Source organism: Emys orbicularis, chromosome 10 (assembly GCF_028017835.1).
Source record: "Emys orbicularis isolate rEmyOrb1 chromosome 10, rEmyOrb1.hap1, whole genome shotgun sequence".
Classification (NCBI taxonomy): Eukaryota; Metazoa; Chordata; order Testudines; family Emydidae; genus Emys; species Emys orbicularis.
Genome location: NC_088692.1, coordinates 39,605,360 through 39,662,995, shown reverse-complemented (window position 1 = coordinate 39,662,995; position 57,636 = coordinate 39,605,360). Strand labels below are relative to the sequence as shown.

The window sequence follows — 57,636 nt, the reverse complement described above, 5'->3', positions numbered from 1 at the left end:
AGCCATTAGGCAAGAGCTCATTATCCTTGGTAAGAGGACATATTGCTCCTTTCATGTACAAGCTTTATTTGATGCACTGCAGCATTAACTCTTCCATTACTATATGCTCAATTGTATTGGAATCCTGCCTGCGCTCCCATGATTCAGACACTGTGTTTGGGGGTGAGGGAAGATGTCTAGGAGGTGGAGTGCAGGCCTGTTTCACATGATTTAAAATAAACCACAAGATCTGCTACAGTAGTGTAGTGGAGGAAGTTTTATTTGGAAACATTGTATAACTGCAAAACCCAACACTGGGTGCACGACTGATGCCAGAGCATAAATTTTACTACTGGAAACATGGGAGTGTTGGACATTTGCTGTATAAGTAAAAGACAAACAATTCTCACACTCCAATACCAGGACGCTATAGCAATCTTTAGAATCGAGTTACATCCAAGGAATTCTCTGCACTTACAATTAACCCCACAGTGCAATAATCTACATATATATGATTAATATATATAGCATGGGAAATTGAAGATTCTTGCTCCATAATGTATGAACATGTCAAGTCTTTTATAAATAAACATCCAGTGAAGAGAAAAATTACATTTCTAGTTCCTATTTATACATAAAGTACTCTAAATGGCAAATGGGTGGAAAGTTGCACATAGGCCACGCCAAACCCTGAAGCAGGTTTTGGGCAGCCCATCCAGTTTAATATTGAAGTACACACAGGACAGACAAGTCACTAACATTCATTGCGCATTTACAAGAGATCCACTACCAAATTAAGACAACTGTACACATTGTTGAGAAATCATTTTCATTCTCGAGCTTGTTTGTTTTAAATGTGGGTTTGTTTGTTTAATTCTTTACATCATACTCTGGTGTTTACTTTGTGGAAAGGATCAGGGCAACAATGAGGCCATAGAGACCCAAGACTTCAGCGAAGATCAAGATCAGGATCATTCCCACGAATAACCTGGGCTGCTGTGCTGTCCCCCGTACACCTGCATCACCTACAATGCCAATGGCAAAGCCAGCAGCCAGACCACTGAGGCCCACACTCAAGCCAGCACCCAGCTGAAGGAAGCTCCTGTAGATCAAGGATGAGACAAGTTTAGTGATGAATGATAAATCTCAAGTTTAAGGGCTGGGTCAAAAAAGGTAACTGCCATTTCTCTGCAGAAACAGCACTTCCACCACCACTTTTGAAGGGGAAACCACACCCTCCTAAAGGGATAGATATTCCATCACAACCTCAGCAGGGAACTTCCCAACTGTACACCTAGCTTTGTCTCCCACTACACATGTGGGTGTAGTCTTGGAAGACGACGGATGTTGAACATAGTTGGGAATCTCATGTTCAGGGTTGGTTTTTTTTTTGGCGCAGACCCTGACAGGACATCAAGCCCATATACTATCTAGAAGCATGCTTCTGAAAGAGCATTAGTAATTTAGTCAGTTCCAAATACTGGCAGCACATGAAGCTATGTAAGAATCAAACTGTCCATTAAACATTCAAGGCTCTGGCAACTATAGCTGTGCATGTGTTTTCTAGGCAGTTAATGTGTACTGTAAGGAGTCATTTTGGTATTAAGTTCTATTCCAATATAAGTGTTTGCCATACTGTGCTGCACAGATAGAATAATTCAGAGGAAAAAGTTGTAATTCCATTTGTCAGGACACCTGGCGTGGCCAACTCCCAAGAATAAAGGTAGAGCATAATTTCACTTTCTACTGATGGACAGCATAGCACAGTAACTCCTGTATTGTGATGCAGTCATTCCTAGAATCAAGGGGTTTAACACTATCACACTGGACAGTTGAGGACTGCCAGTCCCTCTAACTTGCAGAGAGATGGTTTCCCAAACTAAGAGTGCTTAAACAGATTCCTAATTTGTTAGGGCAGAAGAGTTGCCACTTGATAGGGGACCTGCCTTCATTTCAGGATCTGAAGATCTGTCCGCTTGTGTTACCCAGTTAGGATTAAGACATATTTTAGTGGTCCTTAATAGGACAGACATTTTAGGAAGTTACAGAATTACAGGTGTTACTGCCATATTAAGCCAGTCTATTGGGCTGTCAGTTATTATTGCAGGCTGCCAAGTCTTAGGCTAGTTCCAGCCCTTCTCAGGAAGCTTGGAAGAGATTGGATTTTAGACTGCTCCAGGTGCAAAAAAGGCAACTGTTGAGGTTAGCATAGCTAAAGGATTATTTACCAACATGCTGGCATGCTTGGAAATAAGCAGTAACTTGCCTAATTAAGTTAGCACACCTTGTAAAGGGTATGGATTTTAAATAGTCTTTGTTCAATCAGGAGCTGTACCATAAACCGGGACTGTTTAAGTTCTTCTCACTGGCTGATGACCCCTTTCTTGAACTGCTTATGGGCCATAGTGGGACAGCTTTAAATGCCAGTTATATATGAAGAGAAACAGAATGGCAAGGTTGTATGACCATGTATTGAAGCTCTCCATTTTGCATGATGCACTGAGTTCCTAATAGGACAGTGGATCTGAACTTTGGACCCAATTGTTACAGAATTACAAGCTATTCTATAGCTATAAAATGCTCTCTAGGTACTTCACTGCCCATATCACCACAGATTCCAAGTACTCCATAGTAAATGGCTTCTCTGCAGTAGCGTTTAAGTGGTACCTAGTCATTTGACAAGGGTCAAGAGTTTCAGGTTAACACTCCCAACACTGCTATTGACAGGTGTAGCAAAAACTTACTTGAATAGTGTGATGCCAGGTGCAAGGGAGTTGGCAATAAGGACTGCCACTACCAGGCCATAGATAGCTATAATACCCGCCATGACAACAGGGATGATTGACTTCATGATCAGTTCAGGCCTCATGACAGACATGGCTGCAATACCTGTGCCACTCTTTGCTGTTCCATAAGCAGCTCCCAAGGCTGGAAGAGAGGAAAACAATGTTAGTGGTATCCCTACTAGACCATATGCACTTATGAGAGCATGGTTTTCTATACTATTGTACCCTGTTAAGTTGCACAGGGCTTTGCTAGTAGGTAAACTGGCACCAGCTTCAGAAAATATTTCCCTGATCTCCCATTTGGTGGGGAATGCTGAAGTAAGAATGACTTGCTCAAGGCAACAGTAAGATTAGACTTCTTCCAAATTGAGCCTGTTCTACCCAACACACACTGTAGCTAGGCTATGAGGCTAGCTAGTATATGCTTGGGACATCAGGCTGTGTTATCTGGAAACTGCTATTTCCTACATTTAAGATGGTCTAGTTACAGGGCACTGGCTCAAACAATGGGCATAATCAGTGTTCTGTTCCCTTTGATTTACTGTTTAACTTAGCATCTCTAGAATTAGGAGATCACCATGCCCAAGGTTTGAATCAATGTCTCCTCCACAGTGCATTTAGTCAGGCTACCAGCCTTCACCCCAAGCAATGACAGTGAATTAAATCTCCCAGCAACTACAATTGAGCCTGTGTTGAGTTAACAAGCAGCAGTAAATCATCTCAGAGACCTCACTGTATGGTCATTGAAACCTGATGGTTAAACAGGTTTGGATGAGGTTTCAGTAGAAGGGCATTAGGAAGAAGTTACAGGTGCTACACATCTATAATTACTTACGTGTGTCTAGGAAGGCACTTAAGATTAATGCCAGAGGCATACTAAAAAGTATCCTGTGTAGCTTTATGGCTTGAAAACTTTGTAGACACCCTTCCTCTTCAGGATTTTCAACTGCCATATTGTATTTCCCCTTTACAGAGGAGTAGTCTTCAGATGTTTCAACAGTGCATACAATTGAAGAGTCCAACCCACACTGCGGGAAAGTTAACTTAGCTAATTCACATTAGACTATTGCACTCAATTTTAAAACTTGCCCAAGTATGATGATCTGGATCTCTGCTAAGGGGAAGCTTATTGCAAGTCAGGGTGTTATCTGCATTGCCCCAGAGACATCTGTTCAGAGAAGTGAAACTGCACTACAAGTGTTTACACAGGCTGATGCAACTGAAGCACAGTTGTGCTTAGAAGTTTAAGGATTTTTATGGTTTCCCTCTTGAAGTGAGAAACTGTTATAGAGCAAGTGTCTGCAACGGCAGTCTATTTGTACAGAGGCTTGTAGGAATCCCATGCTGTTAACAAACAAGAAACAGTTGCTGTCTAGGTAACTGTTCACTATTTAAAATTCCCTGACTGATTCAGGTTGCCTTACATCTCTTCCTTGTCAGGTGCTGACAGCTGTTGGTTCTTTTTACTGCTGTTCGGTTAAGTGCAAATAGTTATTCAAAAAGACAATCCATGGGGTAATAAGATGCAAATGTGGGACATCTTCCTGGTATTCACTTAGTGCCTTGGTAAGTCCATGATTCTGGGTTAGGCCTCCCCACACTCCAGCTTTTTGTTGACTCTTGACAAACTAACGTAGGAGCTTCTCAGGACATTGTGATCTCAGTACTACAGAGCTTCCGAATAAAGGACTTCAAATAAAGCACTTTTCTACTTTTAGAGAGCTGGTACTTTAGTGAAATTCTTCATGCTTCAGTGTAGAGGCAGGTTTAGGCAACAGCTATGCTGTAGAGTGGTTCAATACTTCAAGAAGGCCAGTGAGTTGTTACAAGAACATCTTTCACATTGGTCATTAGAAGGAAGTTCTACTTTATTCTTTGCAATATCATTTCTTACAAATTACAGAAGTGTCAACTGAAGCCCTGGGCTGAATTTATCATGGTAAGTATACAAGTTGACAAAGGAGTGGTTTTGTTAAAGATCTAGTTTTGAAGAGTCCATGTAGTCTACAGTAATTTGGTTCATACCATCTTTTACAGTCTGTAAGGCATAACCTACAACTTCAAATAACGCCAAGTTTAATTATGTAATATCCAAAAGGAATTGGCCCCAACAGTCTCAACTAAGTTTGTGCCTTCTACCAGCAAACTCAGAAAGATACTATAGTCCATAAGGGCTGGATGCCAAGCTGAAGTCTGATTAGGAAAACACCAGGCAACTCGACATTATTAACTTGTTCAGCCTTTGCTTCCAAATTCCTCATCACTGCATTTGACATTCTTGGTTTAGCAAGCATCAATACTCCTAGAAGTGTTCTAGGCAGGCTATAAGATGAACCTTGAGTCTTGCTGGGCATTGAGTCCAAGATTTAGGTACTGTCCTAAAAAGATATGCTCTAGTAATTTTGGGGAAGTTCTACGGCCTGCATTATAAAGCTCGGGACCATTTGATCCTATAGTGTAACTGACCTTTGAATCTATGATTGTTGGTTCCTGATAGACCCAGACAGCTATACCACCACTTCTTAACATTTGTATTTTATACAAGAAGTCAGCTATATTGTAACTAGTTACTTACCAGACTCAGACATGTAAATTCTGACCTTCCCCTACCCAGGCATAGGTGTAATAGGTTTTTGCTTCAAACTTCAAATCATAGTTACACCACTAGGTTTCTAGTTGCCTTAGGATACAATCTGAGAGCCTTAAAATTAATGCATTTCTAGAACCATGCTGTGTTATGATTTTAGGATACATTCCCCCCGATGAAAATACTTTGATGTAGCTATTTTGCAGGAGCATGGAGAAGAGAAGCACTGACAGGGAGTCAAAGGTTTCTGTTAGTTTCAACCTGCTAACAAGATCAGTTAACATGCCATATTGTAATCACAGAAGCACTAAAGAACCCTCTCATGTGAGTATTTAAGCATGTTATTGTATGAAGTTGTGCTTTTGAAAAGTATGGTTTTTTTAGTTATATGGACAGGAACTAGTCAGTTTCTTGCTACTGTAGTTATAGGTGGATATAAGGGGTTTAGATTTAATCAGCCCTTGGCAGGTAATAGGAAAATTCTACACTGGTAGGTTGTAGTAAGCTAGAGTATTTAGTTTAGTGTATTCAAAACTGGATTCTGATTTTGGCACACCTTAGGAGATGGCACAACTTTCTGCTGAGACTGAGAAAGTAAGAACAGCTATATTAGGTCAGACCAATAGTCCAGCTAGCCCCAGTATCCTGACAGTGGCCAGTGCCAGGTGCTTCAGAGGGAGTGAACAGAACAAGGTAGTTATCAAGTGATCCATCCCCTAGTCTTAGCTTCTGGGCATCAGAGGTTGAGACGTAGAGCATAGGGTTGTGTCCCTAAGCATCTTGGCTAATAGCCACTGATGGACATATTCTTCATAGACTTAGGTTTATAAAAAAAAAAACTAGCTACTTTTTGGCCTTCACAACATCCCCTGGCAATGAGTTCCACAAGTTGACTGTGCATTGGTTGAAGTTCTTCCTTACATTTGTTTTAAGCCTGCTTTTTACTAACCTCATTGGGTGACCTGATTTTTGTATTGTGTGAAAGGGTAAATGTTTCCTGATTAGTTTTCCCACACAGTTATAGACATCATATTCCCCCCCTTAGTCAATTTTCTAAGGGGAACAGTTCCCGTCTTTTTAATCTCCCCTTGTACAAAAAAAGACTCCCATACCCCTAATCATTTGTTGCTCTTCTCTGCACCTTTTGCAATTCTAATATATCTTGAGATAGAGCATGCCATTCTGGTTGCCCTATTCATAGTGTGGGTGTACTGTGGATTTAGATAATAGCATAATGATGGTCTTATCTATCCCTTTCCTAGTGGTTCCTAGGATTGTAGTAACAGTCAAAGCTAACACATTGAGCAGATGTATCACCTGCAAGTTTTGTTTACCCTTTAAGATCACTGTTTTCAACATATTCCTAGATCTGGACAAGAGTAAAGTACAGGTCCTGTTACAGCTCCTTGGGGGACCTTATTTTGCTCTCCATTGTGAAAATGGACCATTTATTCCTACCCTTTGTTTCCTGCCTCAACCAATTACTAAGCTATGAGCCCTTCCTTCTTATTCCATGACAGCTTACTTTGCTTAAGAGCCTTTGATGGGGGGACCCTGTCAAAGGATGTCTGAAAATCCAAGTACTATATCAACTGGATCAAAGCTTGCTGAGACCCTCAAAGAATTCTTTGAGACTGAGGCATGATTTCCTTTTACAAAAGCCACATGGACTCACCAACATGTGTTGATCTGATGATTCTGTTCCTTACTATAGTTTCAACCAGTCTCCCTGGTACTGAAGTTAGACTTACAGTCTAATTGCCATGCTTGCCTCTGGAGCCTTTTTTTAAGAACAGCAATATATTAGCTATTCTCCAGTCATCTAGTACAGAAGCTGGTTTAAGTGACAGGTTACGTACCAGAGTGATGAAACTGCAGAATATTTGAGTTCCTTCAGAACTCTTGGGTGAACACCCCTTTATATGGGATTGAAGAAAAGGAGTATTAAAGTTGTGCAGATACGCTCACTAGCTTGCCAGTCAAGACTTCCTACTGAGTTTCTCAGCCATTGTGTGGCTTAATGTGCTGATCTTGCAGAAGTCCAATTATGTTTTCTGCAATGCAGTGCACAACTCCAGCAGGAAGCCAAAAGCACAGCTTATTCTGGAGAAGTTGGGGAACTCTTGGCTATTTGTCATCAAAGTTTACTTTGGAATGATACTCAAATTGTAAGAGAGTGGTCCATCTTTCTGTATACTGAAAGAATCTGTACGCAAGAAAAGCATCCTGGACAGCTTCCAAGTCACTCAGCATTGGCTCAACTGATTCAGCAACAATTAGGCCAAGGGGGGGAAGGGGGGAGAAGGGCACGCAACAAAAGCTTGGACTGCAAGCTGGGGTCAAACTTTGTCTAACCATTCAAGTCTTTGAAAGATTCTGGAGTGGGTCAAAGCTAATCCAGAATAGGGAACACAAGTGACCAGATTTAGTAGATACATTACAAAAGTATTACCACTGTAAAACTGTACACACCACTTGCAAGCCTGGCTTTAATGCAGGACACAAGTTGCCCAAATATCATGCAGTGTACAGCAGTTGTTTCAGGTTGATTAGATAATTGATTTACAACTGCTTAAAGTGCTTTTTGCAGGCAGACTGACCACCAGGCCTTCACTGGGACAGATTAATGAAATTTGGGGCCCTCGACCTACTGAGAGTCAACTGGTAGCAAAGATATTTTAGAAGCGAGACGTACAGGTGCTGACTTTCCAATGTGCTGGGGGGTGCATGACCCTGGCTCTACCCCAGGCCCTACCCCAAATTCAACTCTTCCCAGAGCCCCACCCTTCCACCTCTTCCCACCCCCTCCATGTCCCTGCTCTGCCCCCCTCACCTTCAAAGCCTCCTGCATGCCACAAAACAGCTGATTGTGGCAGGCAGGAGGTGTGGGGCCAGAGTGGGAAGTGCTGATCTGCAGGGCCTGCCAGTGGGTGCTCAGCACCCACCATTTTTTCCCCTGTGGGTGCTCAAGCCCCAGAGCACCCATGGAGTCTGCACCTATGGTGAGATGAAATATTGAAGTTTTTCCCCTCCTACCCATTTGAGATAGAATAAGTTCTACCTACACTAGGTTTTTTCACTGCTTGGTATGAGCCATTAGAGAGAAAGTCTGCATTTTAAAATCAGATAACTGTTTCCCGCAGCTGTTTGCAACCCCAGAGTATTGAACCTAGAAGTGAAAGTAATTACTGTAAGCTGTACCATATCCAACAGGCACATAACTAGGATTAAGTTTAGAGGAACTGTCAGTTTTCTAGTTCCTTTTTCTACACCTTCCTCCTCCAGTCTTCCCAGGGAGATTAAAGTAGGAACTCTTCCTAAAAAACTAAAAAGTTCCTCCTATTGCTGTATGACAAGTCCACAAATAGGGGAAAGCAAGAACTATATAAAAGCTATAAAGGACAGAAAAATCTTTCAAACAGCATTAAGTAGAAGGTAACATTTTAGAAAAAAAATAAGTCAGTCTGGCCTGGACAGACTTTTTGCATCTTCTGCAGGAAAGTGTAGCTTCTGGGAATGAGGAAGAATTCACAGTGGACAGCCAAATATGCCTCTGTTACTACAAGTCTGAGGATCTATTTAGAACATTTCCGTATTTGAACAGTTTGGCAATGTTTTTCCTCCTGGAAACTAGTTTTGCAACACAACTTTGTCAACTCCTTAGTTCAGTTCTCATAGCTAACTTATCTGTTGCTGCAGACTTTTTACAGGGCTAAGACTTCAGGGAAGGGTTGGGCAAAGCCAAAGTTCTAAAGCAGAATAAGGTAAGAAAGAAATCACACTGCATTATCCACAGTGTGGACACTAGTCAGAGGAATGCTGAGGGGTAGAAAGATGTTAGGGTAAAAGTTAAATAGTAGAGGTACTTCAAAATCTAGGGCCTTAGGCATGGCCCTGAAGTCACTCAAATCTCAAAATTTTAGCTCTCATTTCAAATAGTCTTCCAGCCTTTGCAGTGAGACCTAATTGATGCAGCAGTGTTTGCTGAGGTCTGCAGATTGATGGAGATGATAGCACTGAGGGAGTGGGGGAGACCAATACTTCCCTTCCATTGAGATGGATTAGAACCTCTGACCCTGCCTGGCAGGACTGTGTAGCAGCTGAAGTGCAGAAGGTCCAGCCTACCTCAGCACCTTAGCTCTAGAGTAGGTATCTGGGACATCCCTGCTGCTACCCCTACTTTTGGTGGGGGCACTCTGTTGCCATCCTTGCTGCTCCTGATGAAAGGTGGTCCCATACTGCTGTCCTTGCATCTTTGGAAGGAGCCTCTGCCACTCCAAATGGGCATGGCTATCCCATGAGACAGCCATACCTCATCTCCCTGCCATGCTGTAGCAGGCCTAGGGCCAGATTGCCTTAATCTGCATATCACCTTTTATGATTCATGGCCAGGGGAGTAGTCTGCCCCATTTGCTTTTTGATGCATATGCAAGAAGGGTATTCCTGAGAGTTTTAGATTAGAAATTCAGGTCCTGGCTATATTGGAAGAGGACTTGAACTTGTGAAGTCAAGAACTTGGAATGATTCCAGCAATTGGGGGTGGGGTGGGGTGGAAGAAGGTATTTTTAGTCCTACTTTAGAACTTCAGTGACTAGTTAAGAAAAGGAAGCTTTTCACAGCTTCTGATCCATTGCTACTTGAGATCACACAAATATCCCTCTATCTTCAACACCAGGGAAAGTTGCACTTTGAAGAGAGAAAGAAGAAGAAGAAAAAAAAAAAAAAGAGACCCATCAGCCCTTGTTATACATCAAGGGCTTAAAGTGACTTGCAAAGAAATCTTAAGTCTGAATCCATATTTATGGCCAGGAAAGTCCTGGCTTAGTTTCACAGACAAGATATAATCCAATATTTAAAAACTATTTCAAGTGATTAAGGGATCTCATTGTGGCTATTACAAGTGTTGTATACTTTTGGGTGGATGAGATATTCAACTAGGTAGTTGGCGGAGGATCAGACTGCAGATGGCCATCGTGTGACTTGTTCAAGTATTCACAGCAAGACCATACTGAAAGCATAAGCAGTATGAAGTGGAAGGATTCTCTCTGCATGAAGGTTGTACAAACAACCTTAACTAGTTTAAGTTTGAATCGCAGAACTTTGCAGTTCTGGGAAGTGGTCAGAAGACATTTGATTCTTCACCAACTGTGCAAGTCAAGTTACCATAATGTTAGTTGCATCCTGTGTTAATGCTACATGAAGTTTGAATCTAGCCTGAGACTTGAGTCTTTTCACCTGATCTGCTGAAGACTTCAGTGAATTTATACAGGTAGCCTCTATTGATCTGTGGAAGAGGTTCAATTTTGCAGAGTTTGAGGTAGTCAGTACAGGCCACCTGGAAGCATAAGAGACTTCACACCTTGAAGTTCAGCAAGGATGTTCATACTTTGAAGATTAGGAGCCATTTGCCACAAATTCCAATTACATAGCCAGACCAGCCATCCCAAACACATTCTACTCACTTGTTCAATTAAGCAACCATTTTGAGAGTTTTAGGTAAAGAGATCTAAAGATACTTCAAGATTTCAGGACTCAGACCCCAAAATGCTCCAAGTTTGAGGTGAATTGAAGAGCAATTCCATGGCAGGCAGCCATTGAGAAGTTTTATATTAAATTATCTTATTTAAAAGTTGAAGTCCAGGCTAATGGGTGTAAATAGGCTACAAACTACAGAGCTATAGTAGTAATACCATAATTCTCAGAGCTGCAATATCTCTCATCAGTCAGGCTTACTGATTACTCTCCTGGACAGAATATGGATGCAAGTTGAGTTGCTGATGTATAAACATGTGATCAGACTGCCACATTAATACCCAATTACAATACTCCGCAGTTTACTTCTGTCCACCACTAGTCATCAAGTCTCAAGTTCCTCATTTAATCAGACTAGAAGAAACCATTTCTTTACACATTCTAAAGAAATCTTGAGTGTTTGTAAGAGCAGTGCTAATTAAGATTTCCCCAAAAATAGCTTGTTGGAAGGCAAGAGCACACATCTTTGATGAAGGATTTTCATCAGGACTCTGGAATGAAAGCTACATATGGAACTCAACTGAGGCAAACTTGGATTACAATTTATATATTGAGACTTAGAGGGAAGGGATCCCACTTCACATTTGGGTTGTTTTACATCATAAGTGGGTCTCGGAAAGGATTTGGCAGCCAAAGGCCTGAATGCTTAGGACAGTATGTAGTCTGCCTGTAAGTAGGTAAGAAACTACAAGTGAAGACTTGTTTCCACAAAATGCTGGAAGCCTGATGTCTCATTTATCACAACCTTTGATCTAACAAGGGTTATATGAAATCAGATTGCTGCATTTACTTTTGTTTTAAAAAGAGTTTCTCAAATGTAGTATGAGTGCAACATACTAGTTCCCCCTTGAAGTACTGAGGGAAGTGGAAGCCAGTTGCTTGTAACTAAGGCTACATTTTAGTCACGGGTATTTTTAGTAGAAGTCACGGACGGGTCATGGGCAGTAAACAAAGACTGGTCAGGGGCCATGAATTTAACTTTTACTAAAAACATCTGTGATTAAAACTTGGGGGGCTGCCTGGGGGCCCTGCAGGTGCTGGGGAGGGGGGCTGGGACCTCCACTAGTGCTGGCAGGCTCCCTACCTGGCCCTGCTGCTGCTGGGGGGGGGGGGGGGAGGGGCACAGAGTTTGGGTGTGGGAGGGGGCAAGGTGGTCTCTGGTCAGTGCTTACCTGGGGGCTCCCCTGTAGCAGCGACATCCCCCTCACTCAACTCCTAGGCAGAGGTGTGGCCAGGCAGCTCTGCACACTAGCCTGCAGGCACCACCCCTGCAGCTCCCATTGGCTGTAGTTCCTGGCCAATGGGAGCTGCAGGGGCAATGCCCTGGACAAAGGCAGCATGCAGAGCTGCCTGGCCATGCCTCCACCTAGCAGCTGAGTGAGGGGGATGTCATTGTTGCTGCTTCTGGGGAGTGCCGTAACCTTAAACTGGGGCCACGTCTTATCTTTAAGCTAAGCTAGCTAAAGCATTAAGTTAACCCGTTTTCTGCTCTCTTCCTCCCTCTTTGGCCTCTTGCAACCTGCAAAAAACAAAATGTTTTACTACACACACACACACACACACACACACCCTTTAACCCTTCCCAAAATACGTTGCAATGCCTGCAACAGCATTAACATACAATGCTAATCTGCCTCCTCAAAAAACCCCTAAAAAAGGGGGCCATTGGGGTGTAACAGCTGCTTCTTGGGAGTCCCTCACATAAGCGCCACCCAGAGCTTGCCTCATCCCATCCTGTGCTGTGCCCCAACCCCCTGCCACCTCACACATTCAAACTCTGCTGCTGGGGAGGGTGTGTGTGCGGGGGGTGGCAGCATGTGTGGGGGCCCAAGACTGCCCCAGCAGTGGATGGTGCAGAAGTCATGGAATCTGTGACAGACTTAGTTACTTCTAAACTAGAGTCAGTGAACACTCAGTTTCTGTTTAAAGGCAGTCAGACTTATTAGGTCAAGCATGATGTGTGAGCAATAGTGTGGGAAAGGCCCTCACTTACCACACACTAAGCAAGCAAGCCTCCACCCTCAGACACCTCTCTATCCAGTATTTCATCTGCTATTTCTAAGATGTTTGTTCTTAGGATAGAGTTACTGGGGTCTTTACTATGCAGCTATCATAGAACAGAATCCTAGAATATCAGGGTTGGAAGGGACCTCAGGAGGTCATCTAGTCCAACCCCCTGCTCAAAGCAGGACCAATTCCCAACTAAATCATCCCAGCCAGGGCTGCGTCAAACTGGACCTTAAAAAGCTTTAAGGAAGGAGGAGATTTCACCACTTCCCTAGGTAACCCATTCCTGTGCTTCACCACTCTCCTAGTGAAAAAGTTTTTCCTGATATCCAACCTAAAGCTCCTCCACTGCAACTTGAGACCATTACTCGCTGTTCTGTCATCTGCTACCACTGAGAAAAGTCTAGATCCATCCTCATTGGAACCCCCTTTCAGGTAGGGGAAAGCAGCTAGCAACCCCCCCCCCCCCCCCAATTCTTTTCTTCTGCAGACTAAATAATCCCAGTTCCCTCAGCCTCTCCTCATAAGTCATGTGCTCCAGCCCCCTAATCATTTTTGTTCCTCTCCGCTGGACTAATTTTTCCCCACTTCCTTCTTGTAGTGTGGGGCCCAAAGCTGGACACAGTACTCCAGATGAGGCCTCACCAATGCTGAATAGAGGGGAATGATCACGTCCCTCGATCTGCAGGCAATGCTCCTACTTATACAGCCCAAAATGCCGTTAGCCTTCTGGCAACAAGGGCACACTGTTGACTCATATCCAGCTTCTCGTCCACTGTAAACCCTAGGTCCTTTTCTGCAGAACTGCTGCCTAGCCACTTGGTCCCTAGTCTGTAGCAGTGCATGGGATTCTTCTGTCCTAAATGCAGTACTCTGCATTTGTCCTTGTTGAACCTCATTTCTTTTGGCCCAATCCTCTAATTTGTCTAGGTCCTTCTGTATCCTGTCCCTACCCTCCAGCATATCTACCACTCCTCCCAGTTTAGTGTCATCTGCAAACCTGCTGAGGGTGCAACCCCCACCATCCTCCAGCTCATGAAGATATTGAACAAAACCGGCCCCAGGACTGACCCTTGGGGCACTCCGCTGGATACTGGCTGCCAACTAGACATGGAGCCATTGATCACTACCTGTTGAGCCCGATGAGCTAGCCAGCTTTCTATCCACCTTATAGTCCATTCATCCAGCCCATACTTTAACTTGCTGGCAAGAATACTGTGGGAGACCATATCAAAAGCTTTGCTAAAGTTAAGGAATAACACGTCCACTGCTTTCTGCTCACCCACAGAGCTAGTTATCATAGAAGGCAATTAGGTTAGTCAGTCATGACTTGCCCTCAGTGAATCCATGCTGACTGTTCCTGATCACTTTCCTCTCCTCTAAGTGCTTCAAAATGGATTCCTTGGGACCTGCTCCATGATTTTTCCAGGGATTGAGGTGAGGCTGACTGGCCTGTAGTTCCCTGCATCATTTAAAAAAAAAAAAAGATGGGCATTACATTAGCCTTCTTCCAGTCATCCAGGACCTCCCCTGATTACCATGAGTTTTCAAAGATAATGGCCAATGGGTCTGCAATCACATCCGACAACTCTTTTAGCACCCTTGGACGCAGTGCCTCTGGCCCCATGGACTTGTGCTCATCCAGCTTTTCTAAATAGTCCTGAACCTCTTTTCCTCCAGAGGGCTGGTCACCTCCTCCCCACACTGTGTGCCTAGTGCAGTAGTCTGGGAGCAGACCTTGTTTGTGAAGGCAGAGGCAAAGTAGTATTGAGTACCTTAGCTTTTTCCACATCCTCTGTAGATGCTTCTCCCAATCTGTGATTTAATCAAGCATGTGCCAGAGATATGCCCAAGCACTTCTCTGTAGGACTGTCATTGCCTTGCTCTGGCTGTCGCCATTATCCACTCCATTTAGTGGAGAAGCAACAAGATAGCAGCAGTTCTGTTCCAAAGCAAGAACATAAGCTAGTGTGGTGAGCCACAATGCCAAGTTGTTCTCTAGCTGACTGACTTCAGTAAGTGTTAAAGCAAGACTAGTTGTGATCTTGCAGGATGTCAGGAATATGGCTAATTGCCAGGGATCAAGTATGTTTAATATTTGTGATTACACATTCTAGTTACATTCCCTGGCACTGAAGTAGACAAAGGGCCCTAAGATTTTGAAGCATACTTGGCCAATCCTAGAGATTTAGAGCAGCAGACAAGTCATCTTGGGTCTGCATTTAGAGTGCTTAAGTAATGTTTGATAAGGGTTTGTACTATGCTATGCACATGGGACTCTTTCCAGCAACTGAGTATGTATAGTTGAGTTATCCGAATAAGTGTCCTTGTGACAGTTCTGCCAACATAAGATGTGCTCCTGGAAGATTTTACAAGCTTCTTTGCAGAAATATGTCAGGAGATACCAGGCAGGTGCCCAATAGTTCTTTGCTCTCATAGCAAACTGCACCATTCTTAGATATGCCAAATATAAAGGAGACCCTATTCTATAGTAAGGATATTTAACTTGTTAGAAAAATGGCTTAAAACCTCAGCTAGTGGACTTTTGGACCTTGCTTTTTGTTTAACAGACTTACTGACATAGGGCCAAAGAGGTTAAGTTGACAGGTTCACAAACATGATCTGTTAGGATTAGAAAACTCCTCAGCCTGTTAAGATTTGCTTCCATGCTGCAGTGGTGAATTCCCTTTACAAGTTTTAGATCAAGAGGCACTTGCTGCTAAGCATACAAAGTTTGAGAGTTATGTGAGCAGACAGCTCAAGTACCAATTGTAATAGAGCATATCCAATGCCACCAGGAGGTGTACTGCATCCTGAATGGCAGTAAGAACAAACCAGCCTCTTCCTTGGGAGGAGGGAAGTCACCTGCCATCCCTTGAATACAAGACTCAGGCCTGGTCTACATGAGCAAGTTGTGCAAAAGGTCTCCAATTCTGGCCAGAAAGTGAATAGCCTAAAATTAAAGCCAAAAGTTTGGCTATAGCTTAATCCTGAAGTGCATCAGAACAAGATGTTTCCAGATACTGACATGGGGCAAGAACTTTGTCTTTTCAGAAAGACAAGATGTCATGTTCCCCTCCCTACTCAGTTGAAGGCCCTTTATACAGGATTCTCACTCATGGAGAACAAGTAACTTGTCTCAAAAGGAAGAAGTTAGGAGAGGCAAGCATTGGGGGGGGGGGGGGAGGGGGGAGAGAGAGACTGACTTAAGTCCTAGGCTGTTCAGAGTTCTAAACATGGTTCTCTAGTAAGTTTGCCAAGGGCACAAACATCTAAAAAAGCCTGAGTTGGGTGGACTAGGAGAATGCCTTAGTCTGCCTTTGAGTAGCAATCTCAAGGCCCCTCACCTCTGAAGGCCAGAGTGCGGTGTTTGAAGAGGTACTGCTTAGAATTTTGGATTTCTGCCCAGGAGAAGAGACTAGAGTGAGAATCCTGCAGATATGGTATCTTGAATATCTAGTCCTGTTACTGGACAGTAACTAGGTTCAAGGAAGTATCTCCATATGAAACTCAGTTTCCAAAATTGGTTAATTTAGATCCTCAGTCCCTGTTCTGACATTTAAATTAAGTCATTCAAAGTCATAAGCAACAGATCATTTGGATTCAGTGCACACTTAGTAAATGCCATTAGTAACAAATTAAAACAGTAGTGTAACTATAATCTTACAACCCAGAGACTTTACACTAGCAACCCATGCCTTGCTCCAGTTAGTGTTTTAAAGCAAGGTTCTCTCCCATTTCAGGAATAGCAGCTGTATGGTCCTATCCAACATGCACACAACACAACTAGTAAGAAAGCATAAGTTCTAGTGGGGCTGGCATTTTACAGCTTACTTGGTGGATCATGTGATTTACCATAAGCTTGAAAGCAGGGCTTTGGAGCTGTGCTCCAGCTCCAGGCAAAAACCTGCAGCTCCCCTGCCCTGGAGCTGCTCCAGGCTCCTCTCCAAAGCCCTGCTTGGAAGTGCTGAGACAGGGTATGGTAAAAGCTTTAAGGGTTACACCATAGGAGCAAACTTGAACACAACAGGTGAGGTAAAGCCAAATCTCAAAAAGGGGCTGCCCCAATTAGACTGGCCCCCCAATTTTTAAACTTTCATATGCTACCATGAAGCATGTTAAGTCAGGTGCTGGATCCTTTTGCTGTTTCCTTCTTTGGAAATTTCCCTTGACAATCCTGCAGACTCTCAGCTTGTACAGGACAGCAGCCCATCTATTAAGTAACACAGGCCATCATGAAGCCATTTGTCTGGCATTCTGCTCCCCCTCAGGGAAGAGCAAAGTGTAGGAGATCTTTCATCTAGACTTGGAGACCAGGGGTAGGCAAACTTTTTGGCCACATCTGAGATTAGAAATTGTATGGTGGGCCATAAACGCTCACAAAATTGGGGTTGGGGTGTGGAAGGGGGTGAAGCCTCTGGTTGGGGTGCAGGCTCTGGGGATGGGCCAGAAATGAGGAGATCAGGGTGTAGGGGGCCTCTGGGCTGGGGGGGTGAGGGCTATGGAGATAAGGGGTTTGGGGTGCAGGAGAGTGCTCTGGGCTGGGATCAAGGAGTTCAGAGGATGGGAGGGGTATCCGGGCTGGGGCAGGGGGTTTGGGAGAGGCTCAGGGGTGCAGGTGCCAGGCAGCGCTTACTTCAAGTGGCTCCCAGAAGCAGCGGCATCTCTTCTCCAGCTCCTATGCGGAGGCACGGCCAGGCAGCTCTGCACGCTGCCCTGTCTGCAGCTCCCATTGGGGGTGTCATTGGCGTGCAGAGGAAGCCATTGGCGCACGTAGGAGCTGGAGGGGGGCCATGCCGCTACTTCTGGCTGGAGCATGGCAAGCCCTAGACCCTGCTCCCCAGCAGAAGCTTGAGGGCCAGCTTAAAACAACTAGTGGGCCAGATCCAGCCTGTGGGCTGAAGTTTGCCCACCCCAATGTAGATTATGAAGCTTACCACCAGCCATAGCTTGTTCAGAGTTAGACACGAGACCCATTCCTTCAATCTCAGCTTTCCTACAGTAGTTACACATTTTTGTACTGTAAATTCACTTCTAATTGGTGTGAACCAATGCCCATGTTCAGTCCAAAGTCATCTTACTTTGAGCGGACTCAACTTTCCCCAGGTTGGTCTGCTCTAGAGGCTCCTCCCCATAGAAACAATATTCTACAAGTTACACCCACTCGCAGTACTTCCACAGACTAATCAAGTTCATCTGTACAGACAAGGGAGGAAGAGACTGATACTTTCATCAGTTGCTCAGATACTACAGTGATGGGTCCATATGAGTATCACTCTTCAAAATGGTCAGAGTGAAAACCCATGATCAGTTTCACTTGACTGATAAGGACAATGGACAGTAGTAGAAAACATGAAATGGGGGAGAGAAAAGGAAGAGGGAAAAGCTGTATAAATGGCTCATATTGCCTTGGGACAGATTGTGATGCCCCACTGACCCAGCTGGGGCTCAGAGCCCTGGAGTTGCAGCACCATGAATTGCTGTTGTAGAGACTCAGAGGAAGGTTCAGCATAGAGAGGCTGAGGGTGAATTAAGACAGGGGACTCTGGTAGACTTGTCTAAAGGAATTGCAGTCAAAATGATAAGAGGAAAGACTTTCAGACTGACTTAGTTAACGAATAGTGCCAGCCAAGTTAGTTGGCAGACAACAGAATCAGTGAAGCAACAAAACTTCACCTTTGATGCTGGAATCCTTGTTTTCAGCCAGTCAGGGTGTTGTTTGCCAGAAAAGGCATAGCGCGCCCCCCCCCCCCCTTCACGGATTTAAAATTGCCTCACTTTCCTGTTCTATTATGCAAGAGTAGGCACAAGCTCATCTGTTGCCTAGATTCAAAGCAGCAACAGTTTGATGGCTGGTTTTCCAGAAAGATAAACTTGAAAACCAAAATGTTCAGATCATATTACTAGAGACAGCTACTTCAGTGCTCTATGCACATTCAGAAGTGTTTCTACCAAGTGTTTGTTAGGCTTTGTCTACACTAGAACTTTGTCAGCAAAACTTTTGCCGTTCAGGGGTGTTAAAAACACCCTGCTGAACGACAAAAGTTTTACCGATGAAAAGCCCTGTTGTGAACAGCGCTTTGGTCGGCAGGAGAGCTTTCTCCTGCCGACAAACAGCAGCTACACTGCACGCCTTTTGGTGGCATAGCTGTGGTGGCACAGCCATGTTCCTAAAAGGTAGTGTAGACAGCCTTAGACTAACCTGCTCTTTCCCCAGTACTGCAGTATATATTGCTGTTGAGAGGCAGAGTTTAATGGTCCAAGCACAAAATTAAAGAGAAAACTTGAGTTCCACTCAGATCTGCCACTTACTTGCTCAATTCACCTTTTTGGTCCATTGGCAGAAGAAACCAGCATCTGGCTTTAGGCTGCCAATAATCAAGTCTGCCTAGGAGGCACTACCCTCCCATAGTCATACAAGATGCCTGCAGCCCTGAAAGGCAGCCTATGCTCTGTATGTTACTACAAACCATAAATTCATGCACATGTTTAATAGGTATCACAATACTGAAGAATAAAATATTGCTGGCATGAGCTGACTGTTTCAAGGAGACTATTAGAAGCACAACTGCAAGGTATCCCAATGCAAAGGAAAGACTAGCCTCTTACTATTAGTCCAAAGTGGCTCCATCCTGAATGATGTAGGGTTCCTTTTTGATTTTTCAAAAGGGAAACATGGACAAACTGCTAAGAATGAGCACAAGACAGGCATACGGAAAAAAGTCAGAAAGGCTAAGGTGCAAAAGGAATTATGGTACTTAGCAAAGGACAAAATGCAATAAGGTTTCATAAATACATACACTAGGAGCAAGAGAAAGATGAAGCACAGTATATGTCCTCTACTTAGCAGAGGGAAGAGGCTAATAAGTGAAGAAGCCTGAAGAGTTTAACATGTATTTTCCTACAGTCTTCACTAAAAAAAGTAAATTAAGTATCTGGTCACAATATTAGGCGGGGGAAGGAATGCAAGCCAGAATAGGGAAAGATCAGGTTAAAGCATATTTAGGTAAGTTAACTGTATTCATGTCAGCAAGGCCTGTTGAAGTGCACCCTAGGAACTAACGGTTAGCAATTATCTTTGAGAGCTCGTGGAGGATGGGAGAGATCCCAGAGGGCTGGAAAAGGGCATACATAGTACCTATTTAAAAAAAAAAAAAAAGGAAACAGAGGACCTGGGGAACTACAGACTAGTCAGCCTAGCTTTGATACCTGGAAAGCTACTGAAACAAATAAATAGGTTTGTAAGCAACTACAAGTATTAAGCAACATGATCAAGTCGAGAACAGTCATACCAAGCCACCCGGATTTCCTTCTTTGACAGGGTACTGGAAGGCAGTGGATGGGGAAGCTGTAGATGCGATACTGATTTTATTAAGGCTTTCATGGTCCCACATGACAGTCTCAATGTAACTAGGGAAGTATAGTCTAGAAAGATGAAGTTACTATAGGGTGGTTGCAAAACCATACTCAAATGATAGCAAACTATTGATATATAACCGGGGGGTGGACCAAGTACAGTCCTGTAGAGGTCTGTCCTGGGTGCAGTATAGACAACATTGTCATTAATGACTTGGATAATTGAGTGGAGAGTATGCTTATAAAAATCTGCAGATGACACTGATCTTGAAGAGGTTATAATCACTTTGGGGAATAAAATTAGAATTCAAAGTGACCTTGACAAGTCAGAGAATCAGACTGAAATCAACAAGATGAAATTCAATAAAAGCAAGAAACAAAAAATCAAATGCACAAATACAATATGGGGGATAACTGGGGGTAGCATGAAATACTGCTGAACTCTTGAATCTGGGGGTTATGGTGGACTCATGCAACTTGTGATCAACAATGTGATGCACTTGTTGCAGAGGCTATATCATTCTAGGATTTATTAACCTAACTGTCCAGTTCTACTCAGCACCAGAAAGGCTGCAGCTAGAATATGGTGTCCAGATCTTCCTTGAAGCTCAGCAAACTGGAGACATCCCAGAGAAGAACTACAAAAATGAGAGAAGATTTAGAAAACCTAACCCGTGAGGAAAGCTTAGAAACTAGGTATGTTTAGTCCCAAGAAATCGGGGGGAGGGGGGGGAATGATCAGATGAGTCTTCCAATATGTTAATTGATGTCAATGAGAATAGTGATAAATTGTTCCCCGTATCCACTGAAGGTAGGAGAAGCAGTAATTAGCTTAATCCACAGCAAGGGAGATTTAGGTTAAATGTTAGGAAAAAACTTTCTAATTATAAGGGTAGTTGTGGAATCCCTATCATTGGAGGTTTTTAAACAGTTAAACATTGGGGATGGTCTAGGTTTACTTGGTCCTACCTCAGTGCAGGGGACTGAACTAAATGACCCTCTGGAGGTCTCTTCCAGCCCTGCATTTCTAGGATTCTGTGTTGGTGGCAATACTAACTAAGATAAGTTCTAATGTGAGCGGGGGGGGGGGGGGGGGGGGGACCACACACACTGTTAGCCAGGCAGATTCATTGAAATTTAGCTATCAAGTGTGATAAAATAATTCCAAGGCAGTCCATAGATGCTATGAATTTATGGTAGTGAAAGAACCCAGCAGGCAGAGAAATTCTGTAAATGGGCCCTTATTTGATACAAGTCTTGCAGCAATGATAAAAAGAACCAACATGCACAAGACTAGCCATCTGCTATTTCTGAGATATAGCAAAGCAGTATTTCCTCCATCAGAAATCTTCCGTCTGCTTGCAGTCTAAGCAAAGCATGATCCTGTTTTAGGACAAATTCAGGAGATTAAGTGAAACTGCATATAGGATTATGGCCTTAAATTATGATCAGGGTTGAAAGTGTTTGAGACTCCCAATAACTCTTAACACAGAAACCCTCCAATGTGAAGTCTCCACTGATAAAATGCAGAAGCAGACCACTTGGTCTTGAAACCAACCAACCATGCCTCTATTTCCTTTTCTGCTGGGTAAGGATGTGCTGTAGGATTCAGAACATGGAAAGGATTATAGAATTTGACCACTCAACAGCATCTGACATTTAGCCACCCACACATTTTACAGACTGGAAATGGGAAAAAAAAATGCTATTTAAACCACAAGAAATTTAGATCTGACCACCAAGTAAGCAGTCTTAAGATATCCAAATACATCAAGGTCACAGTAGCCTGTCAGATGCTGCTAGTGGCCACCACAGTACTAGCTGACCAAAGCAAGTTCTGCTAGCTATTTACTATAATCAGAAATCAGTGTTCAAACCCAAAACAAAAGACTATATGCAATACTGTTTCCACATCAAGCCTGCCAGGACAGAACAAGCCTTGAACATTTTTTTTTTTTTAATTTAAATAAAAAAAGTCTCTGAAATACAAGCCTCACAAGAAACAGTACACAAGACTTATTCAAGTTAGAAATGTATGACTTAAAGAGTTGTGTAACATAGCAAGTCTACTACATTAATTGCCACTGAGCTCAGACATTCTTTATACAGAGTCTTAAAGCCCTGCCTCCCTCCCCAGAGAGGCTAGGTAGCTTCTCACCTCTAAAATCAGTTTATTTTGAAACAATTAACGCTTAGGCAAGAAGCACTGGAACATACTGTAGTGCTACATCCCAGTTAGAAGTGCTACATGACATTGTCAATTTTAATGCTACATGTACAATTTTAAGTCTGCATGTTCAGTAACAGATCACATATGAACAAGATATTGCCTCATTTAGTTCAGATGCTCCCCAACTTATGCAAGCGTTCCATTTCGGAATGCCTTGCATAACTCAAATTTTGCACAAGTCTGAAACGTATCTCCGACCATTATGCCAAAAAACCTATTTCTAGCTTATGGAACTTTTTCCGTAAACTCGGATTTGCGTATGTTGGGTTTACATAACTCAGGGAGCTGTCTGTGTACCCTGAATTGACAGGAATGTCAGCAAGACTCAGCTGATGCCCAGCAGTTCAGAAGCAAACATGGAACTAGGAAAGTAACTCTGAATGAGTGACAAATCTATGCCCAGTCTAAGTCTGTATAAATGACTGCAGCTTTCCAGAGCCTAGTTTAGGATAGTTTACCAATCTCTTAAAGAAGGGAACTAACAGTAGTATGAATTTGTTAGCTTTAGGACTCATTCATATAAAGCTTCATCAGATGTAATAAAACATTACTAGTCTTCACAAAAAGTAATCCCTTTAATCTGTTGACAGGACTAGTTCACAGCCAGATAGTCCCTAGTACTCCTTCACTTCAGTTGTATATGCTCACACATCAAGAGCAGGTTTCAAGACCCAAAGTATCAGAGGGGTAGCTGTGTTAGTCTGAATCTGTAAAAAGCAGAGGGTCCTGTGGCACCTTTAAGACTAACAGAAGTATTGGGAGCATAAGCTTTCGTAGGTAAGAACCTCACTTCTTCAGATGCAAGTAATGGAAATTTCCAGAGGCAGGTATAAATCAGTATGGAGATAACAAGGTTAGCTCAATCAGGGAGGGTGAGGTGCTCCTCGTTATCTCCATACTGATTTATACCTGCCTCTGGAAATTTCCATTACTTGCATCTGAAGAAGTGAGGTTCTTACCCACGAAAGCTTATGCTCCCAATACTTCTGTTAGTCTTAAAGGTGCCACAGGACCCTCTGTTGCTTTTTTCAAGACCCAGTCATTATGTAAAAGTGAAGCGCTCAATGCCACAATATCATCTTCCTGCAGTAGGTGTCTAGCATTCAGGATACGAACATTAGGCATTAACAAGTTACTTGAAGGGTGTTGAGGCATATCTAGTGAGCTGAAGTGAAACAATTCAAGTAGAGTTGGCAAACTATGGCCCGTGGGCCGAATCCAGCCACACCAGGTGTTTTATTCTGGCCCTCAAGCTCCCGCTGGGGAGCAGGGTCTCCAGCTTGACCCCCTCTAGCACTCCAGCTGGGGAGCAGGACCGGGTGCCATGCCCTGTGGCTCCCAGAAGCAGCTGTAGGATGAGGATTTTATATTTGTATTAGAGGTTATAATGATTGACTGTTATAATGTAGTATGTATTAATGTATGATCTGATAATCCTGCCAGCCACCCTTTTTGAATAGCAGAAAGGAATGACCCTCTAGGACATATGCATCTGACAGATGCATTTCTACCAATGTCTGTACAGATGTTAAGGCAGGGACAGACCAGAACAATCCTTATGGCCGATTATGGTCACCCTCTTTTAGGGAAAGTTGTATTATAAAAGATAGGGTCTTGTTTCCTATATGCATTACAAATTAGGCCCTTTAGTTAAATATAGATTTCTTTGTTTTAAGGTTTAGTTAGTAAGACAGGATCTTGTATTGTGTCTATATTAATGAGATTAGAGGCATGTTGAAGGCCTGGGCCCCAATGTGAACTGTTTTGGTCACAATATTTAGTAAGGTTTCATTTACGATGTCTTTTTTGCTCAACATAAAACACTGCTGTTTGTATACCTTTGAAGGTCTCTGTAAAAGACTGTGTGAATGAGGAGTGTATGCATCAGGAAAAGAAGGTCTGAAGGCAAAGTCAGATGGTGAAGAAAGGAGGAGTGAAGAGAACCATCAACGCACATCCATAATTGAGGAAGGGCAGACTGACGACCCTGTGGTGGAGGCTGGCACCCCTAAAGACAAGATGATTGATTAAAACGAAACCAGGACAGGATGAGCCTCTCGGAGGTGCTTTGAAGTGTTAACATCAAAAGATAACACCAATTAAGGAGTAACCGGTCATAAGTGACACAGCAAAATCCATTGACTTCAACAGAGAAAAAGGACTAAGAACAGGGTACTTTGCCATGGAACTTTGGGTTCGTCTTGCCACAACTCCAGGAGCATTGGATCGCGACCAACAGAGCCCAGCTCCCCTCTGCGACCAATCTGGCTGGCCACTAGATTGATCCAGACTCTGGACTGGTAACTATAAACATCGACTGGCAGGACTGTGTGCATGGTGGGTGTGTGCATGAGCGAGAGAGATTGAAAAGCATATGCTAACTGCTGTATTCTCAATAAATGCAGTGTATTGCCTTTCCCCCGAAAAACATCTGGTGTGCTTTCTATAAGTACAACACAGCCACATGGCCCCCCCACTGGCTCCTACATGTAGGGGCAGCCAGGGGCCTCTGCCCCAAGCGCTGCCCCTGCAGCTCCCATTGCAGGGGCGGTGCCTGCTGATGGGGCAGCATGCAGAGTCACTTGAGGTAAGCGCTGCTGGGAGCCTGTACCTGAGCCTCCCCCACATGCCCCAACCTCCTGCCCCAGCCCCGATCCTCCTCCCATTCTCCAAACCCCTCGATCCCAGTCCAGAGCACCCCAAACTCCCCAACCCCACCCTGGAACCCTCACCTGCACCCCAACCCCAATTTTGTGAGCATTCATGGCCTGCCATACAATTTCTATTTCCAGATGTGGCCCTCAGGCCAAAAAGTTTGCCCACCCCTGAATTAGGGAGACAGGGTGGGTGAGGGAATATCTTTCTCACCAACAGAAGTTGGTCCAATAGAGACAAGTTTGAGCTTACACAGAATGACCTGAAGAAGAGCTCTGCCTAAGCTTAAAAGCTTCTCTCACCACCTAAGCCCTAGCATAGACGCCCAGGTCAATGGAAGAATTCTGTCATCATAGCTACACTAGAACCTCAGTTACAAACCTCTTGGGAATGGAGGTTATGCGCAACTCTGAACACCATGTTATGGTTGTTCTTTCAAGCGTTTACAAATGACTTAATATAGCTTTGAAACTTTTAAACAGCATTTTTCTTCTGCATAGTACTGTCAATTTAAATGAAACAAGCAGAGAAACAGTTTCCTTACCTTTTCAAAAAAATGTTTAAGTAGTTTACATTAAACATTACTGTACTTGCTTTTTTTGGCCTCTGCTGCTGCCTGATTGCATACATCAGGTTCCAAATGAGGTGTGTGGTTGACAGGTCAGTTTGTAACAGGTTCTACTGGGGGTGGATTTACTATAGAGACAGAACAAAGCCTTCCACCATTGTTGTACTTCAGCAGCATAAGCACAGGTTTTGAGTAGTTTTAGGGGTTCAATTCCTTCCAACTCAACAGAATCACCTACTCTTCCAAAATGGGTGCCAATGGTTTAAAGAACAGGAGTACTTGTGGCACCTTAGAGACTAACAAATGGTTTAAAAAGGTGTGTCATTGGGTTTTCAAATGAATCAGAACACTTGGTAGGGTTTGGCTATCCAAGCTGTTAAGACCACCACCTTCTGTTTATTCAAGTTCTGTGAAATCCTCTTCACCCCAATTCAGTTTCTTTCCCAAGGAAAGACCACATGCCCACCATTTTCCTCCTCCAGCCTTATAAGCCATCCTCTGGCAGATGAGGGTTAGACAGCCATCTAGAGCTATATTATGCAGGAGTCTAACTGTGGGCAGAGTTGCTTCTATATACCCAAGACTGCAGTACATTGCCTTGACAGGACTATCACTGCTGATCCAGACAACAGCGTTCAAGACTTGGCGAGGACCCACTGGCCCACCCTGTCCTGCAGGCAACTCAAGTCTGTGCTCCAGCACTTTCTCAGCAATGACTGAAGAGCAATACCAACCATCTACATCAGTGGTCTCCAACCTTTTTACACCCAAGATCACTTTTAGAATTTAAGGGCAACCCAGGATCTACCCCACCCCACTCACTCTCCCACCCTCACTCACTTTCACTGGGCTGGGGCAGGGGGTGGGGTATGGGCTCTGGGCTGGAGCAGGTGAGTGGTGCAAGCTCTGGGAGGGCTCCAGTTTGAGTGCAGGAGAGGGCTCGGGGCTGGTTTGGGGTGCTGGCTCTAGGAGGAGGCTCAGGGCTGGGATGCAGCTTCCTACCGGGCAGCACTTCCCTCCTGGGGCTCCTGGTCAGTGGTGTAGTGTGGCTGCCGCTAAGGCAGGCTCCCTGCCTATCCAGGCTCATGCTGCTCCCAGAAGGGAGCAACATGCCACTGCAGCCCTGGGGGGGGGCCAGCACATGGCTCTGTGCACTGCCCCTCTGCAAGCACCGACCCCGCAGCTCCCATTGGCCACAGCTCCCTGTTCCTGGCCCATAGGAGCTGCGGGGTCAGTGCTTGCAGGCAGGGGCAGTGCGCAGAAGGAGACCTCTGCCCCCTCCCCCCGGGGCCACACTGGCCACTTCCAGGAACGGTGTGGGGCCAGAGCAGGCAGGGAGCCTACTTTAGCGGCAGCCCCACTGTGCTGCTGGAGATCGTGATTGACCAGTTGGTGACCACTGATCTACATCATAACACTCTACTGCAGAGAATAGCATCTACATGCAGAACCCATGAAAGTAGCTAATAGGGGAAACTAAAGGACACCACCAATGAATCAATAAGGATCTTTCTGTCTACTGCTTGCAAGTGTAGGTAGGACATTTTGGACTTTATACCAAAAATCATCTCCCATCCAGCAGGCTAATCTTCCACAAGCCTTCTGGTACAGCAGAGACCTAGGTGTTTAGTATCCAGATCATGTTGTGTTGGTGACCAAATAAGGAATGAGTTGCCCAGTGTGCAGTGTACATTGCAGAAGAGCTGTAACAGATACTTAAGATTTTTATTTATTGATTTAAATTCAGTTGTATAAAGTTGGGGGTGTCAGAATTAAATGGCAGCACATGAAATGCAAAAGTTAGCTTTATAACCATTAACAAATCATCATACGTCAAAATTTACAGTCAATATCTTTAAATTGAAGTAGGAAGTTCTCAAGCAGCATCTCCCACTTTGCCTAAGTTTCAATCAATGGAATTTTGTCCATTTGTGTACACAGTGAAACTGAGGTTTATTGACATCTAAAAATAAAAACCTAATCCTTCCAAGCATAATTTTATCTAAAGATCTTTGGAGGCACTCATCTACAAATGGAAGTATGGAGAGGCTGGCTAGTTTCTGCTTGTGTAATGATCTTCATTTTAAAAGGTTAATTCACCTGCCTACTTAAGGAATATCTGGATATATTTTGAACTAAGCAAGGATGACTTGTGTATATTGCAAGTGTCAGACACTGGAGTAAAAATGGCTAGTCATAGCTGGGAAAAGTTGAAGTAGTAATGCAATGGTTTACATACTATTTTGTCAGTGGCCTTTGCCATATTTACAGTTTTATATAACAACTAAATCCAGACTTTTCAAACACAAGTCAGTATTGCACCAATGTAGTCCTTTGTGTAGAGAGTACAAAAAAGGACTGGGTGATTGTGCAAAGCCTGTGAAGGATTCACTGCTTTGAGTGTAGTGGCTGAAAGTGACCGAAGTGGTTTCCTTTAGATTTTCCCCATATATGAAGTGAAAGAACGTTCCACATAGCTTTTTATTCTACAAGAAGAAAGTTCCTAGAAGGGGTCAGTGACATATTTGCTTAATGCTATGATTAAGCCATCTAATTTCATTGGACTGAAGACCACATACCTCAGAAGAGCTAGTTGGTTAACCAAGGTTTACATTTATACTGACATTTAGAATTTGTCAAAGTTTAGTCTGTCAAGTACTAACAGCCAAACTTAATCCATATCCTTAAGAAAGTGATCTAAATTTACATCATTTAGGTTGGATGGAATTTAAGTTACTTATTAAAGGTGACCATAGCTTCATAAGCCTGAGACAACACTTACTAGTAGTCATATGACCCTGTATCCACCAACAGCTCTGGGGTCACTCACTAAGTCAGAAACTCACTCAAAATGGTCCTGTTTTCTTGGTAGCCAGTGGGTTAGCTCAGTACTCAGATTTACAGTAAGTGGTAAATATTTGCCCTGGTCTCCTGAATTGGGGAGACCAGCTATTGTAGATCAACCACTTACATGCTCCCTCTTTGCAAGGCTTCTATTGGTCAGAAATGTGGACACCTATTCAGCCATATGGAAACAGCCCCCCAATTCACAGCAGCATTGTCCTTACAGCACATTTGCTAGGAAAAGCCCTCTCGGGAGAGCACCTGTACCAAGTACCCTAGCAAGATGGTTTAGCTACCTCAGGCCATCGCATTAGGCTCTTTGCCACGCACAATTCTTTCCTACCACCCCCCACACCCTCCCTGCAGTCAGGTGATCAGCCCGCGGCTCCTCCACCAGTTGTCTCCCCAGTGACGTCAGCCTCACAGACCCTCTGCGTCTCACCCTGGAGACCCCTCCCTCCGGAAGCTTCCGAGCGCCTCCGGTAGCCCGGATGGAGCAGCTGGGAAGGGTTGGCGGCAGCAGGCGGAGAGAGCCGAAGAGCTTCGGTAGGGGGAGCCGCAGCAAGCGATGGGAACTGCAGGCTCGGCGGGGTCCGCCCCCGCCGTAACAACCCGAAAACCCAGCGTATAGGCCACCCCCGCCCATACCATGCCCGTGGAGCGGACAGCGGCGTCCTGGCTGCCTTGCGGTGGAGCCTCTCCTACCTCCCAGACAGCCCGAACTGTCAGCTCCCCGGCGGGCGGCGCTGCCCCTAGACGCTCGCAGAGCGCGGTCAAAAGGGACAGCCGGGGGCGAGCCCGACCTCCACCCCCAAAGCACTGCCGAACAGCAAGCCCTCTGCTAACACCCCCCCCGCCCGTCAGTTGTCACTCCCCTACACCCCATCGCGGGGTTACTACAGTCTTCGCCCCGGCCCGAGGGCCAGAAAGAGCCTCCCACTCCCCCCGGGTAAGGGCGCAGCCTCCTCCTCCTCCACGCAACCACCCAGCGAGGGAAAGCAACTCTCGCCCCCGGACCGCCGAGAGCTCGGGAAGGGAAGGAGCCAGGGGTCTCACCGCTAAAGACCATGGCGGCAGAGGCGCCCATCACGGCGAAGAAGGAGGCGTACGCGGGAGCGTCTTCGGACATGGCTGGGCGGTGCTGGGCCGGTGCTTGCGCGGAGCTGACGGTCTCCTTCTGCCTAGGGGCTCCGGCTCCTCCTCAGACAATGCTCAGCGACAAAACTGCGGGGGCCGCGCTGGGACGGGGTCGGACGCAGGAAGCGGTGACAGCGCGGGCGCTCGGCTGGGTGCCTACTGACGTGCGCTGCCTACGGACGCTGCGCTCTAAATACCCAACCACCGCAGGACAAAATGGCGGCCGCCGACCGGTCACGTGACCCGCCCGCCGGCGTTCCCTCCTTCCCCCGCCCCTCGGGGATCAGACCACTCACAGCCAGGTGGGTTTCACGCCTCACTCATGGACATGCAAACGCCATTCCCCAGCCTACAACACCGTCAAGCACATTATTCCCCGTTACAAATCAAACAGGTCCCATCCGTCGGTCTCCAAGAGGCGTGAGAGAGAATCTGAATATCACCTTCCCCCTTCTTCCTTGCGCAGATGGTTTAGTCCACTCCCTACTTCACTTCCTCCCGGCGAAGGGTCCGCCGCGTCGGCCACAGCTGAGCGTGATTCAGTGCACATTAGCATATGGGGCGTGTCCAGCACAGCAAGCCCCGCCTCTCTTCGAGCTGCGAAGAGATAAGGACTGTGGGGTGGGGGCGTTTTTCTTGGGGTTCAGGGAGCGGGGGGAGGGTAATGACTTACGTCAGAGCAAGTGCAGCGCACGGGGCAATTGCCTAGGCCAGCGCCCAGAATCCCCAGCTCTTTCCTGGACAGCAGGATGCTCTAGAGGCCTGGGGGCTAGAGATGCTGGGCTGCTGAGCATGTAGAAAAGTGGAGTAAACGCTGTCATTATATGTATAGGTGACAGTCTGCTGGGCACCTTATAGTCATAAGACCAGCCACGCTGGGTCAGACCAATGGTCTATCTAGCTCAGTATCCTGTCTGCTGATAGTGGCCAATGCCAGGTGCCCCAGAGGGAATGAACAGAACAGATAATTATCAAGTGATCCATTCCCTGTCACCCATTCCCAGCTTCTGGCAAACAGGCTGGGGACACTCAGAGCATGGTATTGCATCCCTGCCCATCCTGGCTAATTGATGGACCTATCCTCCATTAATTTATCTAGTTCTTTTTTGAATCCTGTTATAGTCTTGGTCTTCACAACATCCTCTGGCAAAGAGTTCCACAGGTTGACTGTGCATTGTGTGAAGAAATACTTCCTTTTGTTTGTTTTAAACCTCCTGCCTATTAATTTCATTTGGCGACCACTAGTTCTTGTGTTTTAAGAAGGAGTAAATAATACTTCCTTATTTGCTTTCTCCACATCAGTCATGATTTTATAGACCTCTATCATAGCCCCCCTTAGTTGTCTCTTTTCCAAGCTGAAAAGTCCCAGTCTTCATGGGTGGTGGGTCGCATAGGCTGGGGGAGGCTCTTCCTCCCCAAACAGCCAGGCATGGCCCCACCCCCTGCTGTGACCGCTCCCTGTGTGTGGCTCCAGTCCTCCAGCTCCAGCCCCAGCCCCAGTGCTCCAGATGGGGTTGGGGAGGTTGGGGCCTTGCACCGCCATCCTTCCTGGTTCTCTGGCAGCTGGAGCCAAGCGCCACCCACGCTCCAGGGCTGGGAAGGCTGGGGCCATGCACCACCCTCCTTCCCGTGCTCCGGGGCTGTGGGGTCTGCGCTGCCCACTTTCCCGGCGCTGGGGAGGCTGGGGGCGCGTGCTGCCCGCCCTCCCATGCTTGAGGCTGGGGCTGCGTGCCACCTACCCTCCTGGTGCTCCTTTGGGGCTGGGGGGCTAGCCGCGGGACTAGGCCAGTGGCTGCGGTGGGGGAGGGGAGGGCTCTGGACTCTGGGGGGGGTCGGAAGGGAGGGGCTCGGGGATCCAGCGGGGGGGGGGTGGAAGGGGCATGGCCTCGGGCAGAAGGGGCAGGGCTGGGGGTTAGCCTCCCCCAGCCAGCAGTTTGCATGCCACCCATGCCAGTTTTATTAATCTGTCCTCATATGGAAGCTGTTCCATACCCATAATCATTTTTATTGCCCTTTTCTGTACCTTTTCCAATTCCAATATATCTTCTTGGAGATGTGCGTACCATGGATTTATATAGAGGCAATATGATATTTTCTGTCTTATTATCTATCGCTTTCCTAATGATTCCCAACATTCTGTTCGCTTTTTTGACTGCTACTGCACATTGAGTGGATGTTTTCAGAGAACTATCCACAAGGACTCCAAGATCTCTTTCTTGAGTGGTAACACCTAATTTAGACCCCCATCATTTTATATGTATAGTTGGGATTATGTTTTACAATATATATTACTTTGCATTTATCAACATTGAATTTCATCTGCCGTTTCGTTGCCCAGCCACCCAGTGGGTCCAGTGGGAAGCCTGATGAGATTACAGTGCCCATAAGGAGCATGCAGACAAAAGATAATCATTATCCAAAGAGATTACTGCCCTGATGAGATTACAGTGCCCATAAGGAGCATGCAGACAAAGGGTGGGTGTGCAATACAAGGTTTTGCTGACTTCATTTCTTTTGCTTAAACTGGGACACCCCAATACTCCCTCTCCAGGAGTCTCTGCTCTTTTCACCCCTACTAGTGAGACTAGATAACACCCCACCCCCATTTCCTCCACCCTTACTACTGAGGCTGGATGGTACCTGGCCACGCTCCCCAACCCCCTACGAACTAAGATCCAGTTGACAGAAAGTGGCCACAAGGGAAAGTCCATCTGGACAGGGATCTGGCTGGGCAAATAATACTGTTCATAGATCCCTCAGAACCAGGGACTGACTCTGTTGTGGGACTCCAAGCAAGAGTGATCCAAGGAAGGAATTGGTTGGAGGGCTTTGTTCTATTCTATTCAGGTTCTTATACTTCCCTCATCACTATAATGTTGTCCCCTATTCCCATCCTACTAGTGGAGTAGGGAGGAGATCAGGCTGATGGGTGCCACCACTGATGTGGGAAGGAAATGGGAGTTTCTTCTCCCCAAGGAACACTTCTCTTCACTCCTGACTGGGAATCAGGCATTCCGGGTTGTATTCTTAGCTCTGCCACTAACTTTGTGTGCAACTTTGGCTATGTCACTTAAGCTATGTCTACACTAGCACTTTTGTTGGCAAAACTTTTGTCAGTTAGGGGTGTGAAAAAAACACCCCTGACCAAGAAAAGTTTCATTGACAAAAGTGCGTGTGTGGACAGCGCTGTCAGTGGGAGAGCATCTCCTGCCGACATAGCTACCGTTGTTTGTTGAGAGTGGTTTAATTATGCCAGCTGGAGAGCTTCCCTCCCACCCCTCTAGCATAGAGGAGCTACACGGGAGACCTTACAGCGATGCAGCTGCGGCAGTACAGCTGTGCTGCTGTAAGGTCCATAGTGTAAACATAGCCTTAGCTTCAGTTTCCCTATCCATGAAATAGGGATAATAATAGTCATCTGGCATTTCTGCACAAAAGATACCCTTAGCCCCACAGAACTTCTGAGGTGCTCTCAACTGTCTCTTGGTGGGTGTATTCCTTTTTCTGAATCTGTGCCATGATCTTCCCAATGCTACCACTGTTTTCAGCCTGTATTCTCCACTGCTGTGTTAGCACTACTACAATGCAGCCATCTTTGATTCCCTTTACCTCTGCCCTGACACCTATCTTGCAGTGCCCTACATATTTGTCTCTCAGTGTTTTCCATTCAAGTTTTAGCCAAGACAGAGTCTGTTGGGTTTTAAACATTTTATTATCACATCACTGAAATGTGGTAGGACCCATATCAGGCTAGCTCTTTTGAAAGAAAGCTGTTCTTCTTTCAAATTGAGAGGTATCGTCTTTGTCATATTCCTGATGTTCCAAGCAGCAATCTGTAGTGCTTTTTTAGTTTTCTTTGGTTTTCGACCACATTGAGGATGATCTGCCAGCTGCAGTAAGCTAGCCAGATTTAATTTGGGCAGGCAATGTTTGAGGCACCTTTTCTAGCCCCTTCCCTTACAAAGAGAGAGCAGTGCAATCCTAAAAGGGGCTGCTCTGTCACCTGGGGTGTTGCCAAGCTTCCTTGCTGTCCTTGGGTCAGGGATGGGCGACCAATGACCCAGGCCGCCTGCATGCAGGCTTGTGGCTACGACTGCCAATAATCATCTTCACCTGTTGCTTTACCACTCCCCCATTGCGACAGGACTTTTGAAGAGAGATGTGCATGCAGGGCTGGCCTTAGCAAGAGCGGGGCCCTATTCCTGGGGGCGGGGCTTGCCGCCGACAAGCCCCACCCCCAGGAATTGGGCCACGCTCAGGCTGGGGTCGTGGGGTTTGGGTCCGGGCCGGAGCCACTGGGGGTCCGGGCCGGAGCCACTGGTGCTCGGCCGGCATCGGGCCGGAGTCGCTCGGCCGGGGCGGCGCGCTCGGCTGGGGACGGGGACGGCGCCCCGGGGCCCGAGCCAGAGCCGCTGGGGCCGGGGCCTGAGGTGCTCGGGCCGGGGCCGGGCCGGTGCCCCGGGTCCGGGGCCGCTCGGGCCGGGGCCGCGGAACCGGGGCCGGTGTCCCGGGGCCCGAGCTGGGCCGGAGCCAGAGCCGCTGGGGCCGGGTCTGGGGGTGCTTGGCCGGCACCGCTCGGCCAGGGCCGGGCCGGAGTCGCTCGTCCGAGGCCGGGCCGGCGCGCTCGGCTGGGGCCGGCGCCCCGGGGCCCGAGCCAGAGGCGCCGGGGCCGGGGCCTGAGGTGCTCGGGCCGGGGCCGGGCCGGCACCCCGGGGCCCGAGCCGGGCCGGGGCTGCTCGGGCTGGGGCCGGGGCTGCTCGGGCCGGGGCCGGGCCGAAGCCAGAGCCGCTTGGCTGGAACCGGGGCCGGTGCCCCAGGGCCCGAGCCGGGCCAGACCCAGAGCCGCTCGGCCAGGGCCGGGCCGGCGCCCCGGGGCCTGAGTCGGGCCGGAGCCAGAGCCAGAGCCACTGGGGCCGGGGCCGCTCGGGCCAGGGCCGGGCCGGAGCCATGGGGCTGGGCTGGGGCCGGGGCCGCTCGGGCCAGGGCCGGGCCGGAGCCGTGGGGCCGGGCTGGGGCCAGGGCCGCTCGGGCCAGGGCTGGGCCGGAGCCGTGGGGCCGGGCCGGCGCGCTCGGCCGGGGCCGGTGCCCCGGGGCCCGAGCCGGGCCGGAGCCAGAGCCGCTGGGGCCGGGGCTGGGGGTGCTCGGCCGGGGCCGGACTGGGCCGCGCCGCGCCTCCCCGGAGCCCTCCTTGCGCCCCCCGCCCCAGCTTACCTGCTGCTGCCGCCTGCCCCTGTTTCTTTTCAGACTTCCCGCGAACATCTGATTCGCGGGAAACAGGGGAGGGGGACGAGCAGGGGGGCAGAGCGTTCAGGGGAGGGGAGGATGGGGAAGTGAGCTGGGGGCGGGGTGGACAGCTGCGGGGCCCTCTTAGGCGCTGGGCCCGATTCAACCGATTCGGCTGAATCGGCCTCAAGCCGGCCCTGTGTGCATGAATGACGTGTGCGTGAAGTTGATTAAAATGGGAGAGTTGTTGCACTGGGACAATCCCATTCTCTTGGCTGTTGAAGCTTGGCCCAGTAACACAAAGGCTGTTACAGCTGGAGGCTTCTTTAGCTGCAGTGGATAGCCTTCTGTAGTGCCCCATCATGCCTTTTGCCTTTATGTTGCTGCACTGCTTTTCAAGCCGTTGGACCAATATATTTTGCCTTGGCTACCAGAACAGTCTTCATATGTTTGGGAGGACAATCCCTAAATCACCGTCAGTTTCCACACTTCCGGTTACCCTCACCTGGTTTAGCCCGCCTGCCAAGTCAGTTTAACAGGGTGTGGCCATTGTTGCATACTTACAGCTACTTGGAGCCACAGGTGAAAGCTGGGTGTACAGGGAGGACCACAGAGGAAAAGAACCACTCAAGGAGTGCGCGGCAGTTCAAATCACTCAAAGGCACTAGCTCTCCCATACACCCCTACAATGTAATTAACACACACACATACTCTCAGCCAGGTTGCAGAGTAATTTATGCATGATTTAACAACAATCCTGAATCCTTTCAAAATTATACAACAATACAGCAGAGCCTGAAATATTATTTTAGTTCATTGAATCAAAATGCGTGAATAAAGTTTTAAAATTACTCTAATCCTGGTCAGCTTGTAGTTCTTTATCATCATTCATTTCATTTATTAACATTGCACAGTCCATCATATCTCCAATCCAACCCTTAAATAACAGTATTATAAGAAATCCATGGCCATTTACCAGTTGTCGCGCCGCTGCTGCACACCTTTTTGAACCTCACAGTGAAGGGAGACAGAACTCAGATCCTCCTGCTCCAAAAATCCAGGCTTCATGAGGAATCACTCATAGCTATTAACGGTGTGGGGCTGATAGCACACAGCTGAGTAGCTCTGATTCTGTTCAGTAGAGGGCTGTGATATGCACTCACGGTAGCCAGTTCCTTCTGGGCCTGATCTAAAATCCATTTAAATCAATCAAAACAGTGGACCTTGGATCAGGCCCCATCATAGTATTCTATCTCTCCACTAACAACCATGCAACAAAATAGTTGAAAAATATACAGTAAGGGGAAAGAGACTATATAAGGACACATAACCAAGGGCTACATGGTGCTCTGCCAGAGAACCAATCTTAATATGTATGATATGGAAGATGTTGCAGCCAGCTTCAATTATGTACATACAGCTACAGAGACTATGGGTTCCAGCATGCAGTCCTGCATCTTAATTCAATCATCCTTTCTCTCAGATCTAGGTGTAGCATTGTATGCTGGGACCTGTAGTTTATTATTAATTGTTATTATTGTTCCCAAAGGTCTCAATTGCGATCAGGACTCCATTGTGCTAGGCAGAAAACTCTTGCGTAGACAAGCAGAGCTTAAGGATAATTAACCTGTAGATTAATTTATCTAGGGAAGTGGTAGATTTTCCATCTCTTGTAGTCTTTAAATCAAGACTGGGTGTCTTTCTAAAACATATATGCCCCAGCTCAAACAGAGGTTGTGGTCTTGATGCAGGAATTGCTCAGTGAGGTTCTCTGGCCTATGTTCTGCAGGAGGTCAGGCTAGATGATCAAAGCAGTCCTCCTGGACTTAAAATCTATGACTCTTATAGTCTAATTAGAAATGAGGCACAATACGTGAGCGTGGCAAACAAAAGGAGGGCAGGGATGCGGGTGGTGAAGATAGGAAAATGCAATCACAAAGGTTGGCTATGTGCACAACTCCATATTTCCCAATCATCTGAAAGTTGAAAATATATCAATAAAATTGGCTCTCCCAGACTGCTGCATTACTTGAACATCCTTCATTGGCTGATCTCATGTAGGCATCATGGAGAGGGTAGTTCTGTAGGAGCGATGTGAAGGGGGGAGGGGAGAGGCCTTACAGATTAATTCAGGAAGTGTGTTTCATATATAAGGAGCATTTTGGAAGAAAGCACAGAGGCAGTTGAGGGATAAGCAGGCAAATGTATGTACAAGGCTGGCATTGTTAGTGGCACAAAGGGCATGTGGTCAATGCAACAAGAATCAAAAAGGGATGAGTAGGGAACAACAGAATTGTGAAGGGTCTTCAGTTTGATGCAGATGGGAAACCAATGGAAAGTATCAAAGATCGTGTCATAAACATACAGCTAAGGGTAGCATAAAATCCCTCCTTTACCTGTAAAGGGTTAAGAAGCTCAAATAACCTGGTTGGCACCTGACCAAAAGGACCAATGAGGGGAGAAGATTCTTTCAAATCTGTGGGGGAAGGTTTTTGTTTTGTCTCTCTTTGTTGCTCTCTCTGGGTCAGCGAGGAACCAGGGCAGGGAAAATACATCTCCTAAAGCAGGCCTGCACAACTCGTAAAGTGGCGAGGGCCATATTACTCCAAAGAAAACAGCTGAGGGCCGAACCCCCCCCCCCCCCGCCCCGGCCCCGCCAACCCCCCCCCGAAACACAACACACACACACACAGCGCTGCCCTCCGCGCGGAAACAAACCCTCCTTCCCCAGCACCACCCCACCAAAACAGCGGTATTGAATCTTTGTAATATGTTATAGCAGGCTCCTAAGGTAGTATAATTAAGGTAAAAGAAAAATGTCTTTTTGCTAGAAGTAGAATAAGATCTTCCCCCCTCACTTTGTAATCAATTGCCCTGTTGAATGAATGAGGTGTGAATGAGGAAGGCATGGAAGGCAGGCACCTCCAGACAGCTGCAACCCTTGGAGAGGGGATGGGAGCCAGACCAGATCAGTAGACCACGTCAGCCACCAACTCACCGCTCGCCTCCTCAGCCCCCCTCCCCCACCGCCGGCTCACCTGCACCCCCGCCACTGCCTGCCCGCTCGCCTCCTCAGCCCCCGGCTCACCTGCCCCCCTGCCGCTACCCACCTGCTCGCCTCCTCAGCCCCCCCCGCTCGCCTCCTCACCCCCCGCCACTGCCTGCCCGCTCGCCTCCTCAGCCCCCCTCTCTCACCCGCCGCTTGCCTACTCACCCCCCGCGGGCCACACAGTGAGCCCACGCGGGCTGCATGCGGCCCCTGGGCCACATGTTGTGCAGGCCTGTCATAAAGCCATACCTGAACTAAGCATCTAAGATTACAAATTGTAAGTAATAGGAAGGAAATGTGTTGGATTATAAAACCCAATCAGATTCTTAAAAACAAAACTTTATTATAAAGAAAAAAGTAAAAGAAGCACTTCTGTAAAATCAGGATGGAAGGTAATTTTACAGGGTAATAAGATTTAGTGTCCTAAAAACCCAAGCGTCTGTTCTGTGCTCACCTTGGTTACCTATTTGGTTGGTATATTATTCTCAAGCCTCCCCAGAAAAGGAAGTGAAGAGGCTTGGGGGGATATTTTGGGGAAACAGGAACTCCAAGTGGTCCTTTTCTTGAATCTTTGTCTAACTCACTTGGTGGTGGCAGCATACCGTCCAAGGGCAAGGAAGAATTTGTGCCTTGGAGAAGTTTTTAACATAAGCTGGTGGGATATAAGCTTAGGGGGTCTTTCATGTGGGTCCCCACATCTGTACCCCAGAGTTCAGAGTGGGGAGGGAACCCTGACAGATGGGGTCACATTGGAGCAAAAGATTGTGAAGATGACCTTAGCAGTTGCATTTTGAATGGATGGGGGATGGGACAATGTGTGTGTAAGGGAGGCCAGAGAGGATGAGGTTGCAATAGTCAAGATGGGAGACACTGAGGATATGAACTAGAGTTTCTGTGGTGTGGACAGAAAGAAGAGGCTATATTTTTTGAAATTTGTGTAGGAAGCTGCAGAAAGCTTTGGACATGGACAGGAAGTGTGGGTCAAGAGAGAGGGAAGCCTCGTCAGACATGACTCCCTAGGTTAAGAGCCTGAGTGACCAGGAAGTGTTGTCAAAGGTGAAGCAAGCATGCAGGGAGAGGGGGCTTCAGGAGAACAGATAAAGAGTTCAGCTCTGGCCATGATAAGTTTAAATTGCTGATGAGGCATCCAGGAAGTGTCAGAGAAACAGGCTAAGATATGAAGTTGGATGGCGGAAGATAGGTCAGGAGTGGAAAAAATAGGTCATCAGCATAAAAACAGCATATAAAGCTGTGTGAGCGGATGAGATCTCCAAAGAGAGGATGTAAAGCAAGAAGAGCAGTCCACCAGGGATGAAGCCCTGTGGGCTACACAGAGCATGGGAGAGGAGTGGTCCCACAAAGATGCAGAGGGAACAGCCACAGAGGTAGAAGGAGAACCAAAAGGGCAGCATCACAAAAGCCGAGGGAAGGCAAGATTTCAAGGAGAGTATGTGGATAGTGTCAAAAGCAGCTGAGAGAGTCTAGGAGTATGGCATAGAGGCTGAGATTTGGCAATGAGCAGGTCTCCAGAGACCTTGGAAAGAACAATTTTAATGGAGTGAGGAAGGCAGTGGGTGCATGTAGTGGGTTCCGAGGTGAAGGGGAAGAGGGAGTTAGGGTGGTACGTGGACAGGTAGATGGGATCAAGGGTGGGTTTGGTGAGGATAGAGAGGCCAGAGTGTGTTTGTGCTGTGAGGAGAAGGAAACAGAAGGTTTGGTTGTTTGGGCTCCAAAAGGCTGTATTTGGCCCACGGCCTGCACTTAGGAGGTCAGAGAAATGATAAGGGATTGGGGTTCCTGCCTGGTGTCTTAGCCCTCTGGATATGAGTGGTGGCTAATCCATTAGCTGCTCCTCCACTGCTTTCCAGAAAAGCTGTGAAATTATTACTGCAAATTCTCACAGCATGGACATCAGCATGGTTCTGTCCCATCAAGGCATTGACAAGCTCTAGCTGCCCCAGAAAGAGGTAACACAGAGCAAAGCTTCATGAAGTACATGGGAGGTAAGGTCTCCTCAGAACTGCAGTGGTCATGAGAGAAACCTTCAGGGAGACAAACGGGGGAGGAGAAGGGAATGGGGCCCGGGGGCTCATTTAGAGCCCTCCCAAAACAGAGCTTGCAGGTGGAGAAGTTACGGGCTCAGCATGGTCAGAATGTGCCCTTTTGTAAACTCCTGAAAACCACTTCCTAACTGTAATCAAAGCAAATGGGAAGTGTCCATTCTGAACTCATTTTTCTAGGGATTAAGCTGAAGGGGAAGAGGCCACTTCGGAGGCAGTAATGTAAGCGGTGATTCTGCCATTTCAATTCTTGGATTATGAGGCAAGAACAAATTCCAGCCACACCATTAATGAAGGCACCTGTTACCATTGCGGTGTGGCATGGGTGTGGATTGATGCTGGAACAGGTTCTCTACTGCACAGTTACCCTTGTTTTATTCATTGTTCACCATTTGTGATGCACGTTCCTTGAGACAAGGACTCCTGTGAAGCCCTGCCCTGTTCCCTACATATTTACAACATTTTTCAGCTAAGGCCCAGATTCAGCAAAGCATGCCAGTATGTGCTTAAGTCCAGTGGGACGTACTTAAAGTTAAAGTGCCTTGTTGCCTTGATGCCTTAGTTAGCCACAACAAATGTTACTACAAAGTGTTCATATATTCACGGCCGCCCAGAGGAGGGGGGGGGGGGGGGCAAGTGGGGCAATTTGCCCCAGGCCCCGGGCCCCACAGGGGCCCCCACAAAAATATAGTATTCTATAGTATTGCAACTTTTTTTTAATGGAAGGGCCCCCTGAAATTGCTTTGCCCCAGGCCCCCTGAATCCTCTGGGCAGCCCTGCATAAATTGTACTAATGCTACAGTGTGATTTTCAAAGGCTCCACAGTCAATATCAAATCCAAAACAGCACTCAAGGCACTTCTCACTGGGGCTATTTTCCTGCCAAATTTCAGCTTTCCACCACAGCTGATCTGGTGCATGAGCTGTTTTTACAGGTCACAATTTACACTTTTATAATGGGAAAACTACTCTGTTTTTTTCACAGGGACTTCGGAGAGTTGGGCTGAGTTCCCGGCTCTACCATACACTCTCTCTGTGACTTTGTGCTAGTCACTTCATATCTCTGGGGTTCATTTCCCCTGCTATAAAATGGGGATAATAGTTAGAGCCAGTCAGGAATGTACAGACTAAATGTTTTTTTCATCAGAAAAATGCAGATTTGTTGAAAGAGAAATGTTTTGTGGGAAAAGGTTGGTTCAGACACATTTTCTGATGAACAATTTTTTATTTTTTCTGCCCCAAAATTGTCAAAATGTTTGATTTTGACATTTTCAGAATGAAAAAATTCTGGTTTTCCATTTGAAATGACTTTTTATTTGGACATTTAAGCTATTTATAGTAAAAATAAAATAAATGTTTTGATTGCCCTGAATCAAATGTTTTAGGATTTTTGGTTCAGTAATATTTTTGAGATTTGTAATTTTTGTCCCAATTTGGGACAGAAAATCCTTTGAAATCTTGAAAATTTTCATGTGACAGGAAAACCATTTCCTGCTCAGCTTTAATAGTAATATTTTCTTCTTTCACCCTTTATCTGTCTTGTCCATTCAGATCGTGAGCTCTCTGTCTCTCGCTATGTGTATGAACAGTGCCCAGTCCAATGGGACCCTGAGGTGCCACTAGGCAATACTGGAATGAATAAATAAATAAATACAAATAATAGTTTAACCACTTTCCCAAAAGCTTCATCCTCAAGCAGAGACCAAGTCTGGCTAACTTCAGCCTTAGAGGCAAAAGTTTCTGAAAATTTAGTCCAATAAAAGAGGGGACTAGAATGAAAATGCTTATGCAACCTTAGCTACAGCAGTCACGGTTGCTAGCACAATAATAAGACACTCTGTTATAAGGCCTGCACTGAGCCTGAGAAATTCTCTTTATTTTCAGCTGCAGTCACTATCCTGCATTTAATATTCCTAGTAACACAGGCCACTCTTGGAACTTGTAGTGACTGCATAATTACATTCCCTGGCTGATCTTTCACCCTGCTGGAGATAATGACCTTCGCAAAGATTCTGTAAGCTATCCAAGGGGGAGAGGAAATGAGACTGGAAAGAATGAGGAAGGAAGCTCTGGGGCATGTGTGTGAAATGAAAAGCACAGAAGATTTCTTATATTACAGATTTGGCTATGTCGTTCTGGGCTTTGACTATGTTCATACACATGGGAAGAACCCAGCACCAGATCTGTGCAGGATAGACAGCAGCTGGAGACAGTATGGTCTAATAGAAAGCACACTGGATTAGGACTCAGTTCTATTTGGTCTGCCACTGATCTTCTGGGTGACCTTGGGCAAGTCTCTTTCCCATCCCACCTTTTGTCTGTTTTGTCTATTTAGATTGTAATCTCTTTGGGGCAAGGGCTGCTTCTCACTCTACGCTTGTATTGTGCTTAGCACAAGGGGGCCCTGATATCAGTTACGGGGGGAAGGGCTCTAGGTGCTGTTGTAATAGTAAGGATCCAGAAGTGAGTTTTCTTCAGAATGGAGACCAGGGAGGAGGATGGTGATACCATGGGCCATTTTGCTCTGGTGGTATGGACCCTCCACTCACCAGTATCCACAGCTAGGTTTTCCTCTACCATGGCAGTTCTCAATCTGAAGACTAGTTCAACTGTTACCCACACAGGATATCATTTACCTCCATTCCTCTTGTACCAAATGGGCCGCGATTGTCATGGGGGTGAGAGAAGAGACACACAAACATGCAGTGCAGGAGAGTAATGCTAACTGCACCCTATCATCCACACACAACATGGTGTGCAGGCTGCAGTGCATATGGTAAGCACTCCTGCTCCAGGGGCCAATGGGAAAGTACTTGAAGTGCTACTCATTTATGGCTGCTTCCCAGGCTACAGTGGGCGTAGCGTGTGGCAGGAGGGCATATGCCATGTCAGCATGGAGTTTGCACTGATGAGAGAGGTCCCCTGTCTGGCTATCTGTGAGCTGATTGACTGTCAGTGCAGGCATCACATTAAGAGCAGTTTAAGATGGTGGGGCACAGGGCTGTGGAGGCATAGGAGAGATGGCCTCCACATCTTTCCTATGCCTTATTTATGGCCAGCTTGCAATGGGTGCCAATGAACCTGGTAGCCACATGAGACCACAATCATGGTGTAACTGTTGGAAAAGACTTATTTATTAATTATTTTTATTATTATGGTAGCTCCTGGAGGCTCCAGCTGAGATTGCTGGGTGAGAGTCAGTGCCTGCCCTGAAGAGCTTACTAGCTAAATAGGCAAGACAGACACAGGGTGAGATGGAAACAGGCAGAAAGTTGGTGTGACTTGTCTCTGATCACACAGCAGGTCAGCAGCAGAATGAATGGGTGAAGGCCCTAGACATGAAGCTCCAATTTCACACATGCCACTTATATTTCTCCCCCAATGTTAGCGTACAGACCACAAGTTAAACCAGTTTCTCTGGGTGTGAGCCACTGTTTTTTTCTGCAAACTGGTCTGGATGTGAGTAAAGGAGAGATCCTGTCTCTCTGACAGCAAAGTGTGCATGCCTACGTATGTGTGTGTGCATGTGTGCGCGCAGGGAGAGTGAGTAACTTTTTCCTCTTTCAAAGTTCTGATGACCCAGTGTAATGTTGGGGAAAGGTGCCAGCCTATTTAATTCCTGAAGCAAGAGAAGGCCTGTCTGCTCAGATGAGAGAGGACCCACATAGCTCAGGACTTAAGTGATTACAGGGGCCAAAGAATGAAAAAACTGGGACGGTGCCTGTTACAGGGTCCATGGGATGCAGCCTCGACTGAGGGACTGCTGAGCCCTCTGTCCCACCAACCTGAGCTGCCTCTCACACGGTGATGCTGATGTCAAGCTAAAAATCTCTGACAGGTACTGCACTTACACAGACATCCACAGGCAGGGACACACCCAACTGTGTTACATGAACTATCTCCCAGCCACTCATGAACCATCCATAGGGAGGTTCCAGCCAATTCCCCCCAGCTCCAGCATTACACCGCAGGACTGTACCATCTTACACTGCTCAAGGCTCCCCTGGGCAGTGCAAGTTCATTAGTTTGTCACTCCCTCAGTGTGGAGTGGATACACATTAGCCTTTGTAAACTGAGCTGAGATTTCCCAAGCACTTCAACCAAAACACACTGTCTTAGGTAAAATATAAATCAGGTTTATTAATTACAGAAAGATAGATTTTAAGTGATAAGTGATAGGCATAAAGGTCAGAGTTAGTTACCTTAAGAAAACAAAAAGTAAACACGCAGTCTAAGTTCTACAAGCTAAGCAGGATTTGAATCAAGCAGTGTCTCACTCTGACAGATGGCACAAGCAGGTTACAGTTCCTCAATGCAGACTGGACTTCCTTTGCAGCCCGGGACTAATCTCCCTAGATCCAAGTCTTTGTCCTACAGACGATCTTCCAGGTGTTGAGATGGCTGGGGGATGGTGAGGGAGGAGAGGGGCCAAGTGATTATGTCACTTCCCCTCTTTTATACTTTCTTCCAGCTTGCTGGAAAGATCCTCCTTGCTATGACATGGAGGTCAGGCAGCCCCCGTTGGACAGACAGTTGGGAGTGCGGATTCCCTTTTAATGGGCCATCAGCACGTCTGGTTGGCCCTCTGTTGCCACTAAAAGGCTGGCTGTGGGCGTCTCCCAAACTCACAGCATATTTCAGTAACGCACACATAGCAATACCTCATAACTCCACATATGATGATAGCACATACAATCCAACAGGATATTACTGTTCAACAGATCAAGACTTTTAAAATGATACCTCACAAAGCATGTATTGTACAACACACATAATAATACCATAGTGGGACTAAGGGGGTTCCAGGGTGCGACTTTGAGGTGCAGAGTGTCACAGTGCCATATTGCCAGTCCTGGAGACTGAAGGCCTCTTTCTAGCTACAGAAAAGGTACAGCATGGGCAGCAGCAGTGCAAGCTTCTCCCCTAGAGGGCTCATGTTAAGGGGGTGAAAAAATAGCCCAGTCTCCACTCCATACTCTCCTTGGATCCTCGAATGAGCATGCTTGTAATATGATTTTCTTTTCTGTGATGTGGACATGTATCCAGTGGAAATGGGAGTGATGTCATTAAGTTCATTTCACTGAGGCCATTGAAAAGCACAAGATGGAGTGACCAAAGGCTCGTCTCAGAAGAGGTGACTGTATGTGAATGGTCATGAACAGGAATGGGCACAGAAACCATTGCACAATAACTTTCGTAATCCTCCAAAAGCTTAATCTCTGATTCCTGTTTGCTTGTGTCTCAAGAGTATGGAGATGATTGCAGCAGCTCACTGCAGCCAGCTGTTCCAACTGTAAGGGTGAAGCAGCACAAGCCGTGCTTAATTTGTGCTGGGGCTGAGCCCCGGCTCCTCTAGGTTTAGTAGTTCAGAGCCCCAGCACCTCTTGGCTTGCTGCATCGATTATCAATGTAAAAAAAATTGCTTAATTGCCTAATTGCTTGATCCCTGACCTCTTTCATTGCACTGAGCACACAAGACCATTAATATTCTTGCTATAAAGGGATTTTCCAAAGTCTGGAGAAATAAGGAAACAGCTAAGAAATGTTTTGATTGTCCTCCACACTGGACAAAAGAGGTTAATAGTGAGTAAGCTAACATATTAATCACTGAAAGCAAAACAAAGCCTAGCGCTTCACTTTGTAAAGCTCAGACTATCTCCAGGGAAGTCAGGAATATTATTTATAGCTGGATCCAGTTGTATAAATTGCTTGGAGCTAGACAGAAAAAATACAATCTTTAGCTAGAATCATAGTATAGGAGGGCTCTTAAGGTATCATGCCCCCCCTTTCAGTGATTAAAGAGAACCCAGATTCAGAGGGCCAAATTCTGTCCTATTTATACCCTGGCCATGGGTCTAACTCTAATCTCATTTAGAAAGATGTAAATCAGGAGTGACTCCACTGAAGTCAATGGAAATACACTGAGGTCAGAATCAGATCCATCGACTTTAGCTACAGGGCCAGTTCCTCAGCGGGTGTAAATCAGTTTAGCTCCACTGACTTCCAAAGAACTGCGCTGATTTCCACCAGCTGAGGATCTGACCTTCCCAGCCTGGATTATACGCTAGTTTCCTTTGTCTTCCCTCTCTCCAGGAAGATACAAATATTCCCCAACTTGGGCCAAATCCTGGGTCCAGCCATGGCCTGAGGAAATGGACTGCACCCTATAGGACTCGGCAGATGGAATCTTCTCCATGGGCTACTAAGAGCCCTCTAGCTCCTGGGCTCTCACCTCCATGGAGGAGAGTGGCAGGAAGAGCCATGGAACACATCACGCAGGGGCTACAGACCACTGGCCTCACTCCCTGTCCCTGGCAAAGTAGAGCCACATTGATTCCATGCTGGCGAGGACCCTGCACTGCTGGTGCTGGAGGGCGTGCGTAGGATTAGCCCCATTCCACGTCCAATATGCTTTTCTTTAGTGCCTTTACCTGTGCCAAAACCCAAATGCTGAGCAACCAGAAGCCACACTGGCAGCTTGCCAGGAAGGACAGGCATGCATATCATTTGCATGTAATATAGCAGATTGAAACCATCTTCCTGTCTTAGCCTGAGCGACCCCCCTTGGAGACAAAAGGTCCCATCAGCATGCAGCATTCCTGGCCTGGACACGCCAATCCAGACTGAGCATTGTATGCTGTGACCCTGTAGGGTTGGGTTTTCAAAAGCATTCAGTGTTGGCTTAACTCCGCTCACATTGGAGTCAGTGGTAAAACTCCCATTGACGTCAATGCAGCAGGGTTAGGACAACACTACAGGAGCTGGGCTAGGCTGAGTGCCTTGGAAAATCCCACCCTAAGAATACGTCTACACTACAATAAAAGATCCATGGCACAGCAGCAGCTGGCTTGGGTTAGCTGACTTGGGTTCAGGCTGCCGGGCTATAAAATTGCAGTGTAGAGGTTTGGGCTCAGACTGGAGCCTGAGCTCCAGCCCCAGCCTGAACATCTATACTGCACATTTTAGCACCCCAGCCTGAGCCCCGTGAGCACAAGTCAGCTGACCCAGGCTCTGAGGCTTGGTGCTGCAGGTTTATCGTGGAGTTCCATGAGCTGCATTTCAGCCACCCCAAAATAAGCAAGGTTTCCTTGCCTATTCCTGCATCCACTAAAAGCAACTGGAACTTGGCCATTTACGTCAGCGGGTACATGACAGGGCCCTTTGTTTCAAAGTTGATACGTAGCAGCAGGCCAAGTCCTGCAAGTCCTTATGCGTTGCTTCTTTGAAGTATCCACCACCCATGGCTGTCAGGGTTTGTAGGATCAAGGCCAGAAATTGGTTAATCCTGGGACTGGCATTGCTCCCTGTATAAAGGAACTTTAGTGACACGAGTACTAACGCAGCCCTCTGTTATGTGTACACACTCTGTGATGTGTGCACACTGGAAATGTGTGTGTATGATACATTCCACCCTAGTTATAAGTCTCTGGATTATAACTGATAGAAAGTTACTCGACCCGATTCTCCTCTCATTCTGGTGTCCATAAAGAGTAACTCAGCTGATGCCAGTGATAACAGAGCTACCAAGTGTTGTGCAGTTCCAGATGGGATGTTTCTCACAGACGAGAATGTCACTGATCCCCTCCCCCTGCCCAACAGCCATGGGGATGGGGAGGGGAGAACATGGAGCTGCACAACATTTACAGCTGTGGCTGGGGTAGGTGGATGCTGGATGGAGTCCGGGGTGCTGGAGTAGCTGGGTGGATGCTAGGGGGTGTTTGGGGGTGCATGGGGTGTTGAGATAGGCGGATGTATACTGGGGTGTATGGGGGAGGGAAGTTTAGGGTTGTCCAAACCAGCTCGTGGTATTTAAAGACTTAGCTCTGGCCTACAGTGGTGTTTACAAACATGTTCGGTCTAACATGTAGCTACAGTACCACATTTTTAAACACAATCTGCTTCCCTAGTCTAGACATGGTTCCAGACAGACCTGCAGTGGGAACTGCTGCTCCCACACTAGCTGGTGGTTCCTTGGAGTCAAGGGCCCCAGGCCCACATCTAGAGCTCCCCTTTCGACTCACAGCCCAATCTTGGTACTCCAAGGGTCCCACCTCAGTCTTGCACTGATAGTTTTAATCCTCTGGCCCCTCTCTTAACCTTGACTGCTCTGAATTCTTCCTGCACACTGGCTAGACACCTTCCTTCCCTTCAACCTCAGGTACCAGGTTTGGTTGAATGAAGGCTCATGTGATTCTCATCTCACCCACAGAAATCAATGCACCAATGTCTCCATCCACCCTGTGCATGTACATATCAAGGGGCAATCATGGGAACTATTTTCTTCCTCTTAACAAAAAAGACAATGGAATTCATGATGATGGTGCAACGTCAAGGGTGAGAATTTAAACAGCTGGAAGACAGAGAATCCAAAATTATAGTTCCCACACCAACTGTAACTCAGCTAAATTGCAGTTTGAGGCATATATTTAACAGCATCTGTGCTGAATATGCACAAGGTAGGGGGGATGCACTACATTTGCTCTGGGGACCATAACTTTCATGTTCTGCCTTTGTGCATTTAATTGTATGGTGCATTAACACAGATGTGTGTGTGTATCGCCACATTAAATGTGGAATGGAGAGCAAATGCACCCACAAACACACCCATCTCACTAGCAACAGCACAGTGATCCTCAGATGACAGCAGTTTAACAGCTCTGTCACTGAATATGAAAAAAGAACAGGAGTACTTGTGGCACCTTAGAGACTAACAAATTTATTAGAGCATAAGCTTTCGTGGGCTACAACCCACTTCTTTGGATGCATATAGAGTGAAACATATATTGAGGATATATATATACACACATACAGAGAGCATGAACAGGTGGGAGTTGTCTTACCAACTCTGAGAGGCCAATTAAGTAAGAGAAAGAAAACTTTTGAAGTGATAATCAAGATAGCTCAGTACAGGCAGTTTGATAAGAAGCAAGTGTGAAAATACTTACAAGGGAAGATAGATTCAATGTTTGTAATGGCTCAGCCATTCCCAGTCCTTATTTAATCCTGAGTTGATTGTGTCTTGTTTGCATATCAATTCCAGCTCAGCAGTCTCTCGGAGTCTGTTTTTGAAGTTTTTCTGTTTTAAGATAGCCACCCGCAGGTCTGTCATAGAATGGCCAGACAGGTTAAAGTGTTCTCCCACTGGTTTTTGAGTATTATGATTGGTAGTACCCAGAAGTCACCTCCTACAAGACAGGGCCAACAAAGAAAATAACAGATCACCACTAGCTGTCACCTTCAGCCCCCAACTAAAACCTCTCCAGCGCATCATCAGAGATCTACAGACTAACACGGCTGCTACTCTGAAACCTGTGAATATGAAAAGCCATCCATCTGATAGTGATGGATTTACAGTGGCTGCTAGGGGGAAAACAGAAGCAGAAATCTGTACTCTCCATCAGCCATACAGGCAGAAGCAGGAAGAAAAGGGTCCATGAAGGAGACTGGATGAAATGTGATGCTGCAGCTCCTGGCAGAGTAAAATAAAATTCATGCATTCCCAATTTTGTGAATGGTGTGGCCAGTCAGCAAGCCAACCCTATTTAGGGACCAGCTCACAATATCACAATGAGAAGAAAAGCGTAGAGCCCTGCCCAGTGCCCACCAACGATTAGTATATGTGTTCAAAATGATTGGGAAGAAGATAGGCACTTACTGCTAAGATCAGGAAGGAAAACATCCTTACTCAGCCCAACGGGCCTCTTGTTTTGATTCACATAAGCAACTGTGTGTGTGTGTGATAGTCCAGGATTTTGTACACGATCCCTGGCACAGGCTGTTCCCCTGCAAGTGTGATCATCAAAGGGCATTTAAAGGTTATCAGTTGTTACAGACCCAGACCAGTGGGGTACAGGAGTCTGGTCCTTTTGCCCGCCCACTGCTAAAGGATCCCCCCCAGCCTAAGGGGGGGGTCCACAGGGCCTGGAGACCAAAAAATTACCGGGGACAACTAATAAAAGAACAGGGACAGGAGTGAGGTCAAAGGGTCAAAAGAAGGGAACCAGACGGGGACATCGAGCAGAGAACCCCGGACAGTGCCCACTGCTCCTCGAAGGCATCAAGGGAGCCAGTGGACGCCGCCCAGAGGAACTCTGCCCGGATACGTGAACGAACGGAGGACCGGAAATAGGCCCCACAGTCACAGGAGACTCCATCGGCCAACCTCCTCTCCCTGGTTTTATAAATGGCCAGTTTTGCTAGGGCCAGGAGGAGGCTGACCAGGAGGTCCCGTGACTTTGTGGGGCGACGGATAGGGAGTGCATAAATAAAAAGGTGAGGGGAAAAGTGCAACCAAAATCGTAACAAAATATCCTTGAGGAGCCGGAATAGGGGCTGCAGCCTGGCGCACTCCAGGTAAACATGCGCCAGGGTTTCCCTCACGCCGCAGAAGGGGCAGGTGTCTGGGATAGGGGTAAACCGCGCCAAGTACACGCCCGTGCTCACGGCTCCGTGAAGGAGCCGCCAACTTATGTCCCCGGTGGGCTTCGGGATCAGAGTAGAATAAAGGCTGGCCCACCGGGGCTCCGCACCCTCCAGAGGTGGCAGGAGGTCCCGCCACTTCGTATCGGGGCGGGACGCGAGGGTGAGGACATGAAGAACATGGAGCACGAGCGTGTATAGATGTTTCCTTGGCACGGTCCGGAACAGAACCGGCTGCAGATTGTGCAGCCGGCTCATGGTGAAGGGACGGGGGGGGGGCCCAATTGGGTCCACGGGGCAGGGGCCCAATGAAAAGGTCTGGAGGGCTCGGAGTAGAGGGTGGGCGGGGCGTGCCCTCTCGCAGGACCCGGTCGAGATAGTCCCGAGCAGCGGGCGGCAAAGCAGCCCTCACCTCCTGAAGCACGCGCCGGGGAGTACGAGGTCTGGAGAGCCCCATGCGCTGAGCGAGCGTCAGGGGATCCAGCCAATCTCCCCGGTCATAGTCCAGGAGGTCTCCGACTTTGGTGACTTCTGCCAGGACCAACCTCTGGCACACCATGGGGGACTCCGCCACCTGCACACGGAGCTGGGGGTTGTGTAGCAGAGGCTCTGCGAGGAGATCTGCCCCCACAGTGGCCGCCACGGACCTGGTCACTGAGAACAGTTTCCAGGTCCGGAGGAGGTCCTGGTAGAAGACTGGCAGCCCGGAGAGGTCTCGCGGAAGAACTCTCGGATGGAGACAAAAGAGCTGCCGGTCATATCGGAGCCCTCGGAAGCGGCGCAGTAAGGTGTGCGCCAATACGCTCCACGCTGGACTACCTGCACCATAAAGGAGCCTCTGCAGGGCCTGGAGGCGGAAGACGTGGACCTGAGCGTGCAAACACTTCAGGCCCTGCCCTCCCTCCTCCAGGGGTAGATGGAGAACCCCCGCAGAGACCCAGTGCAGTCCTGGCCAAAAGAACTCCAGAATCGACGTCCGGAGGTTGGCCAGGAAACCCGGGGCCGGGACCAGGGTGTTGAGCCGGTACCAGAGCATGGACAGGACCAGTTGATTGAGCACCAGTGCTCTCCCTCGAAGGGAGAGACACCGGAGCAGTCCTGTCCATTTCCGGAGCCACTCCGACACCCTGCCCTCTAAACCTAGCCAGTTCTCCGGCGGAGACGGATGCGTGGCAGAAAGGTAAACGCTGAGATAGAGCAGCGGACCCGCGCTCCACCGGACGGCCTGAAGCGCGGGTGGGAGGGAGCTCGCCTTCCACCCATCCCCTACCACCAGGCCAGAGCTCTTCACCCAGTTGACCTTGGCGTAGGAGGCTACCGAATAGATGGTCTGGCAAGCCTCCATCCACACCAAATCGCCCGGGTCCTGGACCACGAGGAGCACGTCGTCGGCGTACGCCGACAGGACCAGCCGCAGCTCCGGCTCCCGCAGCACCAACCCCGTCAACCTCCTATGGAGGAGACAGAGGAAGGGCTCGATTGCCTGAGCATACAGCTGGCCTGAGAGGGGGCACCCTTGACATACTCCTCGCCCGAAGCTGACCGGTTCGGTCAGGGTCCAGTTGAGCCTGACCAAACACTCTGCGGAGGCATACAGCACCTGGAGAAAACCCACAAACTGGGGCCCGAAGCCAAACACTCGCAACGTGCCCAGGACATATCCGTGGTCCACCCTGTCGAACGCCTTCTCCTGATCCAGGGACAGGAGGGCGAACGACAGACCATCCCTACACCCGAGTTCCAAGAGGTCCCGGACCAGATACAAGTTGTCGAAGATGGTACGGCCTGGGACGGGGTAGGTCTGGTCTGGGTGGATCACGTCCGCCAGCACGGACCCTAGCCGCAGCGAGATGGCCTTCGCTACGACTTTATAGTCCGTGCTGAGGAGCGAGATGGGACGCCAATTCCGTAAATTGCGGAGGTCCCCCTTCTTCGGCAATAAGGCGAGCACGGCTCGCCTGCACGAAAGAGGGAGGACCCCGCCCTGCAAGGACTCGGCCCAGACGGTGACAAGGTCCGGGCCGAGGACGTCCCAAAACACGCAGTAGAACTCCACGGTCAGCCCGTCCAGGCCCGGAGACTTATTGGTGGGCATGTGGCGGAGGGCTTCCAAGAACTCGGCCAGAGTGAGAGGCAGCTCCAGCCGGTCTCGGTCGCCCGCGCTGACCGTCGGGAGTTCATCCCAGAGCATTCTGCAAGCGTTAGGATCGGTCGGATCCGGGGAGAAAAGGTGTGCATAGAAGGCCCTGGCCCTCCCGCACATCTCCGCCGGATCTGTGAGGGGGGTACCGTCCTCTGCTAGAAGGCAGGTGACGTGCTTCTTGGCCCCCCTCTTTTTCTCCAGGGCGTAGAAGAAGCGGGAGCCGCGATCCATCTCCCGAAGGAGGCGGATGCGGGATCGAACAAAGGCACCTCGGGCCCGATGGTCCTCGAGGGTCCGGAGCTCCTCCCGCTTCTCCCAGCACGCTCCGCAGAGGGATGGATCACCGGGGCTGGCGGCCAGACGCCTCTCCAGCTCTAAGACCTCCCGTTCCAACTGCCCTATCGCCGCATCTCTCCGTCGGTTGGCGCCCCGGGTGTAGTCACGGCAGAAGAGCTGGGCGCGCACCTTCCCCAGGTCCCACCACCGCCGCGCCGAGGGAAAGGCACGCCGCTGCCCTCGCCAGGCCAGCCAGAACTCCCGGAAGGATGCCACGAAGCCCACATCCTCCAACAAGCTATTATTAAAGTGCCAATAGGCCGGCCCCGGCCTCTCCGCGCAGAGAGAGGCTGTCACGGTGGCTAGATGGTGATCTGAAAAAGGGGCCGGCCGGACGCTGGAGGAGTGGGTCCGTGAAAGATGGAAGCGTGACAAATAGAAGCAGTCCAACCGGGAGTGGCGCGACCGATGGACCTCCACCCGGACAAAAGTGAACGTCGAAACGTCATCCGGGTGGTGGTCACGCCAGACGTCCACCAGGGAGTGATGTTCGACGATCTCCCGGAGGAAGTCCGCGGCGGCCGGGTGCTGCTCGGTCCCCGAGCGGTCCCATTCCTCGAGGGTGGTGTTAAAGTCCCCGCCCAGGACCAGGCACTCGCGAGGATCCAAGGTGCCGAGGAAGGCAGACGCCTGCTGATAAAAATGCAACCTCTCCGGGCCCGATGTCGGGGCGTAAACGGTTGACGAGATTGACCACAAGCCCCTCCATACGGACCCGGAGGTGCAGCAGGCGGCCCGGCACAGCCTCGGCGACCCCCAGCACCTCGGGCCGTAGGTCGGGGGAGAACAGGGTTGCCACTCCAGCCGTACGAACTGTGAGGTGGCTAAAGTAGACCCTGTCCCCCCACTCCAGCCGCCAAATAGCTTCAGCGGCCGGATCCGTATGGGTCTCCTGCAGGAAAATCACAGAGTACCCCCCCTCCCGAAGGAAGGAGAGCACCTGGCTCCTGCGGAGACCCATCCTACAGCCCCGGGTGTTCAATGTTGCGAAGATGATCGGTGCCATGAGGAGGGCTGGGGGGGATCCTCGCCGGCAGAGACGCCCACGGCCTCCGTCGGGCCGCGCAACAATCCGTGACCTACCCCGTAGGCGATTAAGGAGTCACGGAAGAGGCGGACCCGTTGGTAGGCCGCGGCGGTCTGCCTCCCGGTCCTCTTACCCTCCCCCATGAGGGCCCTCGCGGCCCCGGAGGATCTGATGGAAATCCCCCCATCGCTGGAGTGCAAGCTGTACCTTGTTGCGGGAGCCACGGACGTCCTCAAGGAACTCCCGTAGCTCCTCTCTCAGCGTATGGGGGGGGGGGGGGTTACCGATCTATGGCTATCCCCCAGCGGGGCCCCTGTCACAGCCCCGTGGCCCACCGAGACAGGCAAGCAGGGGGCAGACCCTCGACGTGGCGTCCGATGGGCTGGCACCACGTGGCCCTCCTCAGACCCTGGCTCAATGGGGGGCGGCGGAGGGAAAATAGCAGCCCCTGGTGGGTCGGGATAGGGAAAAACAAAGGCCGATCCTTGGGGGGTCATCCTCTGGGATATGGAAGGAGACAGCCCCAGGGGCGGCAATAGCATCATGGGAAGTGGAGGGGACAGGGACGGGGTCGGTGTCAGGGGCAGGGTCGGAGTCAGGAATAGGGACAGGGGAAGGGGCGATAGTGGGATCGGGGGCCCCAGCAGCCAGGCCACTGGGTGGGGGGGTGGCACCCCACAAATGGGCTCAGGGATTTGCGGGGAGGGAGGTGGGCCCTTGGCGATGCCGGACTCGTGCTCCAAGGCAGATGGTAAGGCCACGGCATCCATAGGTGGAGAATCAACGATGGGGCCCCCACCCGGGAAGGAGGTCGGCTGCCCCGCAGTCACAAGGGAGTCCCCTGGCGACTCGGGTCCCGGTTGCATGGCACTGGCCGTCGCCTCAAGAGGCTCGGCGGCCGCTAGCGGGGTGCCATCTGTGGCCGGGTTGGTGGAAGAGTCCAGGGGCTCCTCGGAGGCGGGAGCGGAAGCAGTGGGTAAGGGGACGGAACATGGGGAAAGGGGGGCCGAGGCGAGGTCGCTCAGATCGAGGCCCGCTGGCAGAGGGTCGTCCTCCCCATGGGTAACCGGGGTCAGACCCAGGGCCTCGATCTCCTCATAAATGGAGGGGAGATCACCGTCCACCACCCCAGGGCTCTCCCCACCAGCACCCGAAGTGACGCTCGCCTTGGTGCTTGCAGGGGCTTCAGATTGTAAGGGGGCGAGAGGGGCTCCATCAGGGGCTTTCATAGGAAGGGACTCTGGAGGAGGGGCAGTGCTATCCTCTGATGTTGCCACGTCTTCCCCAGCCGGCAGTGGTGGACAAAATCCACCCGGGGGCAAAGCGGAAGGCTCAGCATCGGTGCCCCCCTTCCTGGTCTTCCGGGGGGCTACCGCATCAGATGGGAGGAGCGGAGCTCGAGCCTTCCGCTTGCCCCGCTTCCCCTGTACTAAGGACCAGCCCTCCATGGCATCATCCGGGGGCTGGCTAACAGGAGTCGGGTCAGGGAGCAAGGGCGAAGGCTTAGGGACTCGGGGAGGCAATGGTGGGGCAGCATGTAGGAGGGAGGATTCTCCCTGGGGCATGCCCTCTTCTATGCCCGGCGATATCCCTACCTCACCCTCCTCCACAGGCCCCGCCAGATCGCAGGCGGCAGAGGCGGGGCCCTCCCGCTCGTCTAGGCGCACTGGGGGAGATACCCCTTGGGCCTGAGCGGGAGCGTTGGTGGATCGGAAAGGAGGAAGGGCGGCTTCGGGCGCCGGGCAGCTAGGGGCGCCGGCGATGACGGGGCCGGTGCCCTGCCGGGGCTCGGGGGTCCCGGATGTCCCTCCGTGCCGGGCCAAGGGGCAGTCCCTTCGGACGTGTCCCATCGCCCGGCAGAGGTAGCACCGGGCCTCCCCCGTTGAATAATACACCCGGTAGCGGGCCCCCTGGTAGGGGACCAAGAAGGACCCCTCGAGCGCCTCACCGTCACGTGCCGCCGGCGGCAGTTGTAACTGTACCTGCCGGCGGAACGAGAGGACATGACGGAGGGCGGGGTCTTTGCAGCCCAATGGGAGAGGGTTGACCACAGAGATCGGCCTCCCCAGGGTAGAGAGGGCGGGTAACAGGGCGGCATTTGGAAGGAAGGGAGGGACAGAAGTCAGGACCAGTCGGGCGCCCAGGTCTTCTAGCGGCTCCAGGGGGACGTACATGCCCCCCACCGCCAGGCCCTTCTCCACTGCCTCCTGGGCGGCGGCCTCCGATGCTAGGAAGAAGACGACCTTTCCGTACATCTTGGAGGCCGCCACAATGGCCGTGGGCCCCACCACCGTCGCCAACACCCGCACGTAGGTCTCCACTTGGGGGGAGGCGGGTACCAGGAGGCAACGGACGCCGTGCTTCCTGGTCAAGGTGGGGAAGGGGCCCCGGCCGCTATAGATGGTAGCAGAGGCGGTGGATGGGGGAGATGACGTAGCGGCAGGTGGGGGGGGCCGCCGCCACCTGGGCGTATGCCCTGGGGGCCGGGGGAGGGACACCCACAGAGCTGGTGGAGGGAACAACAGGGAGGGACGCCGCGGCCGGTTGCGGGGCCGCGGCAGTGGGGGCACCCCCTGCCATGGAGGGCCTGGCTTTTTTAGCGGGGCCTTTACCCTTCTTTGTGCCCTGGCCCTTCCTGCCGGCTGGGGGGACTCCCCCAGAGTCAGAGGGGGCGAGGGACGTGGCAGCAGTGGAGGTCACCTTGTTACCCACCGCTGCCGGTGTTCCAGCAGGGGTGGTAGCAGGTGGCTCGGCAGCGGCGGTTGAGGTACAGGCTAGGGGGGACGATGGTGGGGCGGGTGGAGGAGGGGCAGCAGGGTCTGCCCGAGGGGTCCCACTCGCCTTGTCCCCTGCCATAATGAGGACGGGGGAGAACAAACACTGGAGGGGGGGTAGGGAAGGGGGAAGCAGGTCAACCACTCCTCCCCGCTAGGCTGCAGGCAGGGGAGGAGGGCGCCAAAAAAGGGGGTGGGCTGGATGGGGGGGGCTATCAAGGGCTTGGGGTCAGTCACTGATTTGGAGAGGGTTTCCGGCTCCTCTAGTCGCACCAAGGAAGGGGGGATATAACAGCATTGGGGGGTGCAGTGAAACAGGGTCAAACTAAAATGGGGAGGGGCACAAGCACATGGGAGGGGACATGGGCACACGAGGGGAGGGGCTAATCAGGGCAAGGGGACGCAGGGAGAAGGGAACAACCAGGCTAGGAATGGGGCAGGGGAACCACGGGGCTAGCTTCAGAGGCTGGGGCGGGTCAAACAAAGAAAGGCTGCAGAGGGAAAGGGCGGGGCAGGCAAACAAACTGGAGCTAGCGAGGGGCTGGGGCAAGGGAGAGGGGCAAAAGGCTGCAAGGGGCAAATGGGTAGGTAGCAGGGGTAAAGCTGGGGGCTTGCTACAGGGGGGAGAGGGTCAGTCCAAAGGGGAGGGCATGTGCACCCACGTGCGCGTGCAACAAAAAGAAAAGGCAGTTTAGGCAGGCTGCTGTATCAGGCCCAATGGTGGCAACAGGGCATGGCAAGCCTAGGCGAGCAGCTAAGTCCCAGAGGCAGGAGCTCGAGGCAGATGGTGAGTAGCCGGTGGGGGTGGTGGAGGGGGCAACGATGGTGGTGGTGGGGGTCGGGGGGACTCAGATGGACCAGGGGGCAGGCTCCACGCCACACCCCCTGTGTCCCACAAACACAGTCTAGACCCCCACCACTAGAG

General features: G+C 48.8%; 1 protein-coding gene across 1 annotated transcript; it reads right to left on the bottom strand.

Annotated features, from left to right (window-relative positions):
• Window positions 1–241: 241 nt before the first annotated feature.
• On the bottom strand, window positions 242–29,924 carry ATP6V0C (ATPase H+ transporting V0 subunit c). The gene is made up of 3 exons (XM_065412025.1): window positions 29,601–29,924; window positions 2,724–2,907; window positions 242–1,081 (listed from the first exon to the last, which is right to left on the bottom strand). The coding sequence occupies exons 1-3, from the start codon at window positions 29,671–29,673 to the stop codon at window positions 877–879; spliced, it is 462 nt and encodes a 153-aa protein (XP_065268097.1). The 5' UTR covers window positions 29,674–29,924; the 3' UTR covers window positions 242–876.
• Between the last annotated feature and the right edge of the window lie 27,712 nt (window positions 29,925–57,636).

Coding starts and splice junctions, on each gene's coding strand:
- ATP6V0C (XM_065412025.1), bottom strand. CDS start 29,673: ATGTCCGAAGACGCTCCCGCGTACGCCTCCTTCTTCGCCGTGATGGGC. Junction 2,908..29,600: donor TGCCGCCATGGTCTTTAGCG/GTGAGACCCCTG, acceptor CCTCTCTTCCAG/CCTTGGGAGCTGCTTATGGA. Junction 1,082..2,723: donor CCTGGCATCACACTATTCAA/GTAAGTTTTTGC, acceptor CTTGATCTACAG/GAGCTTCCTTCAGCTGGGTG.